General features: G+C 44.3%; 12 protein-coding genes across 12 annotated transcripts; 5 read left to right on the forward strand and 7 right to left on the reverse strand.

Moving 5' to 3' along the window:
• Nucleotides 1–8,766: 8,766 nt before the first annotated feature.
• On the reverse strand, nt 8,767–9,703 carry F4817DRAFT_362790 (catalase-like domain-containing protein; the record flags this gene model as incomplete). The annotated part of the gene is made up of 6 exons (XM_049306570.1): nt 8,767–8,852; nt 8,910–8,967; nt 9,121–9,143; nt 9,174–9,366; nt 9,402–9,523; nt 9,577–9,703. 6 exons carry the CDS (start codon nt 9,701–9,703, stop codon nt 8,767–8,769), a joined length of 609 nt encoding a protein of 202 aa, XP_049153504.1.
• A 5,946-nt stretch (nt 9,704–15,649) lies between these two features.
• F4817DRAFT_31106 (uncharacterized protein) lies at nt 15,650–16,776 on the forward strand. The gene is made up of 2 exons (XM_049299943.1): nt 15,650–16,353; nt 16,408–16,776. The coding sequence occupies exons 1-2, from the start codon at nt 16,073–16,075 to the stop codon at nt 16,571–16,573; spliced, it is 447 nt and encodes a 148-aa protein (XP_049153505.1). The 5' UTR covers nt 15,650–16,072; the 3' UTR covers nt 16,574–16,776.
• Nucleotides 16,777–21,155: 4,379 nt separating this feature from the next.
• Nucleotides 21,156–24,084, reverse strand: F4817DRAFT_354825 (FYVE-domain-containing protein). Its single transcript, XM_049305572.1, has 3 exons — nt 22,688–24,084; nt 22,245–22,626; nt 21,156–22,194 (listed from the first exon to the last, which is right to left on the reverse strand). Exons 1-3 carry the CDS (start codon nt 23,461–23,463, stop codon nt 21,583–21,585), a joined length of 1,770 nt encoding a protein of 589 aa, XP_049153506.1. The 5' UTR covers nt 23,464–24,084; the 3' UTR covers nt 21,156–21,582.
• Nucleotides 24,085–24,204: 120 nt separating this feature from the next.
• F4817DRAFT_362793 (uncharacterized protein) lies at nt 24,205–25,921 on the reverse strand (the record flags this gene model as incomplete). The annotated part of the gene is made up of 6 exons (XM_049306571.1): nt 24,205–24,352; nt 24,384–24,919; nt 24,969–25,000; nt 25,069–25,434; nt 25,471–25,508; nt 25,551–25,921. The coding sequence occupies 6 exons, from the start codon at nt 25,919–25,921 to the stop codon at nt 24,205–24,207; spliced, it is 1,491 nt and encodes a 496-aa protein (XP_049153507.1).
• A 2,827-nt stretch (nt 25,922–28,748) lies between these two features.
• Nucleotides 28,749–29,928, forward strand: F4817DRAFT_321484 (uncharacterized protein; the record flags this gene model as incomplete). Its single annotated transcript, XM_049301292.1, has 3 exons — nt 28,749–28,934; nt 29,018–29,228; nt 29,354–29,928. The coding sequence occupies 3 exons, from the start codon at nt 28,749–28,751 to the stop codon at nt 29,926–29,928; spliced, it is 972 nt and encodes a 323-aa protein (XP_049153508.1).
• A 2,453-nt stretch (nt 29,929–32,381) lies between these two features.
• Nucleotides 32,382–33,365, reverse strand: F4817DRAFT_363589 (uncharacterized protein; the record flags this gene model as incomplete). The annotated part of the gene is made up of 2 exons (XM_049306658.1): nt 32,382–33,139; nt 33,224–33,365. The coding sequence occupies 2 exons, from the start codon at nt 33,363–33,365 to the stop codon at nt 32,382–32,384; spliced, it is 900 nt and encodes a 299-aa protein (XP_049153509.1).
• Nucleotides 33,366–39,047: 5,682 nt separating this feature from the next.
• On the reverse strand, nt 39,048–39,977 carry F4817DRAFT_321486 (inducible nitrate reductase 2; the record flags this gene model as incomplete). Its single annotated transcript, XM_049301293.1, has 2 exons — nt 39,048–39,775; nt 39,836–39,977. The coding sequence occupies 2 exons, from the start codon at nt 39,975–39,977 to the stop codon at nt 39,048–39,050; spliced, it is 870 nt and encodes a 289-aa protein (XP_049153510.1).
• Nucleotides 39,978–42,844: 2,867 nt separating this feature from the next.
• On the forward strand, nt 42,845–44,343 carry F4817DRAFT_354835 (acetyltransferase). The gene has a single exon (XM_049305573.1). It carries the CDS (start codon nt 43,472–43,474, stop codon nt 44,063–44,065), a length of 594 nt encoding a protein of 197 aa, XP_049153511.1. The 5' UTR covers nt 42,845–43,471; the 3' UTR covers nt 44,066–44,343.
• A 102-nt stretch (nt 44,344–44,445) lies between these two features.
• Nucleotides 44,446–46,572, forward strand: F4817DRAFT_354836 (heterokaryon incompatibility protein-domain-containing protein). The gene has a single exon (XM_049305574.1). The coding sequence runs from the start codon at nt 44,627–44,629 to the stop codon at nt 46,400–46,402; it is 1,776 nt and encodes a 591-aa protein (XP_049153512.1). The 5' UTR covers nt 44,446–44,626; the 3' UTR covers nt 46,403–46,572.
• Nucleotides 46,573–46,681: 109 nt separating this feature from the next.
• F4817DRAFT_354837 (GLEYA domain-containing protein) lies at nt 46,682–47,823 on the reverse strand. The gene has a single exon (XM_049305575.1). The coding sequence runs from the start codon at nt 47,606–47,608 to the stop codon at nt 46,886–46,888; it is 723 nt and encodes a 240-aa protein (XP_049153513.1). The 5' UTR covers nt 47,609–47,823; the 3' UTR covers nt 46,682–46,885.
• A 541-nt stretch (nt 47,824–48,364) lies between these two features.
• Nucleotides 48,365–49,643, forward strand: F4817DRAFT_31922 (uncharacterized protein). The gene is made up of 4 exons (XM_049301031.1): nt 48,365–48,571; nt 48,634–48,688; nt 48,747–49,536; nt 49,600–49,643. Exon 3 carries the CDS (start codon nt 49,062–49,064, stop codon nt 49,509–49,511), a length of 450 nt encoding a protein of 149 aa, XP_049153514.1. The 5' UTR covers nt 48,365–48,571; nt 48,634–48,688; nt 48,747–49,061; the 3' UTR covers nt 49,512–49,536; nt 49,600–49,643.
• Nucleotides 49,553–52,907, reverse strand: F4817DRAFT_31899 (glycoside hydrolase family 2 protein). Its single transcript, XM_049301000.1, has 4 exons — nt 52,120–52,907; nt 52,017–52,061; nt 51,013–51,955; nt 49,553–50,915 (listed from the first exon to the last, which is right to left on the reverse strand). The coding sequence occupies exons 1-4, from the start codon at nt 52,660–52,662 to the stop codon at nt 49,780–49,782; spliced, it is 2,667 nt and encodes an 888-aa protein (XP_049153515.1). The 5' UTR covers nt 52,663–52,907; the 3' UTR covers nt 49,553–49,779.
• Nucleotides 52,908–55,336: the final 2,429 nt, after the last annotated feature.

A 55,336-nucleotide genomic window follows, 5' to 3' on the forward strand; every position in this document is an offset into this window, starting at 1 on the left:
TTATAATAATTATTATTTTAATTATTATAAAAATTATAAATTATATATATAAATATTATTTAAAAAAAATTATTTTTTATATAAAAAATAATTATGTGATAATATATAATTATTTTTACGTAATAATATATTTATATTAATAATTTTTTTTTTTTTTTTTTTTTTATATAATATAATTATATATAATTTAATTAATATAATATTAATAATTTTTTTTTTTTTTGTTTTTAATTTATTTTTTTTATATTATAATGTAATTGTTAATAGGTATATGGTTAAATTTTTTGTTAAATTTTTTATTTAATTAAATTTTATTAAATTTTTTTATTTAATTTAATTTTATATTAAATTTTTTATTTAATTAAATTTTATTAAATTTTTTTATTTAATATAGTTTTTTATTAAATTAGTTAAGGTTAATTAAAGTTAATTAAAAAAGTAGTTAAAATAAAAGTTGTTTAATTAAAAATAAAGTTATTTTTATATTATAAATTATTTGGTTGGGAATAAAGTTATTTTCGGTTAAATTATTTAATTAAAAATAAAGTTATTTATTAAATTATAAAAATTATTAATTAAAATTAATTAAAAATAATTATATATTATAATAAATTTGATATAATTAATCGATTTTAATTTTATAATAAAAATTTTTAATAGTTTTAATTTTTTTATTTAATATATTATTTTTTAAATTATATTTTTTATTTTTATATTTATATTTATTATTGTTATAATATATTTTAATATAGTTGGTAATATTTTATAATTTTATTAATTATATATTAAATTTATTTAATTTTAATAAAATTATTTATAAAATTAATTATATATTTTATAAAGTTAGTTTTAATATTATTTATAAAATTAGTTTTAATATTATTATTAATTATGGAATAAATTTAAATAAAAATTTTAAAAATTTTTTAATATTAATTATTATTTTTAATTTTTTTAAAATAGTTTTTTTTTTGTTAAAATATATTTTATAATATAAAAAATAATTTATTATTAATAATTAAAATAAATAATTTATTTTTTAAAAATATTTTATTTATTATTTTATAAAAAATTATTTAAAATTATTTTATATATTTTTATTATATTTATTATTATAATATTTAAAATAATATATAAAATTTTTTATATAATATATATTAATTTATTTTATTATTATTTTATTTAATTTAAAGTTATTAAAGTTAAAGTTAATATTTAAATTAATATTTAAAATATTATTATTAATATATTTATTTTATATTAAAATTATGTTAAATAATTGTAAATATAATAAAAGTATTATAAAATTTGCGTAATAAATGTAAATTTTTTAATTTATTTAAAAGTTTTAAAATTTTAAGGTAATATAATGGCTGTTTAAGTTATTATTTTTTTTTGTTAAAAAAAAAAAAAAAAACGTTTAATATTTTTTTTTATAATTTTTTTTAATTTTATTAATTTATAGTTTTATTTTTTAATTAATTATTAATTAATATAAGTAAAATAAAATATTTATACAGATTAAATAATAAAAAAAAATAATATAATAAATAAAAAAAAAAATAAAAAAAAAATGAAATATAAATATAAAATAAAGTTATTATAATAATTATTATTTTAATTATTATAAAAATTATAAATTATATATATAAATATTATTTAAAAAAAATTATTTTTTATATAAAAAATAATTATATAGTAATATGTGATTATTTTTACGTAATAATATGCTTATAAAATTAAATCTAATATAAAACTTTAAAATTTAACCAATTAAATCTTGAGCTTAAGCTGTAAACTCCCCTGTCAATTATAACCAATTAAGCTGTTAAATCCAAGGTTTAAACCTTTGCCAAATCAGGTTAAACTTTGGGCTGATGGTCCAGGATAACTTTGGGATGAGCTGCGCCCTCCATATACCTACCTGGCCGCGCATGTACCTTTTATGACAACCCCGCCAAATCTGCTAAGCCTTCCGATCTCACCAACGTATTTAAGATGCACGCCTTTTATTGGCTAGCCTCATATCTAATCAAATAGCCTCGTAGAATACGGCTATCTGATTGGCCAGCTAGCCAGCCTGATACCTATGTACATACATCAGAGATCATTTAAAAAGACCTCATTTTTAGCCTTTTTGCCTCGAAATGACTGTATGCGACCGTATAGTCTTTGACTGATGTATGCGACCGAGTAAACGCAGTATAATATTGCATCGAATAAAGACATACAGGCCTTGCATCGTCATTTCAATCGACTCGATTGAATAAGACATGAGGCTGTACAAGAGGCTGTACAAGAGGCTGAAAGATAAGGGTATTGCCAGGTGGGCGGTGTGGGATTTAGCCAATAAGGGGGGTTGTTGAGACAATCCCATACAGTACAAGTGTACACCAGTGAATTTGTATAGTGGGGTAGGTACTTGATGGTACAACACCAACTTGTGTACTGCCCACTTAGTACGGGGTATACTGCCCGTTTAGTATTGCTCTTTGTAAAATTGTACTATTGTATAAGATTTTACGTTCCTATTCCCTCAACAGCACCTACATATAATTATAGCCTATAGAATTATACCTGCTATATAGAAGGTTCTACTTTCCTACTCCCTCACCTAAACAGCTTATTTATCTTTCCACATATTTCCTTTTCATACCCCGCCTCTTCTCTTATCACATCTCATCCTGTTTCTATTTCCGTCCTATAATATTGTATCATGTTCTATCTCTACTCGTGAACTCTCCGGTTGCGATCTAAAACCCCATACCTTTTCGGCTCTCGCTTTATCTCCCGTCATATCTGACCAGATACTATACTTCACGAAGGAGAGGGGGTTCGTTTTCCCCGTCTTGTAGACGGGAAACGAGGTGTATTATGTGTCGAGACCGGCAGTGTCAGGGTATAAGGTACAGGTCTACATAGGATATATATATAAGGGGCGCGCAGCGCCCTCGTAAGAGGATAGAAGGTTAAGCGTTAATAGATTCATACTACTACACGACTGCTATATAGTACATGTAGCTTCGCTGGTGCTTCTAATATGCATTCTACGTATGACATACATCAAGGGTTCCTTCTGACAGGCAGGCTCAGACAAGTTCCCGATCGAGAACCTACCCGTGAAAATACACCAAATGATATACAAGGAGTGCGATCTCGCTTCTCGAAACGCGCTCGCCCAGACCTGCTGCAAGTTACGGATTGTGGCCTTGACTTACCGCTTTCAGCGCGTCAAACTGAGCTGGCCTCCCTAGGAGCGTACGGCGTATAAGGCTACTAATCCCGGTATTTAAAATTCTAACCACAAGAGGCACACATGATCATCCAAGCCCTTGGATCTTCCGGGTCCCCTAGTCAAAAGATGTTATTCCAAGCCGAATGTATTCCCACAATAAAACTAAGGATAGTTTACCACGTATTATCCCCCGCGTTACCAGCTCCCCCCGTTGGCAACAGAGTTCCCCTGTAACTCAAACGGCTTCTAGTAGTAGGATCTCATCCGAAAATTAATATATGCTTCAGAGCGCTCTTCGTCGTCCTAGCCGTGAAATTTGTCTCTAGGTCGTCGTTTGATTCTTAGCATTCGTGATACTCGAAGGTGAGATTATAGCTTGAAAGGGTTCTAGGATTCTTGAAATTAGACGGGCATTATCGCAATCGGTGCCTTAGATACGCCATGGAAAGGTTATTAACCCGTAGAACGTACCCTGTGGAAGAGAGTATGGGTATCTCACTGGAACTGGGGTTGATCCCACCGGGTTTGTATATTAGTGGCACATGCTACTTGGTTATACCGCGCGAACGGACCTAAGGAAACTTTACTAATCAACCGCCCGCGCATGGTCTCGTTTAGGGAAGTCTATTCAGGGAATTATTAAAGCTACAGGTTGGTGCTAACTATCGTCGTCAACAGAAATGGACTACAAGTCTGTAGAAATTAGGATGGACCAAATATATAAGAGTGTCGGAGAATCCCCCGGACGCCACAGATAATTGAAAAGCTATCTCCTCTGAGGCGTGCCATCGAGTTGTTTCCATGCTGCTCGGTTCCACCTCGTGACAGCGACGGCCTGCTGAATTTATATATTTTATCTGCTTTAAATCATGGCTGGTGTATTTTTTGCTTTTTTCAACATGTTTAATACGTGTAGTGCTGCCCCCTGTTCTGGCTGTAAAAGATAGAATTATACACCAGCCAATTCGGAATTTATAGCAGCGTGTTCTCTCCTTATTATGTAGTTCCATGTAGGAATAAAGATAATCGCTGATTAATGCTATTTCTTTACGAGCACCGAGTTGTGTAAACGGGAATTAGTTACAAGTATTGTCAGGGTATAATGGGTCAGGGGTAGCTACAGGGGTCTATCTACTATATAAGAGGCGCGAAGCGCCCTCGTAAGAGGATAGAAGGCCAGGCGTTACTAGTTCAATACTATCTATTACTTGGTCTACCTATCCTAGACACTCACTCTGTCTATGACATCAATCAACGGGTATAAATCCTGACAAGTATTAATATCGGCCCTTTTAGTTTGCTACTCTTAGAGTCTTCCTATGCAAGATCGATAACGATGGGGTTTTATTCATTGACATCTTCATGGGGACTACTTAATAACTACGTTGCGCTTTATAAAACATACTAGACCAGCTTCTCGGATGAGAACATGATGGTTATGATGATTCTGACTTACCGGATTTGTTTGTCCTCACCGGTACGACCGGTAGTTATGGAATGAAAAGTAGAACTCATATGGCAAGTGCAACTGTATGGGTGGCAGCTGCTATGGAAGGTGGTTGCCTTAGTTATTACTTGTACATACCTAGGTACCTAGATACCTATAAAGTACACGGTAACTTAGCCTCGTTCTTTCCTTTACACTTGCTCTTATATTTTCCCTCGCACTTACCCTCCTACTTTCCTTCGCACTTTCCCTCGCAGCTTTTTAATTCTGCCGAAAGAAAGCATTAACACCTTCACACCGCCAAATTTACAATATATTTTGAGCCGTGGCACATCAATAACTTTCACTTCTTTTTTACTCTTTCTACTTTAACTTTTCTCTTATCCCATCATATCCCATCTCACCTTAACCTAACCCAACCTAACCTAACCTAACCTAACACAACTCAACTTAACCTAACATAACTCAACTTAACCCAACCTAACCTAACCTAACCTATTCCTACTTTTCAACTCACCAATAACACGCAAAGCGCACAACTAAAGGATTGGTCTACGAGCCAGGAGCCCGGTGACTCTTCCAACGAGGAGCCCGGTGCCTCTATGGAGGAGGAGGCAGGGGATGCCAAGCTCTTAAGGCTCATAGAGCCAGAAGACAATGATGATGCAAAGCGCATCATAATTGATAGCAGACATTGCGATAGGGCTTTGGAAGCTATCGCAAAGAAGATCCGCTGGGTGTGTGGGGACGAGGGATTGGGCAAAACTAGCGCCATCTCTTTTAATAAACGTATGACCAAAGGATTGGTCTACGGACGAGGTCGCAATAGCAGCGAACCGGTGGTCTGCCATGGGTTGGTAGAAAAAGCCCCCCCCTGTCGCCTCGACTTCGAGGCATCGGAAGCCCACCAACGGGCCTTCCCGCCTGGCAAAGGCAAACCTAATAAAGTCGGAGTTGGGTTGGCTTATCTGCGGATTTATTTTCCGCAAAGGCCTATTACAGATGAAGAGTTTGACGAGATCTGTAAGATGGAGGAGGAGAAGAAGAAGCGGAGCCGCCCGGTGGTAAGTTATTATTTTCGTTTTCCCAACACCTGGTCTAACATTTTGACAGGCTCCTAAGGCGCGAGAGCGCAAGTTGAGCGAAGTAGAAGAGGGGGAGGATTCGGCGGTACGGCCCCAGAAAAAATCGTTTTTGGGAAAGGGAGAGGGAGAAGAGAGCGAGGAGGAGGATTAGTAGAGGATTGGGTTGCAAATTGAAAGTACCGGATTTATACCTGTTAATTGATGTTATACATACCTAGAATGAGTGTTTAAGATAGGCAGACCAAGTGGTAGATTACATTAAATTAGTAACTCCTAGCCTTTTATCGTTACCTTGTAACCTAGTCAGGTATGCATTTTGTCTTGTCTTGTCGCTTCTAGCCTTGTTGCTAGCCCTGTCTCTTATCTATAACGACCACACCACTAGCCTCTTACAGGGTCACCTGCTACCTCGTTATAGCCTCGCTGCTAGTCTCATTAACCGCACGTAATCGGTAGTAGGATACGCACTCCTATAACTACCTCGCTGCTAGTTAACCTTAGGGTTACTTGCTACCGCACTAGGGGGTTTCTTGGCTATCCGTATCTCAAAGACTTCGGCAGTACACCCTTTCTAGCCTCGATCTCCCCACGGTAACCACACAGGCTTTTACTTGTCTACCACCGAGCTATCGGCGACCGTTCCGGAGAGTTATCCTTATTCCAAGGACCTTGGCAGTACTCCCTTTCGGGTCTCGTTTCTTCTTTTGTGGCGACTACGCGGCTAGCCTACCACAGGGTTACTGCTACCGTACCGGGCAGTCTCCTGGCTATCTTCCTAACAAATGGTCTATGCAATTGGATAATAAACGTTACACTTGCAGTAGTACTCCCTCGCGCCACAGTGGAATAGGGCCCAGAGGAAGTGGTCGCGCTCCGCTATGTAGCCTTGGGGTTGTGGTATACCAGCCACGAAACGGTACTTCCAGAAGCGGAACGCGGCGCCTGTGCCAATTAAGGAACGCCGGAAATACCTTCTGGGCGTCGTGTCGAGGCCACCAAGAGCGAGTTCCCATCGTCGACAACCAGGAGGGCCGTGCGAATATATTGGTATCTCGCTTATCGGCTCAGCTGAGAGAGCTGGCGCGTGGGGGAACTTCGTGGGAGGTAGGGTTTTGATGTATTGTGTACACTCATATCTAAGAGAAACAGGCAGGCAGGTTCTCCTGCTTCTATATTTGGGAAGGCATGTTGGGTTGTTGGGTTGGGAATAAGATTTAGCCCAAACACATTCGTCAATCCATCAATCCCTCAATCCCTCACCCTCTGAGGTGACAACGCTCGAGCGGTTTATCAGTCTCACGTATCCCGCCGCGGCCGACCGGCGTAGGAGCTGGAACCGCAGCACGAGATTCTGACCGTCCCCCGCGCCCGGAATTGGCCATCCCCAACTCGAGATGCAGCTCCCGAAGACAGCATAGAATATCGGGCCGCCGGAGCAAGGGTCTCGGTCTTGGCTTAGGCGTTAGGGATAACCATGGGGCTGATAGGCAGGCCTTGTCTAAGCTTACTCGCCGAGCATCATTCCTTTATTTAACAAGTTAAAGGGGAGACTCTATTGCTAACATAAGTGACTACCTAGGTAATCTCCCCCCGATACCTTATCCTGGATACCAAATGAGGCCATCACCCTCGAGAGCCGAACCTAGAGACATTCTCCAGGGGGTATTCCGGGGATGCCGGTTCTCCCGTCAAAGAGCCTCCAGCAAGAAGCCCATCGGCAGCCCCTCGCTGCTCCCCGAGACGGACGAAGCAAAGATTCAAGAAGAGGGATGGATCCAGCCGCTGATAGTCTGTGATAGACGGGGCTTGTTTATACGCTGTTTCGGGGGTTAGATAGAACTTGACTTGATTAATCAATCGCCATTCCAGTGGCCATCGCCCTTACAAGATGTCAATACGGCAGCGCGTCGTGGCCATCCCGTCGGTTACCAGCAGGACAGCGTATCGCGGCCACGAGCCCCAGCACAAACCGCAGATGGCTACATGTAGTTAGTCATTGGCTGTCTACCAGGGAGGTAGGTAAAATACCAAAGCTTTCCTCATGCGAAGTCTGCTCTGCCGGCTTGGCGTGTAGCGCTGAACCCCGGACATCCGAGCCAGGGACGCAGGATTCCTGCGGGCTGCCCAAGACAGCAATTCGCCAGAATCTTCTTTCTCGCGCAGCTCGGGGATCGATGCAGCGAGCTTCGGTCGGTCGGACGGACAGCCGCTCTTTTGGGTAAGCAGCGGGAAAGGCTGAGGCGCACCAGCGATCCCGCGCATCCGACTCCAAAGGGGCATAGGCAGCGCTGAGCTGGAGCGAGGTTCCCGGTTGCCGGCGACTGTCGGCCAATCTGCCGAACAGGAAGGACGCAATCGGCAGAGTCGTCTTCGGCCCATGCCATGCTACTCTGTCTCGTCAATTATCGGTTGCGAATTTCGCGCAGGGGTTTATCTAGATAGGTATATAATCAGGCCCCGATGTAACCGCGATGGGATATCCTCACGGCCAGTGTACCCGTAGCACTTCGCATACCTTCTCAACACTCTCTGACTCTGTTGTTGACCCGAAGCATACTACTCAAAGATGTAGCGACTATTTGTATTCAGTCCTACCTCGGGGGGTCGGGGAGATACAAATTGCGATTGGGTGCTTTGCCTCTGCTACGTGCTCGGCTTATAATTTATTATGCTCTTGTTATAAATTCGAATTGGTAAAATATTTTCTCGATGCCCTTTGCTACAGATTGTCACGTCTCTTATCTGTAGGCCAAGATCTTGTTCGCATACGGCATTCTACCTCCGTAGTGTTTTCTGTCCGATGGGAAAGCTCATACGCATACTATCCACCCATGTTTTGGCATTGTGTATATACCGGCCGGTAACGGATAGTTTCGCCATCATCCCAACCGACCTGCATGCCCTGGCTTGTCTCTCATGTAAATTTCGTGAGCGCTGAATGCAACCCTTGATGCCACAGTTCCATCCCGTCTCTCAGTTTAGTTAATCGAGTGTACGAATCAACCTGGAATCTCGTCGATACTTCTAACGCTGATCTCCTGCCTTGCATTCATTTTTCGTCTCAAGGCGCTGCTAGCTGGATATACTACCGAAACTTTTGTGAGAACCGTGTCGTGCTTTGATCTTATATGCGTGCACTTACAAACTCTTCTTAAGCGATTTGAGCTACCCAAGGGCTGAAGTGTTAGGAGGCCATGCCGCTGCGTTTGTGATTAGCAATTCCTTGCTCGTATGATCCGTGGGGTCGGACTTAAGGGCTGGATTATATTGCATATGATCCCTGGTTTGGAAGAGGGAGGGAAGGGAGATGTTTTACTTTGACAGCGAAGACGAGGAGATTGTGTAGTACCCACCGGATCAAGCCTCGTGTGATCCTCTCAGAACGACTTTCTTGCGTAGCTGAAACTTTCCTGTTTAGGAATGATGAGTTCAGCAACTGGTTGCCAGGGGTATTTCTTCTCATCCCATGCGAGGCCGGCATACTCGACAGGCTGTTCACCCAAGTTTTCAACGAGCTGCGCTTGGAACAAGAACTCGGCATCGTAATTATAATGGAAGTATTGCAACCATCGGTGTAAGATATCGTCGGCGTCTCCTGGCTTCACTGTTTTCTTTGCGTTTCTGTGGACGGAACGAGCCGATATTTCATAATGTAGTCTCCAAAGCGATAGGCGGTTTGCGAATACCATCTCATCGACTCGAGATGCCTGTTTGGAGCCTTGTCCCGCGAGGCCTGAAGCTCATAGTCGGGCCGCTCTTTTAAGTGTTATACATCTCGGCTTTGTCGTTATCGTACATTAGACGAATACCTAAAACCTCTCTAGTCGGTTTGGCGTCGGCAAGCTCGAAAGCTGGCGTGCTGTTAAACTCGATACCTTGAGTCGAATAGTCTCGACCGGCGTCAAACATCTCTCCTTTCACATTGAAGATCTTCATAGCAAAACCTCGCGGTTGGGCAATACGGTCCTGCTCGCAATGCCAGAATTTGCTAGTAGCTCGGTACGTTTAGAAACACCTGCCTGGTTCTGAGCTATAGCGACATGCCACGGGGTATTCTCCGGCCTCCCTGAAGAGCTCGGACAGCTTTAGATGTTTGAGTGGATCTCCTGGTACGACAAACTTTCCCTTGACAATGCCGTGTCTTGTTATACTGGCGCCGTTGCATCTCGCTGATCTGCGCGATCACGGCTCATATCCTCCTCTTCCCCAGGTGGAATCATCTCCACGCCCGCAGCCTCCCAAGATAAATACTTCCTACTTGCTAAATTTGCCCATTGGCTTGAAGCTATCGTGTCGATGCAGATTGGTGCAGCTATCCGCCTTTAGATTATAACCAATTTATTTTCGCAATTCTACCGGTCTAAGACTTGATCATGTAGAGGTGCAGATCTGAGGCAAAATCCAACGACTGCCTAGGCACCCAAGTTTGAACATGACGAACCATACGTAGGTAAGGTCGTGACGTACAAAAGAGGATATTTTCTATGCCGTCATAGATCATGGGCGTAGTGTGCCAGCCAGCCCGCGGCTTCGAACTCTAATGAGAGTTCAGGCATTACTCCTCATAGCTCATATTACCGAAGCAACCTAAGCAGAGACCCGAGCGTGTCGGCGACAGCGACGGTGAAGACGCATTGTATGAAGTATAAACTAGCGTCTCCAATTTACGGGGAAAATGCGTGGCGCCAATAGCGTCCAAGGACGGAACTTCGTATATTTGGATGTTGCTATATTCTTGTCATCTTCCATTTCATTGGCTGCGTCTAGGGTTCGGAACTTGAGCGAAGCTCCCGCTGGATCCGCCATCCATTTTCACGGAGACGAGATTCCAAACGAGCTTTACCGATTTGTGTAAACGCATGTATACTTCCGTATAAATCTAGTTAAATTTCCTAACCGATTCGGGTTTGATGTACACACCCTTCTGCTTCTAGAAATCTACGTGCGTATATGAGACGGCTTCGTGCACTAGCACGTGAAGGAGGGTACCAGAGACCCGGTGGAGTCCTGCTTCAAGCCCAACCTGCTCCGTTGGGTATTCCGCGGCTACTATATGCACGATCTGTTAGGCAGGCTAGCGTAGTAAAACGCAGCGAGTCCCGCGCTTTTCTATTCTCCAGTTGCGCGAGCTCGCATTGCTGATCAGGGCGAATGCCGCCTTGTTGATCACGACGCGCTGGTTTCCCAAGGGGAAGAGGTCCATGATAGATCACCGCCCGGCCACTTGTCAACCTTTCTTGATCGTATGTAGGGAGGATTCTTACCGCGTTATGCATGATAAGCTCGTGGCAGGTTGGCTACCTAGGTAGTTAAATATGAACCAAAATGAGGACGAGGCTCTGACGAAATGCTGCTTCTCGAAGCTAAGCTAGAAGGACCCAAGGCTACGTACGTGTGGTAAATACCAGTGATCACCACGCTACCCGAGCACGAGGGTTCTTACCTCCCGCAACCGATTGGATTGAGATGGTGTTGGCGTTCCGACCCCAGCTAGCTACAAATTATGTTGACCCGAGTTCCAGCTACTGGTATAGCTGGAGATCGCCTCTACCATCTCGTAATGCCTAATAACCTCGTGACGATAGCCCGCGACCCATTGACGATCTCAAGGGAGAGGCGCAAACCTAGCTACCGGCATAGCTATAGCATGATCGCCAGCTAAGCCTCGATAACACCGAGGGTATCTGGACTAGGCCGCCGCCATCTGATAAGCAGGCAAACTAGCAGGCTGGCAAGGTATGTAGGTTTGTCCGTAGAAGAGTGTGCCAATGCGCCTTACCACACAACAAGCCCCGCTCGCTATGGCAGTACATATGAGCGGACTATGGGAGCGGATGAGAGGCGACGGCTGGTGCTGCACGTGGCAGGCCGCGGACCTAACGAGGCCCCTCGTGATATACCTTTTTGGGGGGTGCGATAAACTAAGAGGCGAGAATGCTCCGGCGACAGAGACTTGGCCCCAACGACCGACGATCTCTGGTACTAGGCTTGGAGGAGACGATGTTTGCGTCTATGATGCGTGATTGGCCAGACGAGTCGGACAAGCATCGCGGGAGCAGAGAGGATCGGCACTTCGAGGACGCTTCTTGTCGGTGAAGTGCATCTTTCCCCCCCCTGTTTCGATGAAGATATTCCAGCGTCCGTGATGCAGTGTGGGATACACGCTTCTGACAAAAGTTTGAAGTGGAGGCGCTTGCGTGTTGTAGGTCGCTATATGGAGCAAGTGCTCTACCCTATTGACATTAGATAGTTCGTTAGTAAGAAGCCGGGTGAGACTTGGGCAGCCGTGTTACGTGTTGATGGATAACACAGGGCCACAATATATAATATCTGGGTGGGACTGGCATATGTGGAAGAAATTGATAGCCGTTGTCGAAGTACGTGAGACGTGCAGGATTCGGCCCTTCGAATTTTTGGATACCGGAAGAAAAGCGGGCGTTACCTTTTAGTCACAGTACCTAATACATAACCAACGCATAGGCGGGTTGCAATTAGGTGGTAGAATACTTATTAATCAGGTATAGATTAATCAGGTATAGCATTATTACACAGCACCATCGTCATTTGTCCCGTCATACGTTAACAACGAGGGAAAATGCGTATGCAAGTATACATATATTTATTATACGTACCTTATAATAAGGGATCTCACATTAGTTTCGACCAAGGCTTGACTGGATGACATTGGAACGTTTGATGAGGGGAAATGGTAACTACAGCCCTCTCAGAAAAGGGGAGTTGGTAAGGGTGATGTCATTACCGTTCCACGACATACGCACAAGCAGCGGCAAGCAGCAGGAGATCGCAAAAGGATTTAGAAATATGACGAAGCATTAAGAACCTAGTAGAGGTTCCGTGGAAGATCTGGGGGAAAGGCTCTGCTCTGAAGAAGCTTGATATTAAGGGGTCTCAGAAGTGCGCTCGGCCTGGCGCGGGTGGCTGATACATATGTATGAGAAGCCATGAGGGCTTCATCGCGGGGAATGAATAGGATTCCTAGGTACTTAGGTAGGTACGTATGCAGGCCCCGGTGAGGATCAGTGAGCCTCTTACGAAGATTGGTACGCATGTCGTCACCGCGATAGATATGGCAAGCAGCCACATGAATAGTGTCGATATAACTGAAAACATTGCCCTTAAATCGACTTAGATCGAACAGAGAGGATGACGGGCAATAGGAACTGGTAACAAACTTGCCGTGAATAGTCTGGCTCAAATGAGGATTTGCTAGTATACCTTCCTATGAAGGCAATGATTCGACGGTGGGTAAGGCATGCAGAAAACGTCTCGTTAATCTGTTTGAATACCTAATCAGACGAGGGCTTCGTGCATGGGGGATATTTTGGGTAGATCTTAACATTTGGATCGTCGTTCTGCTATGATAATCCCAGGCTCCAGCGAGCTCGAGCTGTTTTGAAGTCGTAGCAAGATGGCGTCGCCTTGTCAGCTTCGTCGCCTCGTCGCCTCTATGTATTGCGGAATGCTGAAGCGGCAACGAGTTAACCGTGATAGTACCACACACGTGCATTGCTTATAAATGACATCACCACGTACCTCTCACCTCAAGGCTCACGCCAGGGCGTGGAAAGGCCCCGCATCCGATTTGGAAATGCTGTACTTCGTACCTAGGGTACTGATAGATGGGTGTACGAAGTACTTGTTGCTGAATTGGCCGTACTGTGTCTTCGACTGTACAAGGGCAGCCCAGCTCTGCGCTTCTGCCTCTCAGCTCTGATGCCCCATATATATCTGCCTTGTCTGCTCCCGTCTACAAAATCGTCATCTTCCGGGGACCTGCCCTAGCCCGAAGGCCGTTGAACCGCCCAGAAAAGAGAAAAGACCCGAGGACGTTCCGATTACGCCATCTCTGCGTCGTCTCGAATATTCTTCTTTCGCCCTGTCTGATCATTCTAATCATTTTTCCAAGTTAATCATATGAGGAAGGAGTGCGAAATGGAACATCTTGTTTCATTGATCCGAATTGGGTGATTTAGCGACGACGCAGTTCCCAGTGGTATTCCCGCCACCTCATGGGGTTTTGGCGGATGGCATTTACTATTTTGCCTAACCTGCATCCTGTAAAATCCGAAGGAGGTCACCATTTTTTTAGGGGTCCTTCTCATATCCTCTGAAATTGGCGCCCTGCAGAAGCGGAAGAACAACTTTAATCTGCGCCAAGGGTTATGATAGGCCAGTCATATTCCCTGCCGGCCCTCCGACTCGGGTTGCTATCTTCATCTAAAATGCCTCTTTCTTAGACGTGCATGAGGACGTCTTGAACAGTTCGCTCTCTCGTCTCGGTGCGATGATCTGAGAGACGTGTTCGTCGTGAGGTATGTGACCAACCCGCGGTGAAGTTTATCAAGTGAGCATGATAGGTACGAAGAAGTTCGGGCTCTGCTCCGACCGCCAGATTGTGAAAATCTCGTAAGCATCATGATGGGCCGTTAAACGGAGCCTTTTTGCTTATCACTTACTTAAAACGTATTCGTGAAGCAGGCTTTTAAGATCAGTTGCTCATCACAGGAACCCCTTAGGAACGGTCTAAGATTGCTGTGCTCCATCAACTTCTCTTGCCGGCCCACGAATCTGAGCGCGGTCATTGGCTGAATTGCCTCTAGCCAAGCCCGAGAGGAATCCAGTAGCAATCCCATTCCTCGTTACCACGCCTGTTCGCCACGCCTGTTCGTTCCCCATTCCAAGGGCCACTTCTTATCGAAGACTCCCAATCATGAGCGGTCTGTTGGAGTCGCACAAGCCGACGACGATCCGCGCGACTAGGATATTCTTTATATGGGCGCCATTTAGTGGTTCTCCCTACAGGAACCCTTTATTTTAGATAGCAGTATGTAACTCGGCACTATTAGTAACGAGGAGTTCAGATACAGCTTGTCCTCCGACAACCGCTGTCATGTTTCAGTCTGGGTCTCTCTTGAGCATAAATAGAATCTATCAGAATTTTCGAGGGCCTCAGCAATAATATCGGAAATGTTGGAAGGAGACTAGATAACAAGTGCTTTGCATTACAAAGCATCGAGTGCATCCACTGGACGGATACGATAGAATAGCAAAGAACCTTGAGGCTCAGGCAGTCACATCCTATCTGCCCATGATTTTGATTCCACGTTCCCTCCCGCCGAGATTCGGTTGCCTACGATGGCATAGATGTCCTCAATGTCAATAGCCTCCTTCATCATACATTACAGTCTCGTCAAAAGAGGCTATAGATCCATTGTATGGATGCATTAAGAACGCATTAGATACATCCACGTAGGTACATGTACGTAGGTACGAGACATGGAAGACAGCCGTGGAAGGCATGGACCACGGGCATGTATGGACGTATGGAGATGTCGGAGAGAGCAGCAGCAGGGAAGCAGCACTGGAGCAGCAGAACAGGTACAAAAGCAGGTGTACGTATGTACTTACGTTACGCCTTGGTAAGGCAGGCAGGTACATGGCAAACAAGCAAAGTGGATAGGTACCTACCTAGGTACTCGGCTAATACCGTGCTAGCTTTACTGTGACTATGTCACTCGCCCACGTCCCTGTGCCGTGCCGTAATTCTCTTGTCACATCAGAGACCAAAACAAAAACGTCCTTCTGTCGTTCTGCCGTCCTTTGAACAATTTTGTACCGATCGACAAACGACCCACGAGCTGACTGACCACACAAACTCTCCCATACTCGGCCAGCGCAAAACCCAACCACGCTCACCCTGCCACCCCCCAAAACACCTGCGGCACCCCCGTCCAAGTCCTGAGCTTTAGTCTGGCGATCACTTCAACCCTATGTCGAATTGGTCCCCCCCGCTCGTCCCCGATTCGCAAGACCAGGCCCATTCGAACTCTTCCTGCTTCTCCTCCCTTATTACCCAAAGAGCCCACCCTTTCTCTTTTCCACTACCGTATCCTGACCGACTTATACAACCCACACCCTCGCACGAAGAAATTATAGAAAAAGAGCCAATGTATCCTTCTTGCAGGAATTAGCTAAGACAGCCTCTTGCGCACCTTTCTCTCGTTACCTGCGCCTCAGGCCCGTCGCACACGGACATACCTACGTATTTATTCTACCCGTCCGGACATCGCGGTACCTATTGTCTGTACTGAATGGTGGCGATCTCTCGGAAGCTTGGGTGACGGGAGGATACGGGCGTAAACCTTCACAGCATCTTACCAACCCTTAATCCATTCCAATACCGCGAGCATCACGTCGTTCGCTTTCGCCAACTTAATACTTCATTTCCGCAAACCCTCCGACGGTCTGGACCGGTAGTAGGATTATACACACAACGCGTTCACGATGAGTAGTGATCCCGCAAATACGAAACCTAATCCCCCCGAGCGATCGGATTCCTCGTCTTCATCTTCTGCAGAAACCCAAGGGATTCACAGTCCCGTCCCTATTCGACCGCGCTTGCCTAACCGCAAGAGCAGCGGCACTCTCATAGTTCCTCGAGATTCCTCTCAAGTTGGCCCGCTAGAGCCAGAGCTCGAGCCGGACGATGTCAGGGCGATGAGCCCGCGAAGAACGAGCGAGGATATCGAGGTTATGGGACGCGAGGCTCGGGAAGAGCTTCATAAGTAAGTCTAATTTGATCCGACGAGACTGGCGAGGTTAAGGCTGACGGATTACAGGCATGCGAGGGCGCTGCAGGATTCTCTCTTGATGATCTTCAACCGAATAGAGGCGGTCAAGGAAGAACACGACAAGCTTGACAGCCATAACAAGTTTTTGCAGAAATACATTGGCGATCTAATGAGTACGAGCAAAATCACATCTACCAACCGAGGCAGGAAGTAGGCCGTTGCCGTGAGGTTGCAATGGAGAGGAGGGAGGTTGGACAAACAACGGCCGCCGTGTTGCGACAGCGGCGCCTATGATACCCATACCGATTTGGCGACTTTAGATCGCTACTGGCGCCGAGATTCGAACTCACCGGACTTGCCGGATTATACTATACATTTACTAACCAGATTCGCTCGGTGGCCGCTCGTCGCTTCTGGATTTTAGTAGTTCTTCTCAGCGGGATGGTCCGCCCGGCTAATACGGGAGACTTCGATTCTGAGTGTTTTAACAGTACTACGTATTTGGGGGTGACGAGTCGTACTGTGATTTTTATACCAAGACAGGGAATCCGGTGTTGAAAAAGAGTTTATATACCACTGCCGTTTCATGACTTACATCAGCATCAGGACTACCATTGGATTAGGGGGTGGGTTGAACGGAATTTGGCATCACAAACGGCGTTTGCAATAACGATTTGATTTCGGCAGTCAACCGGAGGCGATTGACCTCGTTGGCAACATGTACGTAGGCGTTGCTCGTCATTGGGACATAGCTTGGTTCGAGCACAATGATTCGCGAATAGAGCCTACCCGTTCATTCGACTGCTGTTCAGGATTTCTCGCTGGTGACGAATAGTATGTTATAGCCTGGCAGTTAGTATGCCCTCACGTCTTCGCTTGCTCCGGAACTGAGCATGCCTGCTCATCTGTCCGATACCTGGTTCGTGGTGCTGAGAAGCTAACATAGTTAGGATGTTTCGCAGTCCTCTCTGCGTTGTATCTACCATCGACGACAGCCACGAGTCATCGGAACGTACCGTTAAGTGAGGCGTCAATTCTAGTCGGGAGACGGGAATCAATCTTCCAGCTTCCAGCTTGGCTACTGGCACTTACCTCTCTCAACAATACGATATGTATTTTATCGATCATGGATATTGATAACGCGCCACGCTGGACACGACATGATTGGCGGAGGCATAGACGTTGCTACGGGTGCAACCGAGGGGAAGTCCTACGACATGGTATTCGCATTGGGTGGTTCAATAATGCAGATGCTGTGATTCCCATGGCGACGCGGGACGGCTGGGTTTGCATGGAAGATAGGGTTGCCGTATGGGTATTTTTACATGCGGTGTAAACAGAACCGTGGGAGTTAGTGGTGCCGTCGGCCGGTCGAAATAGGGGTACAGACGGAGATCTACCTGCTTCGGGCGAACATTCTTATCCAGCCCCGGGGACTTTTGTACCGGCCGAGAAATTTCGAGAATCCTACCTAAAGAGCGGGCGGCAAAGTCGGCGTTGCGACGTTCGCCGGATTCAATCATTCATTCATTACTATTATTATTTTTCTGGCGTGTTATATGCATGGATATTTACACGAGGCTAGGTTATTGGAGATGGGCAGCAGCGAAGAAATCGGAAAGCTCTGGACCATGGATTTAATCTCATGGGAAAATCCAGATTCCCATCAGACCCAACGGCCGAGCGAGTCGAAGCCCGAGGAACGCTTATCTGTGTAACCACACTCGAAGCACGCCCAAGCGAAAGATGATCATCACAACCCCTCTGCTGCTCCCCGACGCGCCCGCTTGGTCCCGTCTCCCTCCTTCTCTCGCTCTCGTACGCTGGGGCCTATAGAAAGATATCTCACCCCCACGGAGGGCTTCGGTTAGTCTACGAGGGCTTTTGGGACGGGAAACAGACGTGGCCTTTTTTTTTTTTTGTCTTCGGGGAGGAATGGACGGGTAGCATTTGGCATGTCCAGTTGACTTCCAGACCAGGGTCCTTCGGCTCTTCTATCGCTTTTTCAGAAATCCCATGAGCTTTTCGCAATCTAAACCTATCCGTCATCTGAGCCGTTTCGTGAATTTGCCATGTGTGTAGGGCGTGGCTGTTAGTCATTGTCCTTTGTTGGGTACTGACGCAATTGGCGCTATTTGTCCTTATTTGACAGGCATTTACCTCGTAGGGACGAATGAGAGGCAAGGGGTTAGCGTGGATGTATGTTTGCTTATGTAGGTACATGTCCCCCTTTCTTGTCCTCTGCCTGCGCACAGTACGCATGAACTATAAAGAAGTATATTATATCAAGCGAACGGTAGCTACTTTGCCGACCTAACGCTTTGTTCTCCTTTTCCTCGTATCGTATCGACCTACGCCATTGTGGTATGTTGGACAGGAGATTCTATGTTCTTGGATGAAGCCTCACCGGTTCTCAGTGGGGGGAGGGTGCCTGTCATCCTAACTGATCCTTGCAAGTTCTTTTCCTTTTTTCGCCTGCGGCATATCGCAGCGGCACGTGGGATGGACGTACGTATGGCTGGAAAGACGGAGAAAAAGAAACAAATGGTATTTTTCACCGCTTCCGCTTCGCTCAGTTATCTCGAAGTACTGTATTGAAGCGAAGGGACGCCGAGTTCCGCCATTCGTTGTTGGACGATAACATGTAACGGTCCATCTAGCCATTGGTCGATGCGACAATATAAGCTGGTTCCTCTCGCTCATTTGTCGCCCTTCGCGATCCTTTGGCTTGGCTATTCCTTTGACATAAACCTCTATTCGACAACATCGACCTGTCTAATCAGGTACCTGCCTAATAAGTAAACTAAGTTGGTTACCTCGCCTGAAACTGTTCCTTATGTACTGCATTTCGACTCGCAGAAGCTGGACAGCAGGTAGCCACTGGTTAGAGGCGGGTTGGGCTCCGAGGTTGTAGCACTAGTCGATGAGTATCCATAAAGGGACGATAAGCAAGACATACATGCCTATAAGCTGCGTTCACGCGTGTCCGGGTAACTTCCAAGGCCCGATATGGTGTCCATATCGGGGCGAATCACAAGAGCCTCATGCATGGAAATTCGGGAAGTATTCCTCTTTGAGGTATCTTAAAGGGGGGTATATGAGCATGATAAGCACAATCATTGGAAATCCTACGTAGTTCTGACAAGCCTAGAAGAGGGGCTACGCTCATTTTCATAGATGACTTTTTATTATAATCTTACCATGATCAAGCCATAAGCTGCACTTCTTTATTTGCCAAATTATCATTCAGCGAGCTTCGTTAATATCATATTGAAACCGGCGACAATTTAACTATCCCGTTAGTTGACCATGTTTAGGATGTCTCGATGATTAAGAGCCAAGAGCTCGTCACATTGTTCTAAGGTTGTAGTGAAATATACGGTCGCGGTACTCTTACGAATTTGTTAAAACTATACAATATTACGAATCTAGTGCTGTTGACGCCTGCTCTATGTAATAGGGCATATAGTTACGATACACCAAGTAATATATGGTCTATATTGGTAACCTGACGTGGTAAGCTGATGGTGTGGTTGAAAGGTCGTCTAATAAATTACCTAGCATTAATCAGCAACATACACTACCTACGCACCGGACAAAATATATTAATAAAGTAACAGGTAACTTATGCATCCCATTATCAACTTGTTGCTGGCCTTTGCCACTTGAAGGCAAAGTCGCAGTTGATATTGCAAGAAAAGGAATGTTATGTATGGATGTATTGCTGAGTTAATATCGAAGATTCAACATCTTGGCTTCGAGTTTACGTGAACGCTCTAGAGTAGTATTTTGCCACCTTGGATCAAGCTACTAGGCTAGAGATGCGTCAAAATAACTGGCGCACAATTATGCTGGTAGGTGCGCCATCCTTTTGACATCCTTCTGCAGGCGAGCATATGTTATCCAAGTAAGAGGCTCAGGAGAGGACCTGAATATAAGCGACGTATGCCGAACCCGGGACCCGTGACTACCGGAGTTCGATGACCCGGGTCCGCACGACCGGCCGGTACATCCCCGGCCTGCAGCATCTGTATATATTAACGGCTAAGCAATCCGATTAGTCGCTCCTTTATCCTCCTATTGGACTACTCCCCTCAAATCCGTCTACGAGCATACAAGTACGCACGTACGCACGTACGCACGCATGTATATGCAGACTCGACAGCGGCATTTATCCGCGTCCTCGGTGACAAGGGGGTAGCACAATATTACACCATCCCAGCCGTAAGACGACGTCAGGTACGCGTCGATTTAGTCGCAGACGCATGCAGCTACCTAACCTGCCGCTCAGCCAATTCCCCGTCGCCACCCAGGAACCGATAGATGATAGCTCACCTCGGCACGGGGAAGAAAGGGGGGAACGACAGGGTAGGGGTTCCCAGTGGCCTAGCGCGTACGACATACGCGCGACATACGTCATTCCCGAGAAATAGTCGAAACGGTTAAGCAGCGAGGACGAGGCATGCGTAGCCTAGCGTGTAAACGTTTTATGACAGGTCCCTTAGGGTACCCAAGACCCCAAGACGCTAATAAGCAGCATGCGTGCGTGTGGGGGAAAAGATGAAGCAGGATGGGGAAATCTCGATCGCCGGCGCCAACACTAAACCAAACAGGCCAATGTGGGGGCCCAAACCGCATGCTGCTACATACTACTACTAAACTCGGTGAAAAGCCAAGGTTGACGAGGCTAACACGATCCCTGTAAGCGTAGCTGATGGCTTAGTCCCTGTCGACCTAAACTAGATGGCGAAGGGCAGCAGCATAGTTAAATCATAATGGTACGACATATAGAGGCTAGTTACTTGCTATGATTGGCAGTGGGCTACAAGGAATTCCGTTACTCATCTTACCGCGTTACCGAGCACTATGCAACCCAGAGAACGAATGTCCCATTATCAGCTTAGAAAGGTAAGGCAAAATGGTATAAGTCTATCCAAACGCTAGCCCCTGCGCCAGACTCCGTACTTGTGCAGCGACGTAGGAGCCATATATATCTAGGGGAAAAGACGAACCCTTCCGCTAGCCATTAGAGAAATGCAGATTATAAAGAGTGTAGAGCAGTGCTACAAACGCCCGTCCCCTTGCCAAACTCATACCTAGGTAAAGCCCTCCTGCGGAATTTGGAATTGATACTACTACAACGAGGCAAGACTATGTGAACTCTATGCTGGAGGTGAGTCGTAGAGACGTGCAAGTAGCTAAGCATATCAGGAAAGTATTTGATCAGTAACCGAGACTGTCGTGCTGATGAACAGGGCATCGCCCAGGGTGATCGACAAACCACGCGCTGATGCAAGCTTGGTGGAAGCGGCACAGACACTCCAAACGCGCCATAGCGACGCCGACCTCATACTCTTCGAGGCAGATGGTACATTCCGCAGAGTCTACGCAGTCCTTCTCTGTGGCTAGGTACGGAAACATGCCGGTTCTGCGAGTAGCCTGGCTCGACCTGCCGGATGCGCCAGAACTTGGGTTATACGAACTATGCGCTATGATACATGATTCGATGTGCGACTCTCGTAGATCCTCAAAGTTGGGAAGCTCTCTCGAGGGTAGCTCGCGGTGGCATATGGGGCACTCGTCCTCTTCCGGGATCTGCGGCGCGGGTGGTAATGGGCGATTAGTCATCGCTGTCGAGGATGTGGACGAGGAACCACTGGCTACATCGACGAAAGGACTACCAGATACGTGATGGCCCAGGAGCGAAGTACGGCGATATCTCGGGTGCGCCTGTTGTGGGCGTGAGTAGTACGTCGGCGGGGTTCCGGTCATAATTCTGTTTTGAGGCGGGAAGTAAGGTCCGCTTACAGGCCTCGAGGGGCCCGGACCAGAATTCTATGGTGGTATTAGTAAGTTACTTGTAAGTGGCAACGGGGAAAACGAACCATCGTGATACTTCGACTCCTAGGGTAGGCATCATGAGGTGAATTCGGTAAGACCAAGTACGGTTGGGGGCGGCTGAGATTGCTGTCCCCATTGTAGTTGCCGCTAGAACTACTCTGGGATCGATGATGCGTCGACCTCGGCGAGAATTGGCTTGTCGAGTGCTGGGTTTGAGGTGGTGTAGTATTCGGGTCCGGGACGCAGGGGTTGCAGAGCCGGACCTGTTCACCACCTCCGAGCGCGGTAAAATCGGCGATACTACCTTCGTCCCCGAGGAAGGGATATCGCTGAAACGTCCTTTCACCGGGCGGCCGTACGATATATTGATGTGGTATGGTAATCCTATGTGGGGAGCACGCGTTACATACTACTCTTCCACATTTTCTTCCCTCTTTTATTAGTCTCCTCGGCCGGCTTTGTCATATACGCCCAGAATAAAACTTACCGGCAATGATGTTTCCTAACAAAAAAGCTGAACTGCGTGCGACATATTGGACACAAGGTCACTTCGCTATCTGGCTGCCATCTCGGAAGGGTGATATCCTGCGGAGACCTGTCCGGCCGTGGAGTAAATTCTGGTGCTATCGGATTTAAGCGCGAGGGGGGCCTCTGGGTCTCGTTTGAAACTACCAATGGTGGTGCAGTTTCGTTCTGATTCGTACGTCTAACTATCGGGGATCTTGCATCGGTCCTAGATTGAGGTGGTGCCGAGTTCCCAATAGATAATCCACCAAACGATTCGGTCGTCTGGTCTAAGACTTCCCTGAGAGTGAGCCTCCCCTCTTGTGTATCATCGGAAGCGATTGTATTGACGCCGACGTCGGTTTCCGACGATTGAGAATTGGAACCTATCTCCTGCCTAGGAATTGAACCATTTGCCGTATTCGATTCCGTGCTCAAGCTATTTGAATCCGCATCGTGTCCTAACGTACCACCGGCTTGTTGTGTTGTCGCATTAGCCTGACTGGACTCGCGGCCGCGCATCCCAATTGTCACATTCCCATCATCATCCCCCACGGGACTCCTCTCAATCGTGTGTGCTGGACAGTCGTGATAGCGAGAACATTCTTGGTCGAAGAATCTAGAGGTGCTGTATGGACAGACAGGGTTAGCTCGGGTCTCGTTCCGAGCATGCGAGCTCCCTAAGCCGGCGTCGCTTATCTCGAGAGCATCCCTTTCGGACAGGCGGGGCGCACCGGGCGGATCACTACTAGCAGACATCCTGTGACCCAGACTCGCTCAAGCCGCATAGAGGGAGATGGACGGGGAAATCATAGAAGCGCGAAAATATGCTTAGAGTCTCTGGGAGATGTTGATTAATCGAGCTTGGTTATCGTTAGCTACTGGTTATAGTGACGAAACCCTCCGTGGCAAATAAGGATTGCTGAAGAACTGCGAAGAGGGAAAGTTAGCGATAGTCTTGAGAATGTCATCTCGAGGAGCGAGTTGAGGGGCTGAGGTCCTAGCCTTTAACCCTCTGATGGTCACGGACTTTCCTCCTAATGAACTTACAGGGATACAAAGGCGCTTGAGCCTTCGGAGTACATGTACAAAAGATGGAGGTTGGAATAGGGAAGTAGAGTAAATGGAATATGTAAACCTCCCCGTGGTAAAGCGGAACCGACGACACGCGATTCCCTAGTTTCGGTAGGAAGAGGCACGAGGGATGTTGCCGCTAGAGCAGCGCAGTTGCCAAGCAATTTCGATATGGCTGCTGATGTGCTGATACATCTTCTTATCTTATCGGCTAACTCGGGGTTCTATCGCGTGCTTGGGGAGGGGAGTGCCGCGGCGGGGCAATCGGTGTTAGTACTTTAGGTAGGTACATGTACTTGCAAGTCCCAAACATAAACCATGGCAAACTTAAAAGAGAGCTACTACATTAGCGTCTGTTTTATATTCAGGCTCTCAGATAATGGTTATCTTCTTAACTCCTATTGTATATAGGAGGTAGGTACGCTTCTACGTAATCGGCACGATTCCCACTGAAACCCAGTTGGTGCCGTTAAACCATACTTCTTTAACCACCCCGCCGCCGACTTGGAAAAAGCACCGGTTCATATCCTGTTCTCTGGATATGCCTATATTTCCAGGTCGTAAGTTTGAGGTCCTTTCCAACCTGTATCGTCGTCTTGCCATACAACTTGTATAGTATATACGTATTAACTTGATTATTGTTGTCGCAAGGTCGTCCAACGGAAAAGGCGCCGATAGAGGTGTCGGCTGGCATCTTCTTCGACAGAGCCCCTTTCCTCCAAGCCACCCCGTCATTAGAAGACTCTAATCCATCACGGATTTTGAGTGATAGCATACCCTCATTACTTCGGTAGATTATGCCTCCGGCGTTTTGATACGTCTGTGCGACTGGAAGCACAACCATGCCACCCCCTTTAGATGCTTTAATGTTCCAATTCGTATCATTAACCCACCACGGGGCCGAGAGGTCACTAGTATTCTGTCCTAGCAATGTAGTCCATCGTATAGCGTTGTTGGCGTCTTGAGAAGCAATATAAGGAAAGTAACATGGTATTTGAGCTTTTCCAGCCGTCTGTAGAGGATACGTATTGATACTTCCGGGGTCACCTTTGGGAGGAAATTTTCCGTTCCCAAACTCGAAATTGAAGTTCTGGCCCCGAATTATACCATCTTTATCCTCATAGAAAAACTCGAGATTTGGCTACTCGATCAGCAATGTGTACATGGCCATACTTGGGTATAAAACTTACCACCGGGTCGGCAAACAAATAAGACCCCGCGGCTATCGATCCATTTTCCATTGGTTGATATAATAGTGTGTCCAAAACCGTTGTCTGGTCCAATTGGCACTGGCGTGCTCCTTATCTGTAAATCGTATTTGATCATCTTCGTCTTGGAAGAAAAGACGAATTCCGTAATCCGCATCGGTCCTATACCCGGTCACAGCTAACCTGGAACCGACTTTGATAGATTGTGTTGGCGTCGACTTCGGAGGACTGGATGATGTACCGTTGGAAGTTATATTCGAGCCCGTTCCGTCGTAACTGACGCTCCAATGTGCCTGGCTTCCTATAATACCGCCTAAAGTCGCGCCGATCCCAAGTAGCAACACTACGGCACCACCTATAGCCCATAATATCCAACGCTTTACCCTCACCTCTTTACCATTACCCAAAATTCGACGCTCATCCTTTACCCATGACGAACCCGCGCCGGCTGCGGCATAAGGATTGAGATATTAGCGTTCAGCACTCGACGAGGCTAGTTGAGGACCATGCATCAGGTTTTCGCTGGAAACCCCTGGAACGTGTGATGATGGCAAGGTCTAGAACGATTGCCTGTAGTGGTGACTCGCGTTTGGGTCAGGCCGTTGAAACTGCGGTTGCGGTTGCGATTGCGATTGCGCCAAGTATCGTTCTGTTACGATCGTAGGGATGGCTTGTAACCCTTGCGAGGTAATTTCGTCGGCGTGTGCTGTTCCTTGTGTTCTAAATGGCGCCGTCCCATCTCGCATTCCTCCCGGAGCAGCAACGTCGGCGTACTTGTATTCATCGTATGATATAGGCTGCAATCCCGGAGTGCCTTGCTCGTCTCGTACTAGGGCTACCTCAAGCCACGGCTGGGACTGCTTGGATGTCAGCGTATTGGGCGGAAAATGGTATTTATTTTCGTCAAAAAGTGCATCCTGATCATGGTTCTGCATTGCTGCCGCAGAACAAAAGCGTAAGTCGCTACATGAGACAAGACCACGCACGTTATACTGATGGCATCCCACTATCCAACCGTACGTTAAGGAAAATCATTTAACACGCATTACGAGAGTAGGAATATAGAATGGAAAGAACATACCTCCTACCTAGGCTACATAATTTAGAAGAGATCAACCTCTTACAACGTTCTTAACCCCTGGACTACTAAAATCTTCTGGTAGCCCAACGGCTAAGCATAGTTAGATCTCTTGGGGCTGAGTTCTCGGCGACGTTTAAATCTAAATTGAACGGATCGGGGTTTGTAATTGGACCATTAAGGATTAAGGCTACAGAATGGAACAGATATAACACGAGGTAGGATTCTAGACCCTGCTAGTTTTGAACCCTGTCCCCCCAGTTTCCCCTCAGAAAAGCCAAGTCAAAACGAGGTCAGTACCAACCCGACAGCCTAATAAGCGAGAACGGGACGTATCAAGCCTTTTTAGCTATCCTACTAAAAACCAAGCTTTCTATATCCGCCTCTAAAATGTTCTAGTTGGGTTCGACCTGCACGTCAGCCGGATAGCCGAAGCCCATGCAGATGCCTAGGTACATATGAAATGATGTATCAATCAACCACCCTACACACGAACTACCTCGATACGGAACGAGAAACATACCCTTAATCGTATATAGACACTCTATCGAGAACGTCGAGCAATGAAGAATACTCTTTACCAACTCTTGTCGTGTTTCTTTTTAGCTATATTCGATACTCGGTGAGTTGTACGGTCGTAAACTAAATTATAATCTCCGTGTGGGCCGAGTAGTGCCCGGAGGCCTAAACCCTCATCGCCAACGGCTCGGACTTGTCTGTACGTCTGTGCTCTTTCGTCATCCGGTAAATCGTCAACATTCAAATCCTTAAAACCTTAGATGGATTGCACAGTCCTATAATACGCGTCGTCATGATAATTTACTTGTCTGACTCATTGCCTTGGCGTACGGACCAATCATAGCGTTGAATATGTAAAGGAGGCCCCCCTATTCTACAAATCGGACTGTTTGTGATATTTCGACATCAAAGGTAACTTCCCCGCTTACACGCCATGCCTACATGTACATGAAAGTAAAGTCCATCCAATTCCAATATGCAACTTATGGAAACCAACGGCCAGGTGGAGGATACGGATATATTAAAGGTTCTTCTCAGGTACCTAGGTTCCTAGTTTAAACTAATTCGATTCTAAAGATGGCGAATCACACAGGGAATTCTTAGAACTTACAACTCTAGGAACGAGTCTCGTTCACTTTATTATTAGGTGTATAGGTACTTATGATAACTTCCTATTGGAGCTCAATATCCTTTGACTTATCACTCAGACAGTGACTCAGTCAGTAATAGAAGCTTTAGAATATATTTCTTACCGCAATATAGCTTGAGTTACTATGGTTGGAGTGTGCTCTCAGCTCACTAGCCTTATTCACAACTCGACAGCTAATTTTAATATTCCAAGTTAAAGTCGTGTTTGTCCATGATTAGTATAAGTACCTAAGGTACCTAATACGGATAAAACTGCAATTAAAACTGTACTTGTATGATACGGATTTTCCTTAGTTTTCACCCCTATCTACAGGGTTCTGCCTATGTTACTTGCTGCGCATTCCCCCATTACACATCAGGAAAACAGGTCTCGGTTACACCTTTTTAGCTTTACTACTCTCGAAGATGATCGCGTGTAGGTGGTTTGCTCCCTACTATTTAAGCCAACATGTATACTGCAGTTCAGGCTAAATCTTTGTTTGCATGCAACGTGAGATATAGATATCGATAACCCCTTAGCCTTACAGAGACCCTTTATCCACCCCCTTTTTATCATAATACACACCGAACAATAAACCACTATGCAACTAGTGCGGCGACTAGCATAGGCCGCGGAAGATGGTTTACGACTCAAACGCTCTTTAACGCTGTGTGGATATTAAGACCAGTAATAAGTAGTTCTGTTTCTAACCCGCTTGGCTAATTCCTGTCCACGTTATGCAAACCTACGACCAAACGGCAGTACTGCCGCACCAAGGGCTTAAGCTCTGTACCGTAATAATTAGCAATATTCTGAGCGTCAATTCGCTAATGAGTACGTATTATACTAACGTGTACATCTAGGGATGAAAGGACGCTTGTAAAGGTTGAAATCTGCCGTTGATTCACCAAGACGGAACCCCGGAAAATCTGGAGTTGAGATGACCATCTCCCTCTTTGATCAAGGTACAGACAGAGTTCTTTTAGAAATCAAGTTCATTTATTGGACAATACATCACGATGTTCCTTCCTGGTTCATTAGTTTTAGAATGTCAAACTGGCTGCCTCGTCACATTGCATGACTGGACTTTGTGTCATAGCTTCAAATAAGTATACTGTTTTCGACTGGCATACAGTCGAACATATATACTTTTTTCGACTGGCATACAGTCGAATATATAAGTAGGTCTTGTTTAGTGTAGTACACTGCTCAGGTTATCCCTTCCTAAGCTGCTAAACTTGCCAGTCGCCTGTCTAGACTCAGCCACTCATATGCCAACAGATCACTGATTACCATGGCAAAGCGAATTTTTCAAAACTAAGTTGAAATAGTTTCCTAATACCTGAAGCCACCAGGTGGGAATAAATAAGGCACCTTCCCAGTGACTTCTATTAATATTTTCCTCTCTTCAACTATATCAGGCTCACAGCTGCAAGGTCCCAACCTAAGCGCATCATTCCCTCGAGTCTTGTGCCCTTTGGCAAGATCTCATTTACTTTTCCTTCGCAGCATCATCCTCTTGTCCCCAACACTGAAGATGAGGGTCGACCTTCAGGACGAGCTCGATGAGGTCATGAGCCTTGATGACCATATAGATCTTGGTCAGCAGACGGACATCGATCTACAAATCCACACGGACCTGAAGCCCAAGACTGCCACCGCGCCTTCGAGCTTTCCCAAGTTCAACTCCTTGCCCCCGTATATCCGTCGTATGATTTGGAAGGTAAGCGAACTTTGTTGTCTCTCTAGAGCCCCTTTACCTTTCCGTTTACATTAAACCGCTAATATGACCTGGTACTTTCTTAGCTTGCGATGGATGAAGAGAACGGAGCTCGTTACGTCGCCCTGGACAGCCGCCTTTCCATCTGCCGACCTGTCCCGGCGCTGGCCCACGTCTGCCGCATGTCGAGAAGTGTTGCATTCGAGAAAGGTGGTGTATTCGAGCTCGGAGATGGTAGCATCACCTGGTTTCGCCCCGATACTGACTTCGTCTACTGGGACTCGGTCAAGTTTAACTGTAAGTTTACCGCCTCCTCAGATCCGATTTAATTCCATGATATTTCGTCAACTGCCGTAATCATAATACCCTTTTATCATTACGGACTTTTAAGTGCTGGTAGCCGCTAACAATCACTGTTGTAGTGGGAGAACTGACCTCCTCCGTTCAGAATCTCATCATGCCCTTGGTTGAAAACTGCAGCTCCGGCCAACTTTTCGACCGACTTTCCGAGACATTCGAGGAGCTCTTTGTTTCCGATGACCCGAGTCGACTGGAGAACATCTTCATCTCCGTGGAGTGGACTACAGCGTCCAACATTTGGAGCGAGATGGCCATCTCTCAACTCTTTGGGTCGAGCAGAATTGTTGCGCCCGCTCTCGACCAGTTCGACCCTCTCATCGACCACGTCGATGGCACTTCTCTGGTGCTTCCTGGGACAATCGATAATATGTGGAAGCAGTATAGAGCGATTCCCTTTGATACGTCGGTTGCCTGGAGAACGTATGCTGGGGAGGCCCTGCGTGCCTGGATCCATACCGCTGCCTGGTTTTCCGACCTGATTGGCGAAGACCAGTTTGAGGACTTCGAGAATGAGCGCTTGATGCACCCCGACGGAGGCTCCTGGTGGGATTGGTTTGCAGACCGTGCGCCCAGCATCTTCCCTACTCTCGTGTTCGCGAGGATGGACGGCGATGAGATAATCATGACTTTCACTTGACTTAAGGGGGCAATTCGTTATCTGGGACTGTCAAGTGGCGCTTAAAGAACCACATGCACTAGCGTTGACTTATTGTTGACCATTGCCAATAACTGACAGCGGATGTCGTTATATTCATCCTAGATGCGAATAAGAATATGCCCATGTTTCCTAATTAAGTTTCTGGATGTGATAACATGACTGTGATTGGATACCTAACACAGCCTAAACTTGAAGCTTATCAGGGTCAATGCTGCCTACATATTACCTACCTCCTTGGGTTATCTTCATATTGATTTTCTAGATTCTGAATTAAACTACGATGCCAGGAGAGCAATCCCGGATTCTGGTAAAATTCAGTTAATGATTGGGGCTGGCTATCCGGGCTAATGTATCCATACATCTAGAATCTTCAGTGTTTTTACCCATCCTTCCCGAATGAACATAGAAGATTGAATCCGAAATGACTTATTAGGCTCGTAGTATCTCATATACGTGCTAGAGATGGATTATCTCGAGTAGCTTGTATAGCACTCTCATACAACATCTCATCAATGAGCCATCTCCCAGGTCTCGTACAAGGTAGTCTTCAATAACTAGGGAGTAGAACCGCATCCATGGTCACACAACCACCGTGCCATTATACGTAGTCACATGTAGATGTGGCGCCGTTTCCGTATTGATTCTCAATGCAATATGACGATTTTCGGCATGGCTAACCCCGAAGGCATTCCTTTCACACAACGATCGATGCTTAGTGGTAGCTGCAGAATAAAATGACTGGTCTTTTTTCTATGCAATACAAGTCCTCGGGATTCGATTAGGTATTTGGTTAATCATCGAGTAGGCTTACTGCGCCATATCTACATCGGATACCCCAGTCACTTTCTTGGGCTATTGGTCCTCATTGAATTGTTCGAGAGACGTTCCACAAGCTTGTGGAGGTAATCGAAGAGCTCTAGAGCTTTAAAGGCATGTATATAGGTCGTACAGGCCCCTCTAACACTTACTCCTCGGGTAGACCGGACACTCCCACGATCCGACCTCTAGAATCTTCCGGCCTTTTCCAAGCCTATACCCCACGGTCGACGTATCCGAATCCTAATTTCATATTGTAAATATCCAGCTCTACCGGTGTTTAATATCGTGATCCTAATTCTAAATTCTCCGCCGTCTCTCGCTGTCAGAACTCGGGACTAGGATAGCTTTTGAAGGGGGAAAAGGTTGACGAGGTGGCGGTGATACGGCCATCGAGGTGTGGCGAATTAGAAGCGGTGAACATGCGTTGATCCCCAATAGCTGTTAGAGAGTGGAAATGAAGCCTGTCACAATACGTGATGGTCGGCATGGCAACCCTGACGGGTTGTGTGGGGGCCGCTATGGAATGGTATACTGTATAAAAGTTCGTGGTTGAAAGGTGCTCATCCGTACAGCCGGGTTATTAGCTTTGTAGTCCCAATGTAGGACTAGTAGGCTATCAAGATAGAAGATACGAAGAATTCTATTGGGAATCCGCGAGTTACTTTCTTTATCACGTAAATATAGTATAGTATCGTGTAGAGCTGATCGCTTCTAGTTCCCTCCCCCTTCTCCCATCAGACCGGCGAAATACGTGTGTAGCTGAAAGCTGGATGTCATGCACTAGCCTCGCATAGGCGGTGGACCTCAAAGAACTTTGTCGTCTCCGTGGACCGCGGCAGGGCTCGTAGGTCGTATGCGCAACTGGGCTAAGCACTGGACAGCGTCTAGATGCTACGGTAGCTTTGATGTGGGCTGAGAGATCAGTCATTGCGGCGCGATCCGGTGGAGGAGCTGCAAAAATAGATTGCAGGGTAGGAATCTACATTGGAATTTGGGGTTCATTGGAGTTCTTTGGCGTATACCTCTCGGGGTTAGCTAATAACTTGGAGGTCTCACATAGGAAATTTAATCAAAGTGCTCACGTTCATGCTGTGTCACGTATCGTGCCATGCGTCCCGTTAGTATTAGGCAGATGTGGATGCTACAATCATGAACCTCGGCCGGTCTGACGACTATATACAGGCTTTCAGCTCCCAAGTTCAAAGAGGCTTGGTGATACGGTAACTAGCGAATAGGGCTGGCTTATAGAAACCTTCGAAACTCTTTGATAGATATTGTGATCTTCTATGGGCTATAATTTCGGGCTTACCAAACCGGTCCTATTCGAAAAGAATTTTATCCCTTCAATAGTTACATCCACCTGTAATTCACCACCGGCACCACAACCGAGTTGCACGTGGTTTTCAATACTGCTTCGAAAAGGGGAAACTCTTATGTCCGTCTTGGCTGAAACATCCCTACCGTTACAGCCGCAAAACTAGACGAGAGTGTCTGCTTTATGATAGAATTGGCTTCGCTTTGATTATTCGAGTACCGACCCAACCAGAAGACTAAAACTAGACGCCACGTATACAGTACCAGACTGAGAGGTAGTTCTATTACATAAAATATCATCAACTATAGTTGCTGTTTATACTTTCTAAGCTCTGTGATAGTATTTCGTGCAGTTTGTTGACTTCGAGCTTCGCGTTCTCTAATATTGACAACGGCCCAGGGATAGCGTCAATATTAAGTTTAGAACGATCCAATAAACCATATAAATCCCGAACGTGTAATGCAACCATGTCTCGCAGCATGCGGGTCTGCATGCCGGCGCCTTTGATAGAATAACGCCCGAACTGGAAAACTACCGGGGCGGCTTCCCCAGTTTGGCACTGTATGAATCGAGTGACAAGCTCGCGCGCGATAGCAACTAATTGGTTGCCAAGCGTAGCGAGAAGTATTGGATTTTTGACTCTCGTGTCACATTCTTGACAGGACAACATGGCCTGACATTCTTGCATGCCTCGTTGTAGGCACTGGAAGAGGGTATCGGTTGCCACGTCTCGGCTGGAAGTAATTTGGACACCTGTATCTTCAAACACGTACAGCAGGGCACACAAGCATCCGCACTTCTGACCCGGGCTCAAGCTGCTGGAGGTCGTGGGCGTGCTCAAAGGTTCATAGCTGTGGCTGCTGTTGGTCAGGCCCTGCGCAGATTGCGTCCTTGTAGGTGGAGGTGGGGGTGGCAGAAGAATAGGAGCTGAATCTATGGGCCCAGAAGAATGCAGACCGAGTAGGGACGAGTAATTGTCCGATAATGGTGCCTGATCCATATGTAATCCGCTTGGCGACTGATCGTCAGGTGACAACGACGCAGGTGCAGAGAACCCTTTTGAAGTCTATCAGTTACAGAAACTTCGCTCACGACTCTATCTAGGTGTATATTGCAATGATAGAGTTGACGAGGGCTTACCTGGAGAAAATTCGAATTCATTACTAGCGAAGGGCTCCATATCTGCTGGTAAGTTCAGTAAATGGTGAATCTCCGAATCGGGTACCGACCATCCTATCGTCGTAGCGGAATCAGATGGACTAGAAAACGAATTCTCGATCATCGTGCCGGTGGTTATGGGTTCTCTTGGGCTCGGGATAGGCTGGCTCGTTCTAGGTGTATTGCTGCCGCTCTTATGCCCGCTAGTTGCTGTTTTCCGCTGGGGATGGCGAGGGGATCGACTTCGTGATATTGAACTTTTATTTGACCTGGTATTTGTGGCGATAGACGCCTTACGCAATCGTTTTCTACCAGGACCTGTGCCGGAGCTTAAGGTGTATGTACAGATGTTAGAGGAAGCTATGCATCTGTCGCACTCGTCCTTGTCCCCATTGCATTTTACCTGTATACGATGATTTGGTTAGCTGGTCTTGGTTTACTATGAACCATTGGGTATAAGTTTATCAACTTGCTTTTTTCGCGCGGCATAAGTCGCAAGCCGTGCGCGTATATTCCCTCTCCTGCACGGGGGACGACTGGTGATCAGGCAGGTTGAAATGATCATGCTCCTTCGTCTTTTCGTTATATCTAAATGCACCGAACATAACTACCTAGGTACCCAAAGCTAGCTAACAGACCTGCGAGCAGGACCAAAGGTATATAAGGAAGGGTTAAACCGAGGTTGCCAGAAAAGGGCGGAATTAAGGCTATAGACACTATTAATACTTTATAGAGCACACTCTATGCTTAAATAAAAGGCAACGCGTCTCATTGATCGGGAGCATGTCTGCCTAGGTATGTAGCTCGGAACCGTACATTTTCAACCGAATACTTGCATATAGAATTCATCTATAAGTAAGCACAGCTACTTATCTAACCTAAGCAAGTAATACAAAAATTAAATAACAGGACCTCTGATTTTATTACTATCAACTTATAAAAGTAATAGTCGTAGGAATTATTAGATTTGATCGGATTTACTATTCCTCGGCAGTGAGAATTATAGATCTACGATAATGGCGACCCATACGAATGAAGATGCCAAGTGCCTCACACGCCATAGGCTTGTTGCGTACCTCTAGTGGTCACGTCAGACGCCGAAAACGCCTCGGGATTTGCGCATATTCATGTAACACAACCCAACGGAGGCTGCAGGATAAGGGATGAGGGCCTTGTGCGTCCCCCAAAGCCGACCGATTTAATTGTTAGGCGATTGCCGATACTCCCACCTCAGAGATGTTTCTGTTTCTTGTGAGCTTACCATGGGACGGGAAAAGAATAAACAAGATAAAAATGAGGATATATTCTACATGATAGAGGATCTAGTGATGTTTAAAATTAACTTCGGAAGGCCCTATTCAACCTGTACGGCTTGTTGGGTTCTGAATATGTGTTTGGTTACCATCAACCTTGCCGGTTCCTCTCTAGGTACCTTTGGTAGCCACTGTGTACCTAGGGTAGGAATGAAATGCAGCAATCGTCAGATTTGCTCGATAACCCCGGGGAGCAACCTCAAGTTAATACTTCTTGTTGTGCATTACGCCGTCACATCGCTCTGCGGAGTTTAAAACTTAATCTACACCTAGATATTCATACCTCCCGGAGTGACGATTCGGTTGCAACTCTCTATAAAAATACGATAGCTTCTACGATATCTACGCGGCGTAATGGAGTCCAAAATTATCATGAATAGTATATACCTCTTTATACCTAGATCTTTGTTGTAAGGGCTCATCGCTGGATTACAACCCCTAATCTAAGTCTAACAGCCCGATGTAACTCTATCATGATTACATACAGTTGAAGATCTGAGGACCCTTACCCAGGAACTACTTGGCAAGACTCAATCCAGACCTATCTATCGAGCCTCCAATTTTACCTCCTCTACTATTGGACGTTAAGCTTGCAGTAGCGTCTTGTAACTCATACTGCCTCCAGCGATATGATTCATTCACGGCGCCAACGTACGATTATCATAGTCTATGCAATCTTGAACCGAGAACTAATACCCTCCAATAGCGAGAAAACAAAATTCGGAGCTCGGAATGAATTTATCTTGGCTGGGCAAGTCAGTTTCCCCAATTCAACTTCTTCGGCGTGGACTGACAATTCGGATGCTTTACCTACCGCTGTTGCCTGGTCTGGACCCTCTATTCTTTCGCGTGGCATGATAAGGTTGGAAGTGGAAATCTAGCCTCGTTGCTACCTAGGTGGTAAACTATGGACTTGATCGAGACGGGATTACTGATACTACCTGCAAGCGTTCTGTTCTAAATGTCTTGGTAGTGCCGGGGAAAACCTTCTAGCGTAGCATCTATGCATAATAAGCACTTAATGGCGTGGTCTTCTCTTGAAAAGAAGTCAAAACATGCCATTTCATGGACGGCGTAATAGCATTATTGAGATAGATTCAGATGGAATACCTAATGTAGAGCGTCTAGCTCGTACTGTACGAGATACTAAATTTCCCTGCGCAGATTCATTATGGGTAGAGAGGCTCTCCTGGTTAATATGAGACTTGTTGCACGTACCTAGTACGAAATCCGCCTCGGCTACTCTTGCATGTATATAATAATATTGGCATCAATTATGAGCAGGCTAGAATTAAATACCGTCCGGAGTCCGCACGTGTACCATCTCCACTGCAGCAACTGCAGCCGGCGTTTACTTGCTGATGGCGTCAGGGAAGAATGATGAAGATCTCCCAGATCACACCGGAAACATGCCAGTGGCGACTCGTAACGTTTGAGTGGGTATAGTCAACGATGTAAGCGGGTTGGTTAGGCAGGTTTAACCTTGCATTGGCTATTAGGAATTCACTTAGCTCAGCTTCGAGAATAACTGCAATATAGCTATCTATCCTCATATCTAAAGTAGTTTTATTCGTGTACACATGCCTCGAGATTAGTCTATACTTGACAAAAAAGGGGTAGTTCTCGCTTACACATCAACACATCACCAATAAGCTGGAATATAATTCCAAGCATAAACCGTGGATAGCAATTTCCCCTATGATAGGAAGAGTGAGCAGTTCTATTAAGCATCCAGTGCAAGAATTTGAACTTTTCTTAAGATGGATATCTATACTCGAGCCAACCACGAAGATTTGGCACCATTGTCGGGCCCTTATTCGAGAAATATCCGTAAGCTTTGGGCGGGGGAGTGTGAGTTTTCCAAGGCGAAGGCAAAGGTGACAAAGAATGACGTTTGCGAGATGGACTCTGCTAATGATATTGGAAATTGCCCGGCGGATCGTAGGTACGTTAGGAATAAGGCGAGCAGGGAGACGACGACAAGAAGCCACTATCGACGCGTCAACATAATATCCAGGTTTTGATCGCAAGTTGAGTCATACTTTGAAACTGTGGATGATCCCAGGAACGCCGAAACACCCAAGACAAAGAGCTCCGACCTACATTATGGATTATATCTCAACTGGGTTCATAGTTCTCCATCTTTCGACGGATTCGTGTTACCTCTTGATCGTATTCCTACAAACAGGGCGGGGCGATAATTTAGTTGACACAATAAGACCATCAGAACTCCCGGCTTCTTCAACTCTGGCATCCTGCTTTTGGTTTTGCTCGCCGCTATCCGACTTCGAGGGTCGCATCGGGGCCGCATCTGCGTAGGATCGATGTATAGGTAGGAAAGGATTCGAAGTGTCCGTATTTAATAGACCCTAGTCGGCCCAAGAGAGGCACATTTTACAGATGGATTTGTGATTGACAGAGTGGCTGCAGCCTGTAGGTGATGCGGTATGTAGGAATGATCGTGAATATTTGAGTCGCGTCTAATACGAAGTCAAGTGCATTGTATCACCACTTATTTTATCCTAGGATTCATGAGATCGACATTGTCCGTACCAGAAAGGGGGTTCGATACAGAAAGCACATCTCAAAGACAACTTATATGGATTGCTACCTAGACGATTAAACTCGCATAGATGAATAGGGGGTCCCGTTTTACGAATCTGTCCTGATTAGGAAATTTCCCAAAAGAGAACCGGCCTCCGGGGTCTTAGGTAAGCAAGACTCCGGGCTCGAGTTGATAATAAGCTGAAACTCCAAAGACTCTGACAAATGGTAATTATTATTTATACGTATCAGCGTGGTAAAATCATGTTGCTATCGTACACAGATAAAAAAAAATTTCGAGGAAACCGAAATTACCTGTCTGTAATGAAGAGCGTGAATTTTCGTTCCCATTCGCACTGTCCGAGCCGTTTACACATTGGCGGCTCCGGGCGCTTTTGATTTCAGGCCAACTGGTTATCTTGCGTACTCTGATATAGCAGTTCAGAGGACAGATCAAGATGAATTCTGGGCCATATTCTACCGGCTCCTTGCTAACATATTCGTAGGAGTATCTCTAGACCAAATTATCGATTGGTCTCGAGAAGCGTTACATCGTATCCGATACATACGCGAGGTCCCGCTCCGAGGGGAGTGAAGGTTAGTCGATGCCTCTTCTTGTTCGCCGCCTTGTCTGACCAACGGTCGGGATCGAACGTGTGCGGATTTTCCCAATGATCTTTGGTCTGATGACTCGCTTGGAAAGTCGGGATAATATCAGTTTGCTGGTATTACCCACCCTCCTGGAGAGTGGTATAGATCCGAGGTGGTTTTGATGAAGTATTCATTCCCACAGAATTTAGGAGATTCGCGGGTCGTTCGTTAGATAGGCGGCGGTTCCCATGCTCACAATTTCGATGACGCTTCCATATCTAGTGAATGCCTAGTCTTTCTGTCAACTCAATATGGACTCAATAGTGTTAGCATTAGCACCATTGAAACTGTGGAAATATATAGCTACCTATATATTATCATTAGCTAAGTCCTTTTATCATCACCGCCGGCAATATCTTACTCTGAATACTAGCGATAACGAAAGCGCTTGCCATGTCATACTTCAAGCCAATGAGCAGCTCGGAAGATGATACCTCAATGACGGCGACCCCTCTGTTTTCTTTGCCTGGAAATATGAATTGTTTATTCACTATGCTATTGAATCGATTATAATTAGCAAGGCAAGGTTATTAGTTGATAAACAACACGCCGGATTCTTCCAGGAATTATTATATACCTCGTGATGTAGTTGTGATTCTAAGTTGTACATAAACAGCGCTCGTAAGCGACATGAAGTAACCCGAAAAGGGATATGCAATCAGCTTTGAACCAAAATAGTGAGTCCCAGTAAAGAATTACTGTCATAATTAATGTTAGAACCAAGCAGGTGCCTTCGTATCTAGACTAGCTACTATGGTTGAAATACCTAGCACAATGCATATTAGCGCAAATTGCTAAGCACAATACTTCCGGCGATTATTGGCTGGTAATTCGTGGAAAAGGTGACTTCGCTAACTCGTATTGTTTGGAATCTACCTTCTAACCGCCTCAAGTCTATAACGTCTCGGGATACTTGGACGATCATCCTGGAAATCTAAATGCATTGCAAGAAGCAGTGGGTGCCGACGCGGCTGCTGACTTTGACTTTGCCAGTCATTCTAGCGTCGCGAAAGGGGCGTTAAGTGAACTTAAAGTAGGATCACCGGCCAGCCACGTATGTCGCCTTTGCACACATGATGCTGTCAAGGCGGAAGGCTAACTGTATTACTAGATCTTTGGTCTGTGGACATATTTCGTACCCAAGCTACAGATATGTGGGCACTTAATTATGTTTTAGACACCCTGTTGATAGTATGGATTATATCTAGGCTGGTTGTTCTTGGTATGCTCTTCCCCCGAGCTCTTCAACTTTGTACGAGATACGTGGGAGGTAGCTACGAAAATTGACGCAGCGGGATTCACGCCGGGCCTTGGTGTAGCGCACGGCGATCTGCTCCCTCTAGACTAGCTAAATCTATCATTTTTACAAGAGTCTTCACGTCGAAGAGTTCTGTAGGTACACCGTGACCTCCTGAATGATGATATACGCGAGCCAAGGATTGGTCGCACAGACCGCAGACCAATCTTGACTGCGCACTTATTGCAGGGAGATCTCCTTTTCCGTTGACGTGGACCGTTGGGATTTCGATGCGGTCTTGAGTTAAAGAGTGATGTAAAACCCGGGGGATAGCTTCTTGGTTCCGCCGTGTGAAAAAGTTGATTGATTCTGTAGATGAGCTCATCTGGTTGCCTACTGTGAACGTTAGAGCTAAGCTTTCGGCGAAGATTCGCTCGGCTTTAGTAAGCTCATTGAATTCTGCCTTGGGAAACCCCTGAATTGCCCGAAAGCCTCGGTTAAGAAGACCTTCTACGATGGACTCGTAGCATGTCTTACTAGGCGAGAAGGCTGATACCGAAGAGAATAAAACCGCGAACTCAAAGGGCAGCTGTGTCTCAGGCTCACGGGCCTGATAGTCGAGTAAATATGAGACAGCCATAGAGGCACCTTGGCTGAAGCCAAACACTCCGTGAAAGGGGCCATTTTCTTTCACAAATTGATCGAGGTTGTCGAGAGCTTCTCGAATCTCAGCCGCCGTGTAGCCTGTGGTATATGAATAGAATGGCCCTTGGTAATAAGGCGCTATTTCTAATGGCTTGTTAGCAAAAGAGAACTCGTAGAGCCCGACATATCTATCAATGAACTCACCCGGGCCCCTTTCTATTTCGGCCACTCCATTCAAGTAGACAAATTCGTATCTGGGGCCCAGCTCTCTTGTCAGTGGAGCCAGTTGACCCTTAACAATCTCCGCGGAGGAGCCGACGCCGTGTAAGGCTAATACTCTCTTCATTGTGGCTGGCAGACTCAAAGCGTTATAACGGCATTTGCCGAAGACTATCATCGAAGTTCTGGAGGTAAAGTAGCTAAAGTAATATGAAGATATGTTCGAAGGAAACGATGTAGAAATGTTTCTGGGCAGTAAAGTTCATTACCCTTTGGCATTGGTGTTTGTCTCTTTCCAAATTTTGCTTCTAAGCCACCATATTCTCTTTCGAGTCTTTTCAGATACCATTTAGATTGCCTCAAAACGGGATTTGCCACCTACGTAGCCGTTTCCGAGCCCACCATCTTCGGTGTTTTAATTACTTTTGTCCCGCCAGTTGCGTCTCCTAAAGCGCAGACTACACTTGATTATGATACGGGATATATAATAGATACATACTTTATTCAACAAATCAGACTTTTGTCACACTCTAATTAGGACAAGTGTAGCCTATTGGCACTTCAAGAGATATACGCCATATTCACCATGCATGATAAGAAGCAATATTACAAAGGTTGTGCTACAGTTTCTTAGGACGTAGTTATGAGATGGCTTTAATATATAAAATACCTAGGTAGTTAAAAACCAACACCCCCATACTCCCATGATCTTTGCCCCTTTCTGCTATCCTAAATTCTTATTATCTATTTGTTGCTTCTTACTTACCTTATTCTATATACCCCCACTATCGAAGCCTAAGACCGCACCGCAGCTGTTCACGCCAAGACCTGAAAAGATGACTGCAGCTGCAGTGAGAACGGGCAGATCCCGCTGCACATCATACCACGAATGCCGCGCATAGTCTTATCCGATAAGATGGGGTTGAGCCGTAAGGAAATCACTTTAAAAGGTGGGTTTCATGCGACGATGCATCTGTGAATGCGGAGTGGGAGCCGACCTCGCCAATAGGCTGCTATTAGAAGTGGCATATGAGGTGTTTGGAAACGGTGAGTTGATGAACTAGCAAAATTCGAGATCCTCTGGACTAACATGGACTTTAACCGCTACTAGCTGGGATGCCAACGGATAGGATAGCGGGATCGGCAACGGGCTGTTATGTAGGGAGTATGACAAGCGACTATTAGGTCCAGCCAACCTATGAGATACACGACTTTCTGCGGCGGGGGGCGGCGGGGTTCCAATATGACTGCTATACTTCATCCGAACTTTCTCCCACAGCTAGTTGCCATGCATATGCTTAGCCCGAATGGCATATCCCGCGCATTTGGTGATTGAGCAAATTGATATGGTCGTGGGGAAGGCGTGGTGTCTTGGTAGTAAGATGTCTCGACGCTATTCGAGACGGAGACACTATTAGAGCCATCGTCCGCGGATCGGGTATCAATTTGAAGGGGAAGACGCCGAGTGTAACTATGCCGAATCCTCGGGCGCATGCTGGACTTGTACATACCACTTACTTCCGAGCTCACGGCACGGGGACGCCTGTTGGTGCTCAGCTCCCGCGAAGAAGCTGGTATTAAAAGGCTCGCCAAGACTTTAAGGGGTTACTGGGGATCTATCGCCGAGGACGATGTCATCAAGGTTGCGTATATCCGCGGCGTCTACTCGAGGAAAGTAACGGGCGGTCCAAAAGTTCTAGTGCCGTTTACGTACTTGCTAGGGGGACTTGGTTCTCTCGGTTCGAGGATTACCAGCCTTATGGCCTAGAGCGGGCTCATTGGCTCGGGTATCGAGGCTGATCGCATCGCGAAGTCAGCTCGTTCCAGCTCAGATACGGGAGAGCACAGGTGATGAAGAATGATATCACAAGACAATCAAAGGTGAAAGTAAAGAGTACGACTATGGTGGACCATTAGTGCAACTGTGCCAAAATCAAGAAAATTGGTTGCACTATGTCTAATAAAGTAATATAATAAGCAACGCTAAGTGCACAGTACGCTATATACAAAATAATAATATCCGGGCTATCCTCCCCACTAATCTCCAACATCAGCCAATTAAATTAAAAAATTACATTATTAATTTAATCTTTAATTACTTTATATACATAACATATAACACATTTAATTAACTTTACGAAAATAATAATTTAAACGTTATAATTAATATTATTATATAATTATAATTAATGTAAAAATAATGGATTAAATTACATGTTTATGCGATATGTATTAAATATTATATTATTATTAAAGTATTTAAAATTTATTTAAAATGACTTTATTAAAGTGTTTTTAAAAAGTATCACGTGTTTGTTTTTTTAAATAAACATTATTTGATTTTATTATAACATAATAATTAAAAAACCGATTTAAATGCATTTTAAATCATTATTTTCGCATTAATTAAAGTTATAAAATAATATTAATTATAACGTTTAAATTATTATTTTCGTAAAATTATTTAAATATGTTATATATTATATATATAAATAAAAAAAATAGCCCGGATATTAATGTTTAATTTTATTAATTAATCTTTTAAATTTATGGAAAAAATGGCTGTATAATATTTCGTATTTTATAATGTTTATATAATTATATAATTTTTTTAATATTTTTATTAATATTAAGTTAAATTTTATATAATTTAAATTAAATTTTCGTTATTTTATAATTAAATATTAAGTTTTTTTAAAAAAAAGTTTTAAATAAATATTGGTTAGGTTATTGTAGTATAAGGTTAAGAAAAGGTATGTATATATTACTTTGTAAAAAGTATACAGCGCAAATAGTCGAGCCTATACTGTACATCTAATGTTACTATTACCTTATTAGACATAGTGCAACCAATTTTCTTGATTTTGGCACAGTTGCACTAATGGTCCACCATAACGACCCCTCTATACGAGGTACCTCGATTAGCCTGTAAGCTTCCAGTTAGGGTCATATGCATTGTGGTTCAATTAGAGCTTAAGGAACCTTGCATTTTACAACATCTATGACCTACATAGGATTTAAGCCTCAGCAACCTTTCTATTGCGAATATGGTTCTGTGATGCTTCGCTCTCTTTATTATCCGATCTAATGTCGCCCATCTTGCGAAATGTCACCAACAAGTGTCTACATTCGCACCCGCCAAGATGATCTTGTAAGACGGGCAAACGTTGGGCAGTGATTACACGAGGCGCAGCAGACTTTCTATCATAAAATATGCCGGTCAATATGCATATAATACTAGCATAAGAATTATTGTACCGTTGAGTCATGTTGACGCTGTTCTAAAATACGTTTACAGGTACCATCCACACAGGCAGACAGGGAATCCAGGCGTGGCTTTGTTTTTCCGAATTAGGTCATATTGACAAGTCGAAGGGCGCGCAAATATCATATGTATGGCATAGATATAGCCAACATGGAGCCTTGGAAGTCCCGAAAACCGGATACCCTGAACCAAATAAAGCTAAGTTCGATCGGTTCAATATAAGATGCCCCTAGGACACTCTGCTTCCTTTTCAACTCGTATTCTGGTCAAATCTACATGTTCGAGTATAGTTGCGGTTTCCTTTTCATCTCCTTGTCATCTTGTCATTTATATCATTCGCCACGACTCGCATTCGCATGATGTCCACGAAAATGGCATCAGTTGTTACCACCACCGAGGTCCAGGTGAAGCAGACATGCGAGGTGACCATCGGCGACGCACTGGCGTCTGATGCGGCAGCGATAGCTCTGATCGGTGCCAACACTTTCACCGCAACCTTCGGTTTCTCCGTCCCAGAAGACGACTTGGCAGACTTTTTAGCAGAGACGTACTCGTCAGAAGCTATTGAGGCGGATATCATAAGCTCGCATGAGAACAACATCAGCACATTTGTCGCCCGTGATGAAATGGGCTCCATCTTAGGTTTTGTGCAGCTCGTTCGCGGCCTTACGGATTCATCCTTAAAGGGAGATCCCTCCTCGCACGCCGAGCTGCGGAGGCTTTACGTAGATACCACAGCCCATGGCAAGGGTATCGGGAGCAAACTCATCGCTGTCGTCGAGAACAAGGCCAGGTCTGAAGGCTTCAAGCAGCTATGGCTTACCGTCTGGGAGTACAACAAGAGCGCACAACGACTCTACCAGAGGCTAGGGTACTCGAAGGTAGGCGCTGTGGAATTCGCTACCGGAACCTGCATTCAGACGGATTGGGTATTGGTAAAAAGCCTGTGATTGATTTGAGTCAGTCATGCCTCCTCTTTTTAGACATCGGGCATAGAGACATGGATAGAAAGGAAGCGGATTTGCATACATAGACGGGGCGTTGGTACATACAAAAGACTTTGGGCATTCGGTGGCAGTTTTCACTCGTACATATCACTAAAAGGGGCGTTATGGTGGCAGCATCTCCATAGCTGAACAACGCACAAATGGACGACGATGAATTTCTACATATCAGACCAGTCCGATAGATCATAATTACAACAATTACAATTCAGATGAATGATTTACTCAGGGTGAAACGTCGATTGTCACGTGAAAATTCTCAGGAGGTTCAGGGGTCGGATTGCTTTCCCCGCTCATTACAAAGACGTTATATGAATTAACACAGTTGCAAATAGAAGCCGGGCGCAGGACGAACTTAAAATGATCAACTTCCCGCGGCAATACGAATCAATAGACAAATATTCATAAGAGCAATTCGTCATCGAAATCAGAACCGAAACTTTAGCAACACTCGTACCCGCACTAAGATTGCCTTTATCAAATAAGATCAGAGAAGCATAATTCGGGATGGCGGCAGCAAAGTCAACTAACCACCTCGCTAGCTTCTCTGATGAAATAATACCTTGGGTTGAGGAAACTGGGGCCCAATTCCACTATGATGATCTACGAGATGACGCCATAAGGCTTCTAGAACTTGAACCGTCTCTTCCTCAGGATCCAATAAGATGCAAACTCTTGCATGTGAACAGCAACGAAAATCACCAATATGAGATTCTCTCTTGCGACTGGCAAAGCTCAACAGGGCCACAAGTGCCTATATCTCTAAACGGCCAGACTTTTGATGCCCCGTCCGAGGCCTATGTAGCACTGCGCAGAGTCAGATTCGAGGATCAACCGAGATTCCTTTGGCTGGATGCTATCTGCATCAACCAGAAACCGAATAAAACGGATCAGAATACTCAGCCCTCTTATCTAAAGGGCATATACCAAGGCGCAACAGGCCTCCTTGCGTGGATTGGGAACGCCAAGAATAACTCGCACCTTGTGTTTGAGCATCTCGATAGGTGTCGCGAACATAGACATATCAATTGGTGTCGATATCGGGGAGAAACGAAGGATGCCTTTCATAACCTATCTCGCAGGTCGTGGTTTTACAGAACACAATCCGCTCAAGAGCTCGCTTTAACCAGTAAGGCTAATATCCTATGTGGCCGTCATCAGGGTGAATGGCCGGACTTGATGAGATGTACCGATTTCTTAGGGGCTGGGGACTACTATCATCCGTTAGAAGGACCAGATGGTCGAACGCATTTACGTCACCTTTGGGAACTCTCTCGCGGTAATCTTGTACCGTTGAGGGATGTATTCCTCTGGAACCGGCATGGTCGGGTTCACGACCCTAGGGATAAGATATTCAGCGCCTTGGTACTAGATACAGGTATACAGTTTGATATTCCTATTGACTATAGGCAAGATCTTATTCATCTTTTCCGGAACTTCACGCAGAAGGTCATCGAAGCGAGCCAAACCCTCGAGATCCTTCACTGGCTAGGATCGCAGAAGAAACCCATCGATGGCCTTCCGTCGTGGGTTCCTGACTACAGCATAGTCAATCCCATAGGTACTTTACCAAGGATATTCAGCGCGTCGGCAACATATTCCATTCATTATCCAACCCTGGTACTCCCGGGGTTTGAATTTCGACTCGATGGCGCTCTGGCGATCCACGGACGTCTCATCGAGAAAATCGAGAAAACAGGAAGTGAGCTGGGAGCAAGCGTTGCTGTTGGCGGCAAAGTGTTTAATTCGATATTGTCCGAATGGGAGGCTCTCGCTTTGAGCCTGAGCTATAAGAGATTTCCGCAGGCTATCATTGATGCCTTTGCTGATACTCTGATTGGAGACGATCGTACCGATTTGTTAATCGAAAAAGACGAGACCCCGTATATTCGAGAGTCGAGACCGTCGATATCGCCGTCAGCGAATGAGTTCCATGAGTGGTATGGGCAGTACGGCGCGGGTGTGCTGGGAGAAGCCAACTCGACACGCACAGGGGACGGAGCTAGCAGCTGGCTTTTGACGAAGTATGCTCGCCGGATGGAAATGACTTCCTACGGACGCAAATTCTTCATCACTGATGAAGGCTCGATGGGTCTTGCACCACCACACGCGAGAGAGGGTGATGACTTGGTCTTCATTCCTGGTGGCAAGTACCCGTTTGTATTGAGAGCTAGGGGTGACGGCACTTACGAACTTATCGGGGACTGTTTTCTATACGACCTAGACGTGTTTTCACTACTCCAGAATGAGAACGTGGACACTCGGAAGTTCGTTCTCACTTGAAACGTTACAGAAAGCTATGGCTGTTGTAATAGAGCGTTGACGATTCCCCAACTACGACTGTCATCATAGCAATGAAGTCTTTTAGGCTGGCATTAGATTCCCCGCGCGAGCGTGTGAAAAAATAGCGTATTCATTCCGTTTAACTTAATAAGCATATAAGTTTATCTACTCATTCGTTGAGTACACCTCGTGTCGCAAGGTGATGATGACGTGATTTAGTAGGTTAGACTTTAAGAGCCGCGATCAAGTGTCAACGTTCCACAGATGGACATGCTGTTGGATTTTATATCAATGAAATTATTACCTATAACGAGCCTAATCAAAATATAACGGCCACGGAAGCTAATCAAAGTAACTACAGCAAAGAATATAACCCTATAACATCGACCCAAGATTCGAGTAAACCACTCTCCACTATAAAGGTCTTACTCTCGTGAAACTGCTAGAACCTCTATATCATCCCCTTCCCTCCCAAAAGGAAACTCACGACTCCGATCCAAAGTCGGGAAAGCGCGGGGCCGATGTGTCGAAGCCGCACGAATACCGGACGATCCAATCGCTGTCTCGGCCGGACTGGTGCACGATGATGCCGCTTGGGCTGGTAATAGTAAGGTTAAAGACGCCGCCCCACTGACCATCTGCGAAGACGAAACGCAAGGGGTGGAAACGGTTGCCCTCGAGGTCCTTCCTGACGCTGGCAGAGCCGTAGTGGTAATCATTACCCACAAACGTCCATACAGCCTTCGCGTCAGCATTCGCGTCCGTCCACCCGGAGACCGCTGCTTCGCCGATCCAGGCAAATACGACGTCGTCGACATGTGTGATGTCAAACTGCCAGGTGCCGCCCTCGCAGGCATACAGGTATGCGTGGTGGTTCAGAGCGAAGTACGTGCTGTTGAGCTCGACGGGGGAGCCGTAGAATGTACTGGTATCGGGGTTGGCGTCCGTGTAGCCGAGCTGGCCTCCGATCCAGGGTGTTACGCCGGAATAGACTGGGTTGCGGGTCTTGTAGACGTCCGCGCGGAACCCGGGATAGTTCTCACCATCGTTGCGTAGGGGGTTGCTGTAGTATGCCCAGTCCCAGCCTTGGTTGCTGCAGTGCTCTGGCTTGGGGCAGCTGGGACATAGTTCTATTGGGAGGATGGCCGTGCTCAGGGGTAGGGAGGCCAGTAGGAAGATGCTGAGGTTTTGCAGAGTGAGCTTCATGATTTCGATGTTTAAGTATAGTGGGCGAATATTTGTTTCTGGTATAGGTTTAAGATGTGAGGAGATAGACGGATAATCCACTTCGACAACATTCGGGATTCTTCTACGTTTAAATAATGGGAGCCACGAGTACCGTTCTTTCCCATATCCTCTCTTCGCGTAGGCATACGTTCGGTTCGTCCGACCTTGCACCGCACCGCTATAGAAAATTCAAAGGGGCGGCGACATGGTTCTCACTCTTGAGTAGCACTATTAGTTGTTATATTAGGAATTAAAATTTGACCTGCATCAATATTTCGACAATTTGGAAATCGGCAAGGTCGAAATAGGAACATTCAGCTAAGTCCTACTTGGTCCGCTCTGATGAAGACCGCGATGCTATTGCTTGTTAATGAGTAGCATAGTAGCTGCCATCGAGCTTGGCATGTAGGACTTCGTCACAACACATATCTATTCCGTAGTCAGATTGCAGATCTGCGTCCGTAAGGGAGCTCTTTCAATCAGCTGAAAACACCAGCTGCAAGATGACTGCCGTTTCCAGCAGCCCTGCAGGACCACGCCAATGATTCAAGCTGGTAGCTACCTGATTTATCATAATATTGGCAAGCGACTATTCCCATTGAATTCATAACGAAGATTTGCTTAATCTCCGATATCCATATCAGGTAGCTATTCGTGAACTCAGCTGCTGTGTTCTGGCTATGTCTTTTAAGATATGCTCAGTTGGTCTTTGTGATCGACATAGGAAGTGAGAGAGCTATATGCCATTTAAGCGATAGATGATGAAGCACTTTCGGCGCCTTTCGTTTACAAAAAATTCTCACCCCGCCTGTTTTTTGCCTTTTTCCTTCTTTTATGTATTAACTTCAGCAATACCCCTTTCTATGAGTTTATCTATAGAATTGTCATTATGAGGTAGGCTAGGAAAGCCTCGAGTCTTGACTTAAGCACAATGGCCGTATTGTAAGTTAATTCAAACCATCCGGCCCCAAGAGTTACCTAGGTAGTTGTTGATTTATGAATAGTTAACTGCTGACTCGGTACTTAACTAAGACTAATCTATTAGGACGATGGATAGTGGCAAGTCTATAGATTTCTGTTTAAAGAGATACGATACGAGTAGCTAAGAAGTGTATAGATTATTGACGTGATATTGCTCAGAAATAAATAGTGTTGGTCGGGCTGGAGGTCAGGTGAGTGAATATTATATGGTATTATCCAAGTAACCACTCTGCTTTCTTTACAGTGCAGCAAACTATCGACTGCAATATGCGGGGTACATAAATAAGTATGTAATTAACGGCGCATCTCATACTATCGAGGAGCGCCCAAGCTAGTGCCAGTATATAATCTTGTATGTTCCGCCGGCGAGTCTGTCTTACTTCTTTTCTTGTCTTACGTTTCTCGCCCTTGGCAAAATAGCTCGAAAAAGAAATCTTCAAGAGAAAAAAACATGGACGGTTCGTCAGCCTTAAGATCGTGTACCCACACTAGCGACCCCAGACGGCAAGTTCCGGGGGACGATGCTCGTTTAAGCAACCAATTACACCCCCGGCCCGAAGATGCGGTAGTGGCAAGCCGCAAGCCGGCAAAAACGTTTGCAGACTTACCCGCGGAGCTGCGGGCGATCATATGGGAGTACGCTCTCCCCGAGACGCGTGTCTTCAACGCGTTAGTGTACGCCTCGAAGGGGCTCAAGATGCAGCTGATCGAGAGGAGTCACCTGCGCATGCCGCTCGCGCACGTGTGCTTCGAGTCGCGGCAGCTTGTCAAGAAGACCGGATACGTGCTTGCTTTCCGCGACGAGGACGAGCCTGACGATCCGGGAGTCTGGTTTCATCCGCGACGAGATGTTATCGAGAGGACGATATGGGGTCCTTGCGAGTTCTGGGGCTGGAAGTGACGTAAGACGGCGACGGTGAAGCTAGGTTAGTTGCGTCGTGTGCGGTGTGTTTAGAGACAGGCTTTGAGGCTAACATGGTATATACCAGTCATCGTATATCGCTGGAGCGAAATCTTGTTTGCATATAATTGCTTAGCCTAGCCTATGGTCTGTTGGGATATGTGCCTGAAAGGGGGATTTTTAGTTTTGGTATAGACTCGCAATCATGATATATCCACCCTGCCAGTAACTATATTAACTATCTATTTTCCACGCAGTCTCAAACCTCCTAGTCATACAAGTGTATCTGAGCCTTCTGAATATTCTTCCCGGTAACCTGTACATAAGCAGCGCCCTCGCCTTCGACCTGAAGCTCGAGCTTCTCATGCGGCCAAAGTGTGACATAGTTATCAGACCAGAACACCGGCAGGACGTCTTCTCCCTCTCCGTTAACAAGGTTGAGCCTGATGAAGAACGCAGGTACGGAGGAGTGGTTCTCGAGCACCACCCCAAGCCCTCCTGCTTTGGAGTGACTCCGCTTCGACGTCGCCGTAGTTGTGACAGAGACTTCAGCAGGTCCTAAGCTGTTCAAGGCTGTGTAATCGGCGTACTTGGTGACTGGCGTGTAAAACCAGTCGGAGTTTTCCCAATCCAAAGTGTCAGTGGTGTTTGCTAGCCAGTACACATTCCGACTCAATGTAGCATTCTTGTCATCCGAAAGGACGAGCCGCAAGAATGCAATATCCGTTACCGATCTGAGAGCGTCTGTGAGGTCTATAATATCTGTGCTGTTATTGGGTACGGTATCGAAACCTTCTTGGCTGTTATGAATCGTTTTGCCGTTCTTGTCGATGATATCAACAGTTACTGTCCTCGACCCCTTTCGATCTAGCGAGCGGTTGATCAAGTACACGAGATTTCCATTATAATCGTAGGCGACGTGCTCTATCCTGGACCCGGCCTTTGCTCCGAAGTAGGATCCAGCCGGGTGCAGGTAGTAGTCGAATAAGTTCCAATGCAAGCTTGGCCATGCATTGTTCAGCATCCAGTAGATGAGTCCTGTCGCGGGTCTGTCGGCATTCCATAGGGATGCAAAGCCCTCGAACTGCGACTTTGTAGCCTCATAGTCCTGTATCTGAGCTTTAAGCAAATAATCCTCCAACGAAGTAGGTGCCCCGTAGCGGTTCCAGAGAGCAGTGTTATAGATCTTTCGGTCATAGAATGATGATACGCTCGTAGACATGTGATACAATCCCTTGTTTGGGCTCTTCCACAAGTCATCTAGATCTGCCTCGGATAAAAACTTCTTTAGGCTGCTGATTTCCGGCGTCCCAACGCCGCTGCCTAGCTCAGATCCAAATCCGAATGCGGCTCCGAGACGGTCTTCTGATGGTTCAACGTCATACCAGTAATTCGGCGGTACCCCTATAATATCAATGATAAGTCTCAGACAGTTCAAGCATATCCCAGGAATAATAATACTCGGGATAGGTTAAAGGGGTAGGGTTGGAATATCGCTTACAGTCGTAAGGTCCCGCCATTTTCAATCCCGACGGCCCCAGAATCTTGGGATAACCCCTCTCTGAAGCTGAAGCAATGATAGGCGTCTGCCAGTCCGCCGCTTCGAGTGAATAATAGTACGCTCCCGCTGCTTTGTCGTCAGGCCAGTAATCGCTTCCGACTAGATACCCTAACACGCTCGGATGGCTCTGCTGCATAAGAGCCTCGTGGTACATGCTCTTATTCGCTATAGTGTAGTCGGCGTCTGTCCACTCTGACTTGACGGCCAAGTCTTCGTTGTACGTCCAAGCCTCCCATTTATCGCAGCACTCCCAGCCAGGGAGAACCATTAAACCTAGTCGATCCGTGATCTCGTATAACTCCGGTTGCTCGTTCTTACCTTCTAATCTTACTGTGTTTTGTCCCAAGTCGAGCATCAGCTTGGCTTGCGTAGTGAACTTGGCGCTATCCCATCGTAAGAAGATATCTGCGGAATAGCCAGAACCGACCACCTGGAAGGGGTAGCCGTTGACAAAGAATATAGTGTCGTTGTTCGCATTAAGCTCCGCTGTTACTTGGCGAACACCAAAAGTCCGCTCTACCCTGTCAGAAATAGATCCATCTATGGACGCTGATAGCTGTCCTGCGTATAATGGCTGGCTTCCCCACTGCTTGGGCCACCAGATCGCGGGCTCGTTTAATGCTGTTGACAAGACCACCTCCGCAGATCCCAATGGAGGCAGCGTGATAGTCTGGTTCAATTCATATGTTTCGCTTGCGCCTTCTAGGGAGATGCTGCCTCTTAACTCAACAGTAGCTTCGCGATCCTCTAGATTCGTAGCTGTAGTCTTCAAATTTACGAGTGCGCTAGAATGGCCGATTGGCAAGCTGGCTTGTGTAGTTACTCTCAGGGGTGCCAACGAAACAGGACCCGTCTGCTTGATTTCTACATTTCGCCATACCCCCTGATGAATATATTAGTATCGATCAATAGGTATCACCATAAAAAGTTAGGGCACTACGAACGGTACCATTATCCGGAGGATATGGGTTCCAGTCCACAAAACCGAGCTAGAATGCAAAATCAGTCATTGCTTATTGCAACCGCAAGTTTAAGGGGCTCAAATACGCCAAAGTCGTAGTTGTAGTCAGTCGGATAGACTTGAATTACAAGCGCATTCGTGTTATTTGCTATTTTGGTAATATCGAAGGTATTTCCGGCATAGGCACCCGCCTGCGTCTTTTTGGTCACGACCTCCTGGCCGTTTAGGTAAATATCGGCACTCGAGGTAATTCCATGAGTCTGCAGATGGAAATAGCGCTTGCCGGGGCTAGGTTCAAGAGTGAATTCTTTTCGATACAGCCAAGGAACTTTGAATTGACTGGAATTGAAGCTCCGAAGCGCGTTTGAGAAGAACAGCCCAGTCTCGCGGTACACACCGGCTTGTATTAGACAGCCCATGAGAGTACAGCGGGAGCTGTCGATTTCGTGCCATGTTTTCGTGTCTACACCAGGTCGAGATAATGCTGCAAGATCCGACCCGACTCGTTCCGTTGATTGAAGGTCCCACGATGGTATGATGGCGACCTCGCCGGGTTCAGAAAGCAGTGCGGCAGCAGCGAATGTGTTGATGCCAAGGTAGAGCCCCAGCAGCAACTGGTGCAAATGCATTATGGCTAACAATGCTTAAAAGTAGATCCTGAGATCAATAGCATGTTGGAGACGTAGGTCTCGAGAGGGTATATAAACCATTGGGAACGGTTACATCTAGATAATCTAAGACCTAGATAATCTAAGACTTATCGGCAGTGTGCATACCATGCTTGCTATGCCTGCTATATGCAAGTGACCTCTCGCAGATTTCCAGAGCCTGATAAGGCAGTTCAGGCTCCGTGGGACCCTTGTTTCGGTACTCCCCCGCAGTCTAGCTGTGATAATAGAAGGAATATCTCGTACCTGGCGCACTGACGTCGTATTATAGTTTTGGATGCAACATTTGGATGCAACGTTGATTTATAGACCCAGCGAAAGAATAAATGATCTTAACCATTATGGCGACTTGGTTCTAGACGTACCAGCTATATTAACCATTAGAGGCCCTTGCAGAACATCGCATCTATATCTTGATTGTTAGTCTACAAGTAGGCTTTGATTCGGTTAAAGAGAGACCTGCAGTGCCGGAAGGCTTGGCTGCGGCTTTTAATCATGCCAATCCTTCTATAACTACCATAGCAGCAAAGGGTGGTTTTAAGAAACGGTTCCTTAATAGAATACCGTACCTTTTATATATATTATTTATTAAAGAAATAACGTTATTTCTTAAGCAATTATTGCTTAAGTAACTACCGTTTTTCTTTTAAAAATTGTTTTTCTTTTAAAAATTATTTTTCTTTTAAAAATTGTTTTTTTTTAAAAAATTGTTTTTTTTTAAAAAATTATTTTTTATTAAAAATTATTATTATGATAAAAATTAAATTTATTAAAAAAATTATTTTAATTATATAAATTATTACTAAAATATTATAAATTTTTAATTTATTTTTATTAATATTATAATTAATAAATTTTTTATTTTATATAAATTATATTTAAGTTATTAATTGGAATTAAATATAGTTTAATTGGTTTAATAATTATAATTTTAATAATAAATAATTTATTAATTAATTTTTATAAAATATTTAAATTAATAAATTTATTACAAATATTAATATAATATAAAGATATAATAATTGTAAAAATATATTGTTTAATATAAATATTAAATAAAAAAATATAATTAATATAAGCAAAATTATTTAGGTTATAATATTAAATATAGTTATTTTTATTAAAAATAAATTATTTTTTAATATTATTATATTTAATAAAAAAATTAACTTTATTTATAAACGTATAAATATTATTTATTATTAATTAAAAATAAATTTATATATTTATTATATTTAAATGTTATAATTTTATATATAAAAATAATTATTATTATAATTATAATTTTAATAATATATTAATTGGAAGTTAAATTTAAATATAAAAAATAAATTATTATATTTAGTAAATAAAGGATTTTTATTGAAAATAAAATATTTAATACGTTAAATATTTTTTAATAAAATAAAATTAATAATAATTAAATTAATATATATATTATTAATAAATATAAATATTTTTAATTTTATATTTTTTTTATTTATAATATTAGTTAAATTGTTTTAATTAAAATGAGATAAAATATATTTTAATAAATTTAAATATTTTTAATGTAGTTTTTATAATTTGGTTATAAAGCTTAAATTTTATTTATTAAACGCGTTTTAAATAATAAATTAAATGGCGAGTTAAATGTTAAATTTTATTAATATTATATATTTAATATTAAAATAATTAATTTAATATATATTAATTTTAAAATATTTAAATAAAATTATATATATGTTAAATTTATTAAATTAAATAAATATATTAATATATTAATATAAATTTTTTTTAATTAATATATTAATATTAATAATTAAATTATATTTTTTTATAAAATTTATATAATGTATAATAATATAAATATTTGGTTATAATATATTATTTAAATATTAAATAAATTGTTTAATTATATTTTTATTAATATATTTAATAAGTGTTTTATTTAATATAATATTTTAAATTAATATAATTAAATTAATATAAAATTTTAATAAATTAATAATATAAATATTTAATTGATTAAAAAAAATCTTTACTTTTTTAATTAAAATTTTTATATTATTACAATTAATTATTAAAATTTTAAATTTTATAAAAATAATATTGTTTTTTATAATAATTATATATGTTTTTATAACGAAATAAACTAGATTATTATTATTATATATATTTATTTTTTTTGCAAATATAAGTTTAATATATATAAGTTTAAATTAATTATAAAAAAATATAAAAATAATAATAAATTATATAATATAAACAAATATATTATAATTTTATAAATGGTATTTTAATAATTATAACTAATGTATATTAAAAGGAAATGGTTAATTTTATAATATAAAAATATAAGTTATTATTGTTAAAAATATTAAAATATTATTATATAAAAAGGTATATATTAGGTAAAATAATTTATTATATTTTAAATATGTAAAATTATATAATTGTAAAAAAATTAAATTTAAAATTAAAGTTATAAATTGTAATAATGGTAAAAGGTTTAATATATTTTATTATATATTATATATATTTTTTTTTAATATTATTAATATATATATTTATTATATATTATATTTATATAATTTAATGGTAATATTAGTTATAATTAATAATGTTAAAATTTAAATGTAATTAAAATATTTTT

The sequence above is a fragment of the Daldinia loculata genome (assembly GCF_022478755.1).
Source record: "Daldinia loculata strain CBS 113971 unplaced genomic scaffold F4817scaffold_119, whole genome shotgun sequence".
NCBI lineage: Eukaryota > Fungi > Ascomycota > Sordariomycetes > Xylariales > Hypoxylaceae > Daldinia > Daldinia loculata.

What these genes read in the sequence shown, in the direction of transcription:
- F4817DRAFT_354835 (XM_049305573.1), top strand. Translation starts at nt 43,472, where the DNA reads ATGATGTCCACGAAAATGGCATCAGTTGTTACCACCACCGAGGTCCAG.
- F4817DRAFT_31922 (XM_049301031.1), top strand. Translation starts at nt 49,062, where the DNA reads ATGGACGGTTCGTCAGCCTTAAGATCGTGTACCCACACTAGCGACCCC.
- F4817DRAFT_354825 (XM_049305572.1), bottom strand. Translation starts at nt 23,463, where the DNA reads ATGTCTGCTAGTAGTGATCCGCCCGGTGCGCCCCGCCTGTCCGAAAGG. An exon ending in GTTAGGAAACATCATTGCCG is followed by an intron (nt 22,627 to 22,687) that starts GTAAGTTTTATT and finishes AAAAGAGGGAAG; the next exon opens with AAAATGTGGAAGAGTAGTAT. An exon ending in GGAGTCGAAGTATCACGATG is followed by an intron (nt 22,195 to 22,244) that starts GTTCGTTTTCCC and finishes ATACCACCATAG; the next exon opens with AATTCTGGTCCGGGCCCCTC.
- F4817DRAFT_354836 (XM_049305574.1), top strand. Translation starts at nt 44,627, where the DNA reads ATGGCGGCAGCAAAGTCAACTAACCACCTCGCTAGCTTCTCTGATGAA.
- F4817DRAFT_31106 (XM_049299943.1), top strand. Translation starts at nt 16,073, where the DNA reads ATGAGTAGTGATCCCGCAAATACGAAACCTAATCCCCCCGAGCGATCG. An exon ending in GCTCGGGAAGAGCTTCATAA is followed by an intron (nt 16,354 to 16,407) that starts GTAAGTCTAATT and finishes GACGGATTACAG; the next exon opens with GCATGCGAGGGCGCTGCAGG.
- F4817DRAFT_31899 (XM_049301000.1), bottom strand. Translation starts at nt 52,662, where the DNA reads ATGCATTTGCACCAGTTGCTGCTGGGGCTCTACCTTGGCATCAACACA. An exon ending in ACTACAACTACGACTTTGGC is followed by an intron (nt 52,062 to 52,119) that starts GTATTTGAGCCC and finishes TTTGCATTCTAG; the next exon opens with CTCGGTTTTGTGGACTGGAA. An exon ending in AATGGCGGGACCTTACGACT is followed by an intron (nt 50,916 to 51,012) that starts GTAAGCGATATT and finishes TTGATATTATAG; the next exon opens with GGGTACCGCCGAATTACTGG.
- F4817DRAFT_354837 (XM_049305575.1), bottom strand. Translation starts at nt 47,608, where the DNA reads ATGAAGCTCACTCTGCAAAACCTCAGCATCTTCCTACTGGCCTCCCTA.